The sequence below is a fragment of the Gadus macrocephalus genome, chromosome 10 (assembly GCF_031168955.1).
Source record: "Gadus macrocephalus chromosome 10, ASM3116895v1".
NCBI lineage: Eukaryota > Metazoa > Chordata > Actinopteri > Gadiformes > Gadidae > Gadus > Gadus macrocephalus.
In genome coordinates this window covers 12,707,679-12,779,054 of record NC_082391.1, presented here as the reverse complement: position 1 = coordinate 12,779,054, position 71,376 = coordinate 12,707,679, and the positions used below count along the sequence as shown (strand labels likewise).

Sequence of the window (71,376 nt, the reverse complement as noted above, 5' to 3'; positions counted from 1 at the left end):
CTCGACACGACTCGACACGACTCGACTCAGCTCGCATTTTTTGCGTTTCCACCGCGGTACCATGGTATCTGGTACCTGAAGTGGCTGCTTTTTCTAGTACCTACTCGCTCTAGGTTCCAAGCGAGCTGAGCCGATGCTAAAAGGTGACGTCGGCAGACGGCCGGCGACTGATTGGCCAGAGAGTGTGACGAAGTCACGAGAGCGACATGGCAACCATGCTGGTAACATCCATAGCAGCGCCGCAGCCAACATGTTCCACTTCTCCAACTTCTTCAACATGCCAGCTAATAATAGTAATGTGATCGATGTCCTCCATTGTTGTTATGTGGGTTCTGTCCATGTGTGGGTTGCGTATGTGTTGTTTGCGTCGCGTACACAAATACGTCACGGCCCTTTCGCGCAGCCGACCCCGCCCACGTCCAGGAGGTACTATTTGGGGTGGAAAAGCACCCGTGCTGCTACCGTGTCGAGTCGTGTCGTGTCGAGTCGTGTCGAGTCGAGCTACATGTGCGGTGGAAAAGCGGCATAAGTAGACCGACACATCTCCAACGCGGAGCTGACAGCCTCTGACTACCTGTCAGGTCACATAATGTCCCGTTGTTGACAGCCTCTCACGTGGCGGCAAAGAGCAAACAGCCAAGCTGGTCTTCATTTTATTCTCCAACTTCCTCTGTGGCCTTAGTTAGCCTTCCCTGTGTGAGGGTACTGTTTGCCTGTGTGAGGGTACTGTTAGCTACCTGCTAGCTAGCTTTCCCTGTGTGAGGGTACTGTTAGCTACCTGCTAGGTAGCTTTCCCTGTGTGAGGGTTCTGTTAGCTACCTGCTAGCTAGCTTTCCCTGTGTAAGGGCATGTTAGCTACCTGCTTGCCATAAGCCTTCCCTGTTTTAGGGTACTGTTAGCTATCTGCTAGCTAGCCTTCCCACTGATATAATGTTAGACCGTCAAACAGCATGTGGTATCTCCTGGGGGTTGAGTCAACGTGGCTCTCCTGCCAATATTGATGCTGTGATATTAGAGCTAACAGCTAACATCTGGCTCTCCTTCTGCTGAGTCATTCTGCTGAGTCATGCACCCCCCCCCCCCGGTCCTACCTGGGGTCCCGGTCAGGCAGGCCTTGGCCCCCGTCAGGGCCAACAGGCCCCCGGTCTTCAGGTGCAGCGCGGCCAGCTGGCTGGAGATGGTGGAGGTCCAGACACTCTGCTTCCACATCAGGTCCGAGTTCTTCACCAGGTCTGGAACCACACACACACACGTGCGAAAGCACATGCACACACACAGGCACACACACACACACACACACACACACACACACACACACGATGATTATATGATATCAATTACTTTATTACACCGACATCATACAATCAGATGATGATTAACTTTACTGCAAACAAAGAGCTTGACCTCTGACCTTTGGAGCTGCACTTTCCCCCTGCCCAGCCGCCCGCCACGCACAAAATGGCATCCACCTTCTGTTGCCCTAGCAACTGGGCCACGTCGGCGGTGACCTAAGAGTGTGGGGGGGCTATGAGACGGTGCTCTGATTGAACGAAGGCGGGGTACCCTCCAACAGGCATCTCTCATCCCCCGTCTGCATCCCTGACACACATCCTCATCAGCCCTGCTATCTTTACATCCCATAATGATCAGTGTGTTGCTACGAGGGCAGCCCTCTCACCTGGTCAGCCTGCTCCATGAAGGACTCAGACCTCTTCACCAGCACGTTGTCACTGGCCTCCTCGTTAGGGGCCATGTCGATGCTGCCCACCCACTGGGGGGACAGAGGGAGAGACAGGAGGAGAGACAGGAGAGAGACAGAAGAGAGACAGGAGGAGTGACAGGAGAAAGACAGGAGAGACAGGAGAGAGACAGGAGGAGAGACAGAAGAGTGACAGGAGAGAGACAGGAGAGAGACAGGAGAGTCAGCAGGGTGTGAGAGAGACAGGATAAAGACAGCGGGATGTGAGAGAGACAGGAGAGACAGGAGAGAGACAGGAGGAGAGTCAGGCGAGAGACAGGAGGAGAGTCAGCAGGGTGTGAGAGAGACAGGAGGGTGTGAGAGAGACAGGAAAGAGACAGCAGGGTGTGAGAGAGACAGGATAGAGACAGCGGGGTGTGAGAGAGACAGATGAGAGAAAGCAGGTTGTGGGACAGACAGGATAGAGACAGCGGGTTGTGAGAGAGACAGGAGAGAGACAGCAGGGTGTGAGAGACACAGGAGAGACAGGAGGAAAGTCAGGAGAGAGACAGGAGAGTCAGCAAGGTGTGAGAAAGACAGGAGAGAGACAGCAGGGTGTGAGAGAGACAGGATAGAGACAGCGGGGTGTGAGAGAGACAGGAGAGAGAAAGCAGGGTGTGAGAGAGATAGGATAGAGGCAGCGGGTTGTGAGAGAGACAGCGGGGTGTGAGAGAGACAGGAGAGAGACAGCGGGTTGTGAGAGAGACAGGAGAGAGACAAGCTGCTCACTATCAACAGATGATCCTGATGGTAACAGACCGTGGTACCCTACAGTCCTCTAATTCGTCTTGAGGCACATGAAACAGGACTCACCCATCCTTTGGATTTAAAATGCTGCACCAGCTGGGAGCCCAGAGCTCCTTTACCTCCATAGACCAGGACCCGGTGAGAAGCCATGCTGGGTGAGAGGGGGAGGACAGAGAACGAGGCGGAGAGTGAGTGAGAAGAGCGAGTGAGGCGGAGAGAGTGAGGCGGAGAGAGTGAGGTCAGGAGGACCAGAGTGAGGACTATAGAACAGGGAGGGAAAGAGGGAGGAGTGGGGAGAGAGTGAGAGGGAGGAGTGGTGGACAGAGAGAGAGGGAGGAGGGGGAGAGAGAGGGAGGAGTGGAGAGAGATAAAGGGAGTGGGGGAGAGAGAGAGAGAGAGGGAGGAGTTGGGGAGAGAGAGGGTGGAGAAAGAGGGGGGAAGAGAGAGAGAGGGAGGAGGGGGGAGAGAGAGGGAGGAGGGGGGGGGGAGAGAGAGAATGAGAGGTGCTGCCTGGTTGGGAGGAGCAACAGGTTTTGTATTCAACCCAATCACAGCGCAGTATGAGGAGGCGGTCCAACATTGAACTCATTATCTCTACATGATAGCGGTGATGTTATCTGGTTATTGAGGAGGCCTCCTCAGACCAGTCTCTCGGTCCTGATATGAATGTTAGAGACTTAGCCTATATGCGCACACACGCACACGCACACGCACACACACACCCCAACTGCACTGCTCTATATGTACTGTTCTTATACGTTAATGTACTGTTCTTAATCATAAATGTACTGTTCTTAATTAAAAATTTACTGATATTATACGTAAATGTAATGTTCTATATATACTGTTATTATACATCAACTGCACTGTTCTATATACTGTTCTTATACATAAATGTACTGTTCTTAATCATAAATGTACTGTTCTTATACATCAACTCCACTGTTCTGAAATTACATAATTAAGCAATATCACAATCACACTCGAGGTCGTGCTGTTGTACTGAATATCAGCACGGCTGTGTTTCGGTCGTAGGTGCGATGCAGTAGGCCGAGTGCCGAAGATAATCACAGTCGTGCTGATTTACACTACAACAGCACGACCTCGAGAGTGATATTGCTTTTACATAACAGTTCTACAAGCACCATTTATTATTTAACAGTAAAGAGCAACAACAGATTATGATCTGTTTGTTTATTTAAAGATTTATTTGGCTCCGCCAACAAAAATAGAATAATAACATTAATGGTTATTAGAACACCTGTAAAGCGGAGTGATACATGCATAGTTAAAAGTGCCAGTGGTGTTCAGCACTCAAGGAATGCCTCCCAATCAAATTACTTGGTCGGGACTGCGGTGTAAATGTTAATAACAACGACTCACTTTGTCTGAACGCACTGTCTCCATGCGGTGGAACAAACTAGAATAACGCGACTTGCGACCAGGGTTGCCAGATAGTGCGTGAAAACTGGCCCAACCTGGCAACACTGCTTGCGACAATGTTTACAAACAGAGAAGGACCCCACCCGGCGGTAAGGGCGACCTATTATCTGCCTGACAGAATAAACGTGTCACTATAGGGGAATTCTGAACAAGTATCGTGGTGAGATGAACAGCTGGTAGTAATACATGCTAACCCTAGCTCCATGTCAACAGTAGACACATGCTAACCCTAGCTTGACACTAACACACTGACACCTTACACATTGACACTTAAACCTGAACTTGATGGAGGAACAACAACTCACCAGTGAAGAGCGGGTGAGTGTTGTGATTGTGGCGGTGGTGCACGCATAGATATATAGGTCATACTCAGAAAATTAGAATATTGTGCAAAAGTTCATTTATTTCAGTAATTCAACTTAAAAGGCCAAACTAATACATTATGTAGACTCATTACATGCAAAGTGAGATATTCCAAGCCTTTATTTGTTATAATTTTCAAGATTATTGCTTACAATTTATGAAAACCCCAAATTCAAAATCTCAGAAAATTAGAATATTGTGAAAAGGTTCCATATTGTAGGCTCAAAGTGTCACATTCTAATAAGCTAATTAATCCAAAACACCTGAAAAGAGTTCCTGAGCCTTTAAATGGTCTCTCAGCCTGCTTCAGTATGGATTCACAATCATAGGGAAGACTGCTGACCTGACAGTTGTGCAGAAAACCATCATTGACACCCTCCACAAGGAGGGAAAGCCTCAGAAGGTAATTGCAAAAGAAGTTGGATGTTCACAAAGTGCTGTATCAAAGCACATTAATAGAAAGTTAAGTAGAAGGGCAAGTTTGGAAAAGAAAAAGGTGCACAAGCAGCAGGGATGACCACAGCCTGGAGAGGATTGTGCGCAAAAGGCCTTCCAAAAGTGTTGGAGAGCTTCACAAGGACTGGACTGAGGCTGGGGTGAGTGCATCAAGAGCCACCACACACAGACAAATCTGTGAAATGGGCTTTAAATGTTGTATTCCTCTTGTCAAGCCGCTCCTGAACAAAAAACAACGTCAGAAGCGTCTTACCTGGGCTAAAGAAAAAAATAACTGGTCACTTTCTCAATGGTCCAAAGTCCTCTTTTCAGAATAGAGCAAATTTTGCATCTCATTTGGAAACCAAGGTCCCATAGTCTGGAGAAAGATTGGAGAGGCACAGAATGCAAGATGCTTGAAGTCCAGTGTAAAGTTTCCACAGTCTGTGTTGGTTTGGGAAGCCATGTCATCTGCTGGTGTTGGTCCACTGTGCTTTATTAAGACCAGAGTCAACGCAGCCGGACATTTTAGAGCACTTCATGCTTTCTTCAGCGGACCATCTTTATGGGGATGCTGACTTCATTTTCCAGCAGGACTTGGCACCTGCCCACACTGCCAAAACTACAAAAACCTGGTTCAATTACTATGGGATTACTGTCCTTGGCCAGCAAACTCGCCTGACCGGCATTGCCAAGAGAAATATGAAAGACATGAGACCGAACAATGCCAAAGAGCTGAAGGCCGCTATTGAAGCATCCTGGTCATCCATAAGACCTCAGCAGTGCCACAGGCTGATAGCATCCATGCCACGCCGCATTAAGGCAGTAATTCATGCAAAAGGGGCCTAAACCACGTACTGAGTACATATGCATGATTATCCTTTTCATAGGGCCAACATTTCTTTATTTAAAATCCTTTTTTTATTGATTTCATGTAATATTCTAATTTTCTGAGATTTAGAATTTGGGGTTTTCATAGACTGTAAGCCATAATCTTCAAAATTATAACAAATAAAGGCTTGGAATATCTCACTTTGCATGTAATGAGTCTACATAATGTATTAGTATGACCTTTTAAGTTGAATTACTGAAATAAATGAACTTTTGCACGATATTCTTTTTCTGATGACCTGTATACACCGCTGGACTGGGCATAGGGCATGGCGGGCATATGCCCGGTGGCCTGAAGCCTTTTATTTATTTTTTTATTCATGCCAAACTCGCGTCTAACGTAGCAGGCCACGTTAACTTCAATGCAGGCCACATTAACGTCAATTCAAGTTAATGCAAGTTAAACTGGCAGATCTGCCCTTTATCATGATTGATTGAAGCCTGGGCCAATGAGGTGAGGGGCAGGCCAATTACGTTTTGTAATTGTGTGCATGGCTAGTTACAACGCTGCTGCCGCCAGGTTGTTTATTTATTCTTTATTCTTCACACACGTTTGTTGAGGGGGGGGGGGGAGACACGTTTGTAGGGGGGGGGCGCGCTCGACAACGAGAGTTGGTTTTTATTGAACGCTCGACAACGAGAGTTGGTTTTTATTGAACGAGACTTCAACACGGAACAGCTGCGCGTAACGATGGTCACGTCACTCTCGGTGACGGTGTCGACAATAATGAACACACGAACAATGTTAATAGAACAACACACAACCACATAACATCCCGAACCCATTAACCCCACTTAATCCTAACAACAAAACAAGTTAACAAAAGCCCCATTTGTCAACTGAGAACCCCAATTCCCAGAATCCCCCGCGGCTCCGGAACACGGCGTAGCTTATATTAATCTTTATTATCTGAATGGGAAATGCAATATTTTAGGACAGATACACCATTAAACGCGTTTCTAATGACATTTCTAGCGAGAAATGTACATTTTCCTTACATAATCTTCAGTCAGTGAATGTGTATGATCTTTATTAATCTTTATTATCTGAATGGGAAATGCAATATTTTAGGACCGATTCACCGTTAAACGTGTTTCTAATAACATTTCTAGCGAGAAATATACTTTTTAATTGCATAATCTTCAGTCAGTGATTGTGTCTGATCTTTAGTTTTATAGTTATTAGGAGTTGATCGGCTCGCTCGCATGTTTCAACGACGTCAGGTTGCTTTCGCTAAACTAGCAGCTCACGTGCTTCCTGCGTTTGTGTTATTAAACTGTTACTTTATGTAACTTTTAATGATATCATCTTGTTAGAAACACGTATATCTGAGAGCCAACCCAGTCGCCAAAATCATACCTACGTTGACAGTGTACGTTTCGTGAACACTGGATTACATAAAATAGCGTGTTATACACACACACGCACGCACATGCACAGACACACACACACACACACGCACGCACAGACACACAGACACAGACACAGACACAGACACACACACACACACTTACACACACACACACGCACACACGCACACGGTGCATTTCGCTGCTAAAACAACAACAAAAAAATATTCCCTCAAATATTATTACTTTCAAAACGTTGGCCAAAATGGCCAATAATATCTTTTTTTTTTGGGATGCTTCTAGGACATTTTGGGTGGATTTTGAACGGTATGTGGGGGGCACGTTTTTTGCAGGACCTGGCAACCCTGCGCTGTTGCCCGAGATCTGGATCCACCCCGGCGTGGTGCCGTCTCCTTTTGACCTTTTGACCCCAGACTACTGGGGGAATAGCTGAATCAATTCATTAGTCAATCAGAAGCATGTAAATATCTTTCCGGTGGCGTAAGAGGACGAACAAGGTGTCCTTCAACATCTACGCTTCCAGGCGATTGCAACGGTGCCACACATGAGCATATTCGAACATGTTTAATGGTAGTAATTAGCTGTCGAAATTGGAGGCCTTAATCAATACTGAGCAGCTGTTGATTTGCTTCCCGATAAAGATTTGTCACAAATGACATGTTATTTAGCATCTACACGTTGAGCTGAGTCCAATGACACCAAGAACGACACTCTAGCTAATGGTAACATGTATTTTACATGGTACACCTAGGTCTAGGACATGATCTCGGTGTAGCAAGAGGCCGAGCTTGATCTCATTGGACTCAGCTTAACGTGTAGATGCTAATTAACATGTAATTTGTCAAAAATCTCCATCGGGAAGCAAATCTATAGCTGGTCATTATTGATAAAGGCCTCCAAAATCGACAGCTAATTACTACCCCGAAACATATTCAAATATGATCATGTGTGGCACTGTTGCAATCGTCTCGAAACGTTGATGTCAAAGGACACCTTGTTTGCTCTGTTGCACCACCGGGAAGATATTTTCATACTTCTAATGGATTGATTCATATTTTAAGGTTCTCGGAGTGAGACTTTAAGTGGCTGCAGCAGAAGTGTTGAGACGAAAGATGATATCAAGAGATTTATAGAATATTCCCATTGACATTATGATTCTTCGTCGTAACATCCGACCAAACATCCTTTACATTCACAGAGCGAAGATTATGAAAGTCCAGGCTCAGCAAGTGCTCCATCTCGTTGCACCTGCACCCAGCGGCTCGCTTGCAAGATTTTGGCCTGAAGTTCTTCCCAGACCAACACCCTAGCCATCCAACATGCATATCTGAGAATCAGGCCTCTCTTTAATAATGACAAAAAGTTATGAGAGAAATACACATTAACTTTTTGTTATCTCATAAGCGGCGTGGTGCCGGCTCCTTTTGACCTTTTGACCCCCGACTTCAAAAACGTGGCCACAGGCCAGCTGTGTCTACACACCTTTAGCCACAAATGTACACCTCCATCCCACAAAAAATGGGGACTAGAAACTAACCTCTGTCTTATGTACATTTACTGTACTGTTGGAGGTCACGCCCCTTTGCCGACCTTTTCAAGATAGCTAGGGATGCTAAAATGTTTACACACATTTCCCGGGGCCCCGTGTACGACATATCCGAGATTTGGAGTTCTAGCCCTTAGAGATAAAAAAGTTTTCCCAAATGGAGTGTCATTTGGACAAAGCCCCTCAGAAGTGTAGCCTGCAAGACCTAATGGTTCAGAATGTGGTGGAAAAACAGTTTTTGAGATAGGAAGGTCCTACCGCCCTGAAATTTGAATACCATATTCTAGGGCCTAACTGGGACCCCCGCACCGAAACTTGGCCCGGTCGGACCCCGAGGGCAGGAAGGGGGGGCCTGCCCTTGGGGTCTGACCGCGCCAAGTCTCGGGCAGGAAGGGCCCCCCCTTCCTGCCCTCGGGGTCCTATCTCAAAAACTTTTTTTCCACCACATTCTGAACCATTAGGTCTCGCAGGCAACACTTCTGAAGGGGCTTTGTCCAAATGACAGTCCATTTGGGAAAACTTTTTTTCTCTATGGGCTAGAACTACAAATCTTGCATATGTCGTTCTCGGGGCCCCGGGAAATGTGTGTCAACATTTTAGCATCCCTAGCTATCTCGAAAAGGCTGGAAAAGGGGCGTGACCTCCAACGGTACAGTCAATGTACATAAGACAGAGGTTAGTTTCTAGGCCCCATTTTTTGCGGGATGGAGGTGTACATTTGTGGCTTAATGTGTGTAGACACCGCTGGCCTGTGGCCACGTCTTTGAAGTCTGGGGTCAAAAGGTCAAAAGGAGCCGGCACCACGCCGCTTATGAGATAACAAAAAGTGAATCTGTATTTCTCTCATTACATTTTGTCATTATTGAAGAGAGGCCTGATTCTCAGATATGCATATTGGACTGTTAGGGTATAGGTCTGGGAAGAACTTCAGGCCAAAATCTTGCAAGCGAGCCGCTGGGTGCAGGTGCAACGAGATGGAGCACTTGCTGAGCCTGGACTTTCATAATCTTCGCTCTGTGAATGTAAAGGATGTTTGGTCGGATGTTACGACGAAGAATCATAATGTGAATGGGAATATTCTATAAATCTCTTGATATCATCTTTCGTCTCAACACTTCTGCTGCAGCCACTTAAAGTCTCACTCCGAGAACCTTAAAATATGAATCAATCCATTAGAAGTATGAAAATATCTTCCCGGTGGTGCAGCAGAGCAAACAAGGTGTCCTTTGACATCTACGTTTCGAGACGATTGCAACAGTGCCACACATGATCATATTTGAATATGTTTCGGGGTAGTAATTAGCTGTCGATTTTGGAGGCCTTTATCAATAATGACCAGCTATAGATTTGCTTCCCGATGGAGATTTTTGACAAATTACATGTTAATTAGCATCTACACGTTAAGCTGAGTCCAATGAGATCAAGCTCGGCCTCTTGCTACACCGACATCATGTCCTAGACCTAGGTGTACCATGTAAAATACATGTTACCATTAGCTAGAGTGTCGTTCTTGGTGTCATTGGACTCAGCTCAACGTGTAGATGCTAAATAACATGTCATTTGTGACAAATCTTTATCGGGATGCAAATCAATAGCTGCTCAGTATTGATTAAGGCCTCCAATTTCGACAGCTAATTACTACCATTAAACATGTTCGAATATGCTCATGTGTGGCACCGTTGCAATCGCCTGGAAGCGTAGATGTTGAAGGATACCTTGTTTGTCCTCTTACGCCACCGGAAAGATATTTACATGCTTCTGATTGACTAATGAATTGATTCAGCTATTCCCCCAGAAGTCTGGGGTCAAAAGGTCAAAAGGAGACGGCACCACGCCGGGGTGGATCCAGATCTCGGGCAACAGCGCAGGGTTGCCAGGTCCTGCAAAAAACGTGCCCCCCACATACCGTTCAAAATCCACCCAAAATGTCCTAGAAGCATCCCAAAAAAATGATATTATTGGCCATTTTGGCCAACGTATTGAAAGTAATAATATTTGAGGGAATATTTTTTTGTTGTGGTTTTAGCAGCGAAATGCACCGTGTGCGTGTGTGTGTGTGTGTGTGTGTGTGTGTGTGTGTGTGTGTGTGTGTGTGTGTGTGTGTGTGTGTGTGTGTGTGTGTGTGTGTGTGTGTGTGTGTGTGTGTGTGTGTGTGTGTGTGTATAACACGCTATTTTATGTTGAAATGCGACGTAATCCAGTGTTCACGAAACGTAAACTGTCAACGTAGGTATGATTTTGGCGACTGGGTTGGCTCTCAGATATACGTGTTTCTAACAAGATGATATCATTCAAAGTTACATAAAGTAACAGTTTAATAACACAAACGCAGGAAGCACGTGAGCTGCTAGTTTAGCGAAAGCAACCTGACGTCGTTGAAACATGCGAGCGAGCCGATCAACTCCTAATAACTATAAAACTAACGATCAGACACAATCACTGACTGAAGATTATGCAATTAAAAAGTATATTTCTCGCTAGAAATGTTATTAGAAACACGTTTAACGGTGAATCGGTCCTAAAATATTGCATTTCCCATTCAGATAATAAAGATTAATAAAGATCATACACATTCACTGACTGAAGATTATGTAAGGAAAATGTACATTTCTCGCTAGAAATGTCATTAGAAACGCGTTTAATGGTGTATCTGTCCTAAAATATTGCATTTCCCATTCAGATAATAAAGATTAATATAAGCTACGCCGTGTTCCGGAGCCGCGGGGGATTCTGGGAATTGGGGTGCTCAGTTGACAAATGGGGCTTTTGTTAACTTGTTTTGTTGTTAGGATTAAGTGGGGTTAATGGGTTCGGGATGTTATGTGGTTGTGTGTTGTTCTATTAACATTGTTCGTGTGTTCATTATTGTCGACACCGTCACCGAGAGTGACGTGACCATCGTTTCGCGCAGCTGTTCCGTGTTGAAGTCTCGTTCAATAAAAACCAACTCTCGTTGTCGAGCGTTCAATAAAAACCAACTCTCGTTGTCGAGCGTGCCCCCCCCCCCCCCTACAAACGTGTCTCCCCCCCCCCTCAACAAACGTGTCCCCCCCCCCCCCCCCTTCAACTAACGTGTCCCCCCCCCCTACAATCGTGTGTCGTCGTCCCCCCTCAACAAACGTGTCTCTCCCCCCCCCCCCCCCCCCTCCCCGGTCATCAACAGTCTCCCCCCCCCCCCCCCCCCCCTAAACAATCGTGTCCACAATTTGCCGCGAAAGCCGTGAAACCCAAACCCCGAAACCCGCCTCCACAGCGGCACACGTGGATATTGTAGGTATAACACGCTATTTTTTACGTTGAAATGCTACGTATCCAGTGTTCATGGAAACGTACACCACTGACGTTTTTTCTTGGCGACTGGGTTGATGGTACATATACCACCTGAGGTGCGCAAGCAAACTGCAGGGGGTATGTGGATAAATTAACGAATGTGTGCAGCATAGTCATTGCATGAGTGAAGGGGTACTCATGGTGTGACAAAAAGGCTTAAGGGGTACGCATGTCAAAAGCAGTTGGGGAAAAAACCCACGCTGTCACACAGCGCGCTTACATTTTTCCCCGTCAATACCTGGTGGTGGCCTGCTCTTGGTTAAAAATGCCCGGCCTGAAAAATGTCCCCAGTCCAGCCCTGCCTGTATATAGAACACTAGATACGCCACGCCCCTCTCAGCCGCGGCACACGGAGCCGCCGTCTTGTGTGGGTCGAGTAGGTAGGTACTGTCAGACAGCCATAGATATATGTGTTCACAACTCAAAAAAAACAACAATGCCAGTTCATTGTACTGCTTTCGGGTGTGTACACCATTGTTCAGTACACACCAGACCAGAGGGAATTACTTTCCACAGGTGAGATACATTTTTTTAAGTAAATGTTTTAGTCATCATTAGCTATCAGGCGATGTTTTTTTTCGTCTGACAGACAGACAGACAGACTTATAGACGGTTAGGCCGAGAGATCTTTATTTTATAATTTTACTGTTTGACTTCAAAGTGCAATGCATTTAGGCATGTGCACCTGGACAGGACAACTTATTGAAGTTAAATCCGAGCAACGGAATGGGGTTTGAAAGGGGGTTTAAGTGACTTTGAACATGGCGTGGTTCATGGTGCCAGACGGGCTTGTCTAAGTAGTTCAGAAACTGCTGAGCTACTGGGATTTTCACTCACAACCATCTCTTAGGTTTACAGAGAATGGTAGCAAGACAAAGCTGTCCCATTTGACCAGAGGGAACAGCGGGAACTACGGAATAACGGTGGGCTGATGATTCCTTCAAAAGGAACTGTAAAGGTCAGTAAAAACATCCATCAGCTCCTCTGTACACGCAGCTAGCATGCTGCCCAACAATGACCAACAGCCCAACCCATCCTCATACAGTCACAGCTTTAACATTTTCTAATTCTCTTTTTGAAGGTGGTGAGAGCTGCGGAGAGGGCAATACGTCAACACTCTCCAGGGAAAGCCCCTGATGAGGTTGTTGTAGCCCACTTTGTCAGAGAGGAAATCGGGACAGAGGACGTCTTTGCACTGGGGAGCCATGTCCAAGAAAGCCAGTTTGGCATTGACAATCACCTGTCCCTCCTGTCGCTGGTTGTGTCTGTCTTTATGCGAATGCGGCTGCATCATATCGTCAAATTAACCTCGCTTACCTGGCAGAGAGGAAATTCCTGAAAAAAACACTGAAAAACCATCCTGTTTCAAGGATTTTGAAAACGACGTGTGTGTGTGTGTGTGTGTGTGTGTGTGTGTGTGTGTGTGTGTGTGTGTGTGTGTGTGTGTGTGTGTGTGTGTGTGTGTGTGTGTGTGTGTGTGTGTGTGTGTGTGTGTGTGTGTGGTACTAAATGTATAATTGTAAACACTGTACCAAACTACAAGGATTGTATGAAGTGTAAATATAGTACATCAAATTATAAAAATAGACATGTGTGTGTATATAGATATATGGATTGTATAAATATATAAATTATAAAATATATAGTATCTTAAGTTGTATATGTATGGATTGTAAATATCAATTATAGTATCAGAAATAAATTAAATTGTGTATAGATATATAAAAATATGAGGAACACAGGAAGTTAATTTATTAAATATTTATTATTGTGCTTTTCTTTTTGTTTTGTATTTTTCAGGTTCCATTTGTCTGAAATAAATTCAATCAATAGTTCCAGTTGTATCCCAGTCTGGAGGGTTACTGGTTCTAGTCCAGTGTGATGCAGTGTTAGAGTGGTTTGAGAGTTAAGCGCCAAAAAGCTAAATGGATAAGAAGATATATACTTTTTGAGAAATAAAATGTCCATCTGAGTCAAGCAGAAACAGTTCTGATAGTAGATATAATAATCAATGGCAATAAATGAATGTGTTAAAAAGTGTGTTGTTTGTGTAACATAGAGGAAAATAATCTTCCTACCACTTAGAATCAAACATGGAATATCAACTATGATGTTTTCAGTGTCATCCACTGAGCCATCACCGCTCAAATTTGCTACATGTTTGTATGAATTTTCCATAGGTGTAATGCACTAGGCAGCAGCGGGTTGCCCCCCTCAAGATGGCTGCTGCGGTGTGCTGACCGTCAGCCGACCGGAGCTCAACATTGCCGTGACGCGTCTGGTGTTCTATATATCTATGGGTGCACGTACCAGCAATCGCCGCTGGGGCGCTACCCTCCGACCTACCGCTGGGGGGCGCTGCCCTCCGACCTACCGCTGGGGGGCGCTGCGTTCCACCCTCCGACCTACAGGACGTACCAAAACTCATCTATACACTCATCACGATGGACACTGTTCCAGTGCATTAACGTTTCACAAGCACAGCTCGTTAGAACAATCCGATTTGACACCTGAACAACAAGGTTTGCATATGATTGACGAAATGTAAATGTAAAAATGTAAATGATTGAGCCATTTCTGTGTATTCGTGATTTTTCATAAAAAATATGATCAACTAATACACGTAATCGCCTCTTACCTGATATGTCGATTTAACCAACTGTAACCTGATAACCAACACTGAAATGTTTTTTTTCTATGAATCTGAAATCAGCCCCTTTACCAACTTGCCGCATTTCCCTCGATGACCACCGGATGTCGCCATCCTCCCACACACTGGGCTGCCCCAGAGTATTTAGGCCCAATCTCAATCCTTTGCTACATAGAAAATCTCAACCCTAGCCCTCGCTGTTGCGCGTTCACGCGCCGTGGAGTCATGTCCCAATACTGTTTAAATGTAGCTTAAGGGGTAGGGGGGAGGGCTAACATCCCCTCAAAATTGAGATTTTCGATGGGCACCCTCAAAGCGCTTCAGTTCTGACTTGCTCCCACAATACCTTGCGAGAAAACGGAAAATCAAGAAATATCCTAGACAAGATGGAGGACGAAAAGATGCGACAGGATTGGAAAAACACAAATGTAAGTATTTTCTCTGTAATTAACTAGTAATTATTTTATTAATTATACTCTGCAGCCCGGCCGCAGGCTTCGAAGCCCGGCAGCGGACTCTCGGAAGTCCCCGGCCAACTTTCGCGGAAGATCGCGGAAGTCCCCGGCCGACTTTCTTAGGCCGCCCGACCCCGGTTCTCGGCCGGGATGCATGCCCAATCACGGGCTCTGCAGCCCGGCCGTCGACCGGGCTGCAGACCGGGCTGCAGACCGGGATGCATACGACCGGGCTGGATATCATGTCGTATGATATCCAGATCTTCCATGTTCTAGTGACTCCAGGTTAAAAATAAACTTTACTATACTGATATATTATATTAGATTAGATTAGATTAGATTAGATTTGATTAGATTAGATTAGGCTTTATTGATCCTTTTGGGATGACTCCCTCAAGGAAATTGATTGTCCAGTAGTTTACAGAAAGAAACACAACACAATATTAAATTATATACAATATAAGATAAACAATACACTCTAAGATAACAATAAAAAGTAAAATAAAAAGTAAACAGTAAACAATAATTATAATATAAGATAAGATAAACAATAAACTCTTAACTAACTAACTAACTATAAAAAGTAAACAAAAAACAGTAAACAGTAAACAATAAACTCTTAGCTAATATCGAAAGTAATATTAGTAACATTATTAGTCATTAATTATTAATATTCTATAAGTAATATTATATATACTAATATATATATTATATTAGTAATATTCTATAAGTATTATTATACTAATATATTATATTAGTAATATTACATGGTTAATCAATGTATTTTTTGGCAGTACTATATTGTGTACATAGCTATTATATATTGTACATAACATATGGCCATATCACCCAGTTCTGGCATATAATTCCTAATTCCTTCTTATTCGTTTTCTTTCAGGACATCGTTGAGTCCACTGCCACCAGCCCCCCCACCTCTCCCTCATGCTCCTCCACCCCAGGCACCTCTTCCACCACCCCAGACACCCCTTCCAAGAGGAGAGTGCCAGGGGGCAGGCGAGGCATGAGGAGAGCGAGGCAAAGTTGGCGGAATGGTGGAGAAGATGTGATTCTCCACCATTCTCTCAAAAGATGAGAGAGGGTGTGTGTGTGTGTGTATTTTTAGGTGTGCGTTTGTGTGTATTTTTAGATGTGTGGTTCAGTGTTTCTTATTTAAATAAAGTGTTTCTTCTAAAGTGTTCTTGTTCTTAACCGATTATTATCTAAGGGTGCACTCACACTAGGCCTTCTGGCCGTGGCCGTGGCTGTTTTAGCACCTAACCGTGCTCAAATCTGCCAGTGTGAGTGTGGCCAGTCTCGCCAGGCCGTGCCAATTACAAAATATAAATACCATTTCAGGTTAAACATCTTTACAATGGGTCTTGCTCGTTACCCGAGACAATGGCAGCCAGTCTGTCTCTTGTAACATTACCAGGGGTCTGGTTATCTGCTAGGGGGCACAGGGAGGCCATGATGACGTCACAGGGTAGGGTTGTCCCATTTGGTAGGGGATCGGTTAGGGTAGCAATGAGGGGTAGCAATGAGCATGAGCAATGAGGGTTAGGGTTGAGATGTTGGGTTGAGACAGTGAGCAAAGAAACGGGATTGGGCCTTAGTGTGTAAAGTGGCTCTGGGCCATCAGTTGGGAAAAGCATGAGATGCATTCCAACCGTGATGAACAAATAAGAATAAACAGTTGTGCTGAGATTGTAGCACGTGGCCACTGGGACATTTCTTAGTCACCACCACGTACGACCAAAGTACTATGCGGCCTGATACTCTCGCCGAGCAGTCCCCCCCCTATGTGGATTATAAACGCTCTGACTGGTTTCAGGTTTTGTTGGAAAGAAGAGGGGAGAGCTGCAGTCTGCCGCCATGTTGGAATCAAGCAGAGTACGCCTGGCGGCCTGGGTGAGGCGAGGGAGTGAGGGAGCGGGAGGGGGGGGTGCAGTGGACGGTGCAGTGGGCATGTAGCGACCCTACATGCCCACTGCACCGTCAGTCAACGGACGTGGGAAGGCGTGGCTGACGGATGGGGGAGTAGGCTTTGCAGAGGCATCCGTCAGCCAATCAAATCGCTTCGCCGGGTTCTTCCCGCTTCTTCCTGCTTGTTGCGAGGCAAGATGACCCGCTTTCCCGCTTTCCAGTATCGTCAGAGCCCGAGTTGCGTCACAGTGCTTAAATTTGCATACGCGATCTGATTGGATGACGGATCCGTCGCTGCCGGAAAAGTTCAACATTTTTCAACTTTTTGACGGAGCCTAAGGCTCCAACGGAACGGACGGATCCACAATGCATTGCGCGTCCGTCCCCATTCAAAGTAAATTGGGATCAGTCAACGGACGGATGCAGTGGGCACGAGGCGTAACGATGCCTCCAGGTCCGATCGATGCTCAAACACAATCCTTCTGCTGACTGGCACTTTGTTGGGAAATCTGATACCTCTGCTCTGAGATCCACTTCAGTGACACTTTCCCTCTGAAAAGGGTTTGGTTTGGTAATCTCCTATTACCGTATTGGTCCGAATATAAGACAGCCTTTTTTCCCCTCGAAATAGGTCCGAAAAAGTCGGGTTGTCTTATATTCGGGGTCTAGTATTCAGAGCGCAGTTTCGCTTCTTCGCCTCTCCATTTAAATGTCAATACACATTCGCGGCCGCAGGTGGCGCCAGGAATTGGTTCCGGGAAGAAGTAGTCCAGCGTCCTTAACAACCAGACCGTTACCGGTGTTTAAAGACAGCCATTTAGAGACAAGTGGCTCAAAAGTGGGTCAGGTCAATCAACAACAGCGGAGGAGCTATGACGCCAATTTTTAAATAATGGTCGTCAATAAGGCAGGGTCAAGTAACAACTGCCAAGCTGCCAAGAAGTTCGGGGTCACGGAGTGTAACGTAAGAAGATGGCGAGCACCAAAACAACGTCTCAAAGATGCCAACAGTCAGCGCAAATCCTACCGTGGTCCTCAAAGTAGTCGTTTCAGTGAGGTTGACCGGAGAGTTTTTGAATACGTCAGAGAAAACGCGCTTTGGGAGGAGCCGCTGGAAGCGGAGCAGCTGGGGAGCAATGACAGCGAGAGCGAACACAGCGGGGCAGAGGACGTGTGTGAGGGATAGAGAGACATCGGAGGAGAAATTTGGCGAATTTTAGTTAAGTTTAGTTAAATATGTGGCCTGTATTTTCTCTGTTATTTAAAAATATTCACAATGTTGCTTGATTATTGCTTGATATTCATTTTGAATCATACTGTACATATTTTGCCTTGAAAGTGCCGTGGCCTTTACTGGCATTATTATTATTGTCATTAAAGGGGTAGTTCGGAATTTTGGACATAGGGCCTGATTCCCAAGTGAGCATTGGTATTCTATATCACTGGAGACAGTTTTCAACACATTTCATTCAGTCCTTCTAGTTGCAGAGTTCGCTCGTGCTAGGCTAGCGCACGGCAACGGGCAATGCTAGCCTGCTATTAAAAACAGTCTTACCCACTCCACAGTACACCCGAGGTAAATCAATTATAACGCCAGACTATAGATTTAAATGTCTGTGTTGATAGAATAATGTTAGAAATAAAACTAACCTTGCATCGCATGAATCATCGAGGGACTACTTTCTCAGCAGAAGCGGAATTTTACTATGCGCTGGTTAGGTTTGTAACCGAATCACGACAGAAGAACGTAAACAGAGAAGCGTGGGACAGAAGCGCAATTGAACGACTAGGCAACATGATGGTTCAGTGTGCTTTTAGAAATTGTAGAAATAAACGGTACAGATGGGCACCACAAAGTTTCCACCAATTTCCAGTGCGAGATCCAGAAAGGACTCAACTGTGGCTTGTTGCTGCTGGCTTGGACATCAAAACACCGGCTCGTACATGTACGGTTCGTTGGATACAACAAATTCCTCATAATCGTCTTCAAAAGCAGATGCATCGCTAACTCCTCCAAACGTGGGCATATCTTGTTAATTGAATACGCTTATAGAATTCCTTCGTTCACTGTGCTCTGCGTTTGTAGCAATGACAGCGGCAGGTAACCTAGGTATCAGTCCGCCGCTGCCGTAGCCTACGTACAGGAATATAAACACTGCTGCTGAGACCCCGCAATTCCCTCAAAATGCAATGCAAGGTTGGTTTTATTTCTAACATTATTCTATAAACAGACATTTAGATTTATAGTCTGTCGTTATAATTGATTTACCTCGGGTGTACTGTGGAGTGGGTAAGACTGTTTTTAATAGCAGGCTAGCATTGCCCGTTGACGTGCGCTAGCCTAGCACGAGCGAACTCTGCAACTAGAAGGACTGTATGAAATGTGTTGAAAACTGTCTCCAGTGATATAGAATACTAGCCTGGCGATGTCATACTCATAATTCTAGTCAGAATATGAGTCTGAGACCGAACCATTGGGCTGTGATTATAGGGCGGAACCAGGAAGGAAAATGCCTCTTTGCTCAATTGGATAGACCTAAAATCAATCAGAGCAACGTAGTATGTGACGTATGTTGTGCGAAGCACAGCTATTCTCAAACTAACTCAACTGAGCGCACGTTCGAAGAAGTAGAAAAAGAAGATGGACATAAACGATTTATGCCGGTTTTGTAAAAAGAATTTAAGGATACACAGACAAATTGGCAACACGGTCAGCATTTTTGAGAAAAAAAGTAAAAGCGCTGAGCGCTCTTTGGTGACGTGGTTGATTACGTTAATGTGTATCATCTGTCCATCAACGTATAAAGCCCGCCCTTACAATTTGATTGGTCAGATCACTTTTTGATCTGACCAAATACCTCCCAACGAGCTCAATTCCAGACTGAATCTCCAGACCAAATATTTTGTGGGCGGAGTTCAGGCTGGTATCCAGGCTAATAGAATACCAATGCTCACTTGGGAATCAGGCCCTATGTCCAAAATTCCGAACTACCCCTTTAATATAACAAGTGTTTAATTCACTGTGTTTTTAATATTGTTATTAAGAAAAAAAAATGAAGTTCTTTGTTCTGCAAATGTGGTCTGCGTCTTAGAGTACCATATTAAGCGCTATATAAATTTCATTTATTATTATTATTATTATTACTGTAAGAGCTGGTTAAACAGATAGGAGCTGCAATGTTTTATGAGCTTACCCAGCAGGTGGCCTAGCTCGTAGCTAGCTAATCATCGAGCTATTTAGGTCCATATGAAGCTAACCCCATAGTTAGCTAACCCACTAGGTAGCCAACTCTCTAGGTACCTAGCCACATAGTTAGCTAACCCACTAGGGAGCCAACTCTCTAGGTATCTAACCTCATAGTTAGCTAACCCACTATGTAGCCCACTCTCTAAGTAGCTAACCATGTTGGTAGCTAGGCCTTATGCTAGCTCACCCCGTACGGTTAAGATAAGGGTGAAGCGAACCCTCGCCCTGCGGCTCACCCCATGGTAAACAATTCTCCCCTGCTGGCCCAGTGTCACAAAAACAAAAACAGGATTCAGCTTGGATTAAGAACAGTGTTGATGAACACATGAGGACGTGTTGATGAACACATGAGGACGACTTTATGAACACATGAGGACGTGTTGATGAATCCATGAGAACGTGTTGATGAACACATGAGGACGCGTTGTGAACACATGAGGAGTTGTTGTCGACACATGAGGTAGTGTTGTGAACACATGAGGACGTGATGATGAACACATGAGGACGTGTTGATGAACATATGAGGACGCATTGTGAACAAATGAGGAAGTATTAATGAACACATGAGGACGTGTTGATGAACACATGAGAACGTGTTGATGAACACATGAAGACGTGTTGATGAACACATGAGGATGTGTTGTGAACAGGGGGTCTGGAGAAGAGCAATACATTTCTTTCTAGTTTCGATACGTTTTTGCGGGAGCCAAGCTGGCTTTTCCCCCTGGCTCGCTATTGGCTGGTTTAACACAATGACGACAGGGAAGCGACGGCAAGCAGCCAATTGCGTACAGTCATTTAAACCAGGACCATTGATCACGCCTCTTGGGCTGAAGAAATTGACAGCAGCCTCCGCAGACTGAGCCTGACAGCTGTGGTCCCACCTCAAGATGAACCACTGAACACTCACTCAGTGTCACACACACACACACACACACACACACACACACACACACACGCACGCACACACACACACACACACACACACACACACACACACACACACACACACACACACACACACACACACACACACACACACACACACGCACACGCACCGTCCTCAAGCACCGTATCTAGAAGTTGCGAGAGGCTTCCTCTTCGCGGGCTAATCTTTAGGTCCATGGCTAATGAATCGCGGCGTCCCTTCGGCCGAGGAGCAGCCGCGCGGGAACAATACGGCTGGCAGCATCACGTGTGACGCGCTCTGTGATTAATGACAACTCTGCGCGCTGTCGCTTTGATCATCGATTAGTGATTTATTAAAACACAATACATCAACAATAAGCTCAGAGGATATAAAGTTATGGTTTGATATTAGACGCTTTGTGATTGGCCGAGGGGCGAGCCGTGGCGGGAAGGAAAGAGAGGGAAACCAACGGACACACGGGAACGCGCTGGCAGAGCGGCCTGTGATTGGCTCTGCCGGTGATTGTATGTAAATCCATTGGGACGGAGCAGCGCGCGGAGGGGGTGGAGGAGGTGGAGGAGGTGGAGGGGGTGGAGGAGCACTCGGGACCGGACGGCAGTGAGCAGAGACGGTGAGGAGCTCTCCTCTCCGGTGGATATAACGGATTAACCTTATCATCACATGTTATCGATCTCATGTTATCGATCACATGTTATTGATCACACGTGATTATTAGACCGACTGTCCCAAGACTTCACGACCGGGGGAAACAACCGAACTACCGGAATATCTCCGTTATCCGCTGACTGCGAGGTAAGACCTGGACCGAGTGTGTGTGTGTGTGTGTGTGTGTGTGTGTGTGTGTGTGTGTGTGTGTGTGTGTGTGTGTGTGTGTGTGTGTGTGTGTGTGTGTGTGTGTGTGTGTGTGTGTGTGTGTGTGTGTTACCCGGTGGTTCTCTGGTGTAGTGAATAACGACCCGTGAAACGGACCCACCACGACTCTCCAACTTGTCGACGAGGTCAGGGTCCGCCGGGTCTTACCCGGGACCTACCCGGGTCGGTCCTGGGTCTAGACCGGGTCTGTCCCGGGTCTGTCCCGGGTCTGACCCGGCCTGTCCCGGGCCAAGGTCGGCGTCTCCCGGGTCCTCGTGCCCGCCTCCCCCATGTAATCCCCGGTTGACACGTGAGCTCCGGGAGGATTACCGCTACTTTGGTTCATCCTCTGCCACGCACCGAGCCGCGAACCGCCGCGTCCGTCTGGTTCACATCAGAGTAGACCCCTAGACCCACTGGGGACCGGTCCTCAGGGGGGTCAAGGAGGAGTCTAGAAGGGGTCTAGGGGGTCTTGGAGCCTGAACCCCTCTCGCTCTCTCTCGCTCTCTCTCGCTCTCTCTCGCTCTCCCCCTCTCTCCCCTATAAACAGTACAAATGGTATTAGTCCTCTCTGTGCTTCAAGGTAAGAGCGCTGTAATGGCTCACCTGGTGCGCTAGCTTATAGCACAATAAAAGCCTGCTGGGGAAACGGTGGTTTGACCCAATAAAAGCCTGCTGGGGAAACAGTGGGATGAACAATAAAAGCGTCACAGTGGGTTCCAGACAGTGACAGTGTGCTGTAGTGGTGTATTTAAGCTTATTGGGAGGACAGTGATTGTTTTAATTAAAGAGTAATCAGTACCAGGGCACTAAATTCAGGACAGTAAAAACATGCTGGCTGTGTGTATTTCACAATAAAAGCTGTTGAACGCAGGGCTGGCTTTGAACCAATAAAAGAGTGATTGAAATATTATTATTTCGTTTTATTATATTAGTATTTCTAGGACAGTAAAACATGTTTAGAAACGGTTGTTCTAAGATAACAACATTGTGTTGAATGTCTCTAGCACAAGAAAAGCCTTTTTGAAGTCATTGTCGGACTACAAAAGTTGGTTTCAGTGAATTTCAGACGATAAAAGCTTGTTGGAAGCATCAATGTTTTTGGACATTAAAAACGTGTTAAAACATTAACGCATGGAATCATTAATGTTTGAATATATTTTTATTATATCTCTTATATTATTTATAACATATCTAGACACAGAGGAAGTAATCACTAACACCGTAGGCCTATACTGTTTTTAACGTTATTAAGAACACCTCGATGAAAACTAAAACAAACAATGAAAGTATTTCACATTCAAGACACATATAACCTTTACAAACCGGACCCTACAGTGATGCTGCTCTGTACTATGACAGTCAGTTGAACTATTATAGTACTATAGTGACAATTAAGTGTGCGTATATATATATATATATATATATATATATATAATAATCTGTTTTTATGAGCTATGCTCATTTTCAGGTTGCTATACTAACGTAGCGGCTACAGGAAGGAGCATTAGAGCACTCTTATGGCACCTTAGTGGCTACAGGAAGGAGCACTAGAGGACTCTTATGCTAATATAGCGGCTACAGGAAGGAGCACTAGAGGACTCTTATGCTAACGTAGCGGCTACAGGAAGGAGCATTAGAAGACTCTTATGCTAACGTAGCGGCTACAGGAAAAAGCACTAGAGGACTCTTATGCTAACGTAGCAGCTACAGGAAGGAGCACTAGAGGGTTTTCATGCTAACCTAGCGGCTACAGGAAGGAGCACTAGAGGACTCTTATGCTAATGTAGCGGCTACAGGATGGAGCAGTAGAGGGTTGTCATGCTAATATAGGGGCTACAGGAAGGAGCACTAGAGGGTTGTTATGCTAACGTAGCGGCTACAGGAAGGAGCACTAGAGGGTTGTTATGCTAACGTAACGGCTAAAGGAAGGAGCACTAGAGGACTCTTATGCTAACGCAGCGGCTACAGGAAGGAGCACTAGAGGTTTGTCATGCTAACGTAGCGGCTACAGGAAGGAGCACTAGAGGGTTGTCATGCTAACGTAGCGACTACAGGAAGGAGCACTAGAGGAATCCTATGCTAACATAGCGGCTACAGGAAGGAGCACTAGAGGACTCTTATGCTAACTTAGCGGCTACAGGAAGGATTATTGGAGGACTCTTATGCTAACGTAGCGGCTACAGGAAGGAGCACTAGAGGGTTGTCATGCTAACGTAGCGGCTACAGGAAGGAGCACTAGAGGGTTGTCATGCTTATATAGCGGCTACAGGAAGGAGCACTAGAGGGTTGTCATGCTAACGTAGCGGCAAATGGAAGAAGCACTAGAGGGTTGTCATGCTAACGTAGCGGCTACAGGAAGGAGCACTAGAGGGTTGTCATGCTTATATAGCGGCTACAGGAAGGAGCACTAGAGGGTTGTTATGCTAACGTAGCGGCTACAGGAAGGAGCACTAGAGGGTTGTTATGCTAACGTAGCGGCTAAAGGAAGGAGCACTAGAGGATTTTTATGCTAACGCAGCGGCTACAGGAAGGAGCACTAGAGATTTGTCATGCTAACGTAGCGGCTACAGGAAGGAGCACTAGAGGGTTGTCATGCTAACGTAGCTACTACAGGAAGGAGCACTAGAGGACTCCTATGCTAACATAGCGGCTACAGGAAGGAGCACTAGAGGACTCTTATGCTAACTTAGCGGCTATAGGAAGGATTATTAGAGGACTCTTATGCTAACGTAGCGGCTACAGGAAGGAGCACTAGAGGGTTGTCATGCTACATAGCGGTCTCTCAGGTTCTAATGGATCTCAGCTGCTCTCAGCTCAGCTCTGGTATTGTCTTATTAAACATAAAAACAGTACTACTGTATCACTGTGTTATATAACTGTACACCGTCAGTCCCTACGCTCTCTAGCTCACCTCACTCACACCCTGTGCAACTGGGTCTGTGTCTCAGGGGGTTGTGTTGATGCGTGTGTTTGCGTGTTTGTGTGTGTGTGTGTGTGTGTGTGTGTGTGTGTGTGTGTGTGTGTGTGTGTGTGTGTGTGTGTGTGTGTGTGTGTGTGTGTGTGTGTGTACGTGTAGTGGTTAAATCATAACAGCAGGGCTGTTGAGCCATTAGCAGGAACAGCATGCAGACACTGATCAGCTAAGTGGTCTCTGTGTCTGCGAGTCTGCGTGGGTGCGTGTGTGTCTGTGTGTGTGTGCGTGTGTGTGTGTGTTTGTGCGTGTGGTTGTCTGTGTGTGTGCGTGTCTGTCTGTGTGTGTGTCTGTTTGTGCGTGTGTGTGTGTCTGTGTGTGTGCGGGTGTGTGTAGCTCAAGGATTGTCTATGTTTGTGTCTGTGTGTGTGTGTGTGTGCGTCTGTGTGTGTCTGAGTGTGTGTGTGTGTGTGTGTGTGTGTGCGTCTGTGTGTGTTTGTGTCTGAGTGTGTGTGTGTGTGTGTGTGTGTGTGTGTGTGTGTGTGTGTGTGTGTGCGTGTGTATGTGTGCGTGTGTTGTGGCTCAAGGGTGCTCTGTGTGATGGTAGTACCCGGACTGAGCTGCTCTGTGATCGGCTGCTTTGGCGAAGGACAACAAGTTGTGATGTGACGAGCGTCGGTCTGATCGGATTAGCCTTCATTCAGGGCTATCGATTGGTCAACATCTTCTAACGATAATGAGGAGGAGCATCATGGTAAAAGGCTTCTGAAGAGTTGGACACAACTTTACATTTCATCTACAAGCTAGGCCCACTCGCTAGCTGGTTTATCCTCCAAGCTAACAGCTAGCCCCGATAGTCCAATAATCCAAGACTCTATAGTTGGTATTCATCATTTAATTAGAATGTGTGTGTGTTTGAGTGTGTGTCTGTGTGTGTGTGTGGGTGTGTGTGTGTGTGCGAGTGTGTGCATGTGTGTGTCTGTGTGTGTGTTAGTGTGTGTGTCAGTGTGTGTGTGTGTGTGTGTTTGTGTGTCAGTGTGTCACTGTGTGTGTGTCAGTGTGTGTGTGTGTCAATGTGTCACTGTGTGTCAGTGTGTGTGTGTTCGTGTGTGTGTGTGTGTGAGTGTGTGTCAATCTGCATGTGTGTGTCAGTGTGTGTGTCAGTGTGTGTGTGTAAGTGTGTGTGTGTGTATGTACCACTGTGTCACTGTGTGCGTTTCAGTGTGTCAGTGTGCGTGTGTGTGTCAATGTGTGCGTGTGTGTGTCAGTGTGTGTGTTTGTGTGTCAGTGTGTGTCTGTGTGTCAGTGTGCGTGTGTGTGGGTGTGTGTGTTTCCTATGTGGTATAACTTTGTGGTTTTTGGGTCCAAATGAACGATGAGAGTGATTTCATCCCAGCTGGGAGCCGAGCTATAAGCTACTGTTACCGTGTTGATCCCGGCATCAGCAGCCCCTCCCCTGACTCCTCTCCTATCCTTGTTTCTCCTTCCTCAGCACCAGGCCCATGAGGATGGAGGGCTGGTTACTGGCGGCGACGTTGCTGATGGGCGTGGTCCTGGCGGCCGCACGGCCCGCGGAGGACGCACCCCACGCCGTCAGGTTCAGGCACAAGGTAACAGCCAATCACAGCCCTCAGGGTAACAGCCAATCACAGCCCTCAGGTTAACAGCCAATCACAGCCCTCAGGGTAACAGCCAATCACAGCCCTCAGGGTAGCAGCCAATCACAGCCCTCAGGGTAACAGCCAATCACATCCCTAAGGGTAACAGCCAATCACAGCCCTCAGGGTAACAGCCAATCACAGCCCTAAGGGTAACAGCCAATCACAGCCCTCAGGGTAACAGCCAATCACAGCCCTCAGGGTAACAGCCAATCACAACCCTCAGAGTAACAGCCAATCACAACCCTCAGAGTAACAGCCAATCATAGTCCTCAGGATAACAACCAATCACAGCCCTCAAGGTAACTCACCCGCCAATAATGAGAACTGAAGGATCCCCTCTAGAACTGAAGGCTCCTCTAGAGATGAAGGCTCCTCTCTAGAGCGGAGGGCTCCCCTCTAGAACTGAAGGCTCCTCTAGAGCTGAAGGCTCTTCTCTAGAACTGAAGGCTCCTCTCTAGAGCTGGAGGCTCCTCTCTAGAACTGAAGGCTCCTCTAGAGCTGGAGGCTCCTCTCTAGAACTGAAGGCTCCTCTCTAGAGCTGAAGGCTCTTCTCTAGAACTAAAGGCTCTTCTCTAGAGCTGAAGGCCCTTCTCTAGAACTGAAGGCTCCCCTCTAGAACTGAAGGCTCCCCTCTAGAGCTGAAGGCTCCTCTCTGTCTGCAGACCCCCAGTAGGCGGGCCCAGCAGGGCTTGCTGCGTTTCGCCCCCGCCTTAAAGGTCCCATTACATGCCACCAGGTGAGAGTATGATTAGCCTTACAAGCCGTTTTGAAAATCATCCCCTCACACATCTAGGTGGACACGCCCACTTGTGATGTCATAAGGGGATTTTCAAAACGGCTTGTTAGGCTAATCACACTCACACTTGGCTACATGTCATGGGACCTTTAAGGCTGTGATGGGTTTTGAGTAGTTGGACGTTGGCGCAAGCTGCGCTCTGCATAGGATTTCTGCTTGATGGATCAATTAGAGTGATGTGGGGGAGGCGGGGGAGACAGGGGAGGCGGGGGAGACAGCAGCGGCAGCAACCCGTCACATGATGTTTCCCATGAGGCCGGGCTGCTGCTGGCAGGTAAACACGGCCCCCCTGCTGGCCAACGAGACACTCAACATGCACAGAGCCCCCCTCAAGGAGGGAGATAACGGACCACAGCAAGGGGGAGGAGGGAGGAGAAGGGAGGCCCCCCCTCAAGGAGGGAGATAACAGACCACAGCAGGGGGGAGGAGGGGGGAGGAGGGAGGAGGGAGGCCCCCCCTCAAGGAGGGAGATAACAGACCACAGCAGGGGGGAGGGGGGAGGAGGGAGGCAGGGAGAGAGAGAGAGGAAGAGAGAGAGGGATGAGTGTTTAGCCTGATAAGCGGGTGTTCAGTCAGAAGGACATGACAGAGCAGATGAATATCCTTACCTTAAGACCAGGACCTCCGATCTCATCTCCTCTCCTCTCATCAGAGAGGGGAGAGAGGGGAGAGAGGGGAGAGAGGGGAGAGAGGGACAAGAGGGGCGAGAGGGGAGAAAAGGGAGAGAGGGGAGAGAGGGGAGAGAGGCACGAGAGGGACGAGAGGGGCGAGAGGGGAGAAAGGGGAGAGAGGCACGAGAGGGATGTGAGGGGCGAGAGGGGAGAAAGAGGAGAGAGGGGTGAGAGGGACGAGAGGGATGTGAGGGGCGAGAGGGGAGAAAGGGGAGAGAGGGGAGAAAGGGGAGAGAGGGATGAGAGGGGAGAAAAGGGAGAGAGGGGAGAGAGGGTGTAGGGGGAGGGAGGGGGTGGGGGGAGGGAGGGGAGAGAGGGGAGAGAGGGGAGAGAGGGGCGAGCGGAGGTAAACTCTCTCCATTCCTCCGCCTGTCTCTTCTCTCCGGGTACCAACAGTGAAATATTGCACTTTGGGTCATGATCCCTCCAATCGCAAGGCTCTTAGAGAGAGAGAGAGAGAGAGAGAGAGAGAGAGAGAGAGAGAGAGAGAGAGAGAGAGAGAGAGAGAGAGAGAGAGAGAGAGAATGGAGAGAGGATGGAGAGAGGATAGAGAGATGGGCAGATAGAGGGATGAAGAGAGAGAGGGAGAGCGAGGATAGAGGGATAAACCAAGAGAGAGGGAGATAGAGCAGGGGATAGGGAGAGAGAGATAGAGAGGCTCATCTCATCCACTTGAACCCAGCTTAGGGAGTTCCATAGCAAACTAGATTTCTGTTCAGAGCTCAGCTTCTTGTTATTAATATTTTAATATTTCTGTTTCGAGTGTGTCCCAACTTCTCAAACTACCCTAAGAACTCCCCGGTTACATGAAGATTAATAACCCCTGCTTCCCCTGATTCCCATGATAGGCCATGTGGCGTCATGCCCATTGGGTCTAGAGATCATCTTGGGTCTAGAGATCATCATGGACATGAAGCTCTAGAGACAGCTCTTCGTCGTGAATCTCTAGAGACAACCCTTCATCATGAAGCTCTAGAGACAACCCTTCATCGTGAAGCTCTAGCAACAACCCCTTCATCATGAAGGCTGCTCTAGAGACAGCAGACAGACAGACAGTTCTGTGGGGAGCTCTCAGACCCTGAGGAGGGGGAGGACAGGACAAAATGGAGGACAGGACAGATCAGCCTGGATGGAGCAAATCTAGATTAACACTAATCTGAGAGAGAGAGAGAGAGAGAGAGAGAGAGAGAGAGAGAGAGAGAGAGAGAGAGAGAGAGAGAGAGAGAGAGAGAGAGAGAGAGAGAGAGAGAGAGAGAGAGACCATCCAGTCATTCTGGTCAGGTGATCATCCTGTTGTCTAACTCTCAGAGCTGGAGCTTCCGAGGGCTTCTGGGTAATTCTCTCCTCCAGCCAATCAGGTGTGAGCTTTATGCAAAGCAGTCTGCCATCTCTCCTGCCTGCTCCTCCTAAACCACAAAGCTCTGATGGGAGATCAGGGATTCTAACCAGCAACCACGAACCAACCCCCTGCTAACCACTAACCACCAGTTGGCTGGTGGTGATTTTGTGGGGGTGGGCTAACGAATGCATTACATTTATCAATACTTCACAGGGCTCCAGACGCCATGAGGTCATCTTTATATCTCTGTTCATAACTTTCATATAATGTGAATGATTTTTAAACAAGAATAAGGTGTAGAGAAATGCGTGTCTTTATTTGAAGCACAATTATAAATAAAAAGAAAAATAAGGTGTTTAAAGTGCTTCGCTGAGCTGAAATTGAACATTTCGAACTAAACCATTAAGTAAAATAAAACTTTTTTTGTGCTTAAAGTATTAAACAATTAAAATGTTGACCGGTCTCCCTTTGCGCAAAATGCGGCTGTAGACGATCACACACACTCTTTGGTAGAGACGTCTGTGTCGCCGTCAATCATGAAGGACATGTATGTGGCGTTTCCGACGTCCGCAGCTGTCTTTTGCTTTAAGGTGTCGCCTATTATCGCAATGAATTGTGCACATGCCATCTCATTGCTATACGTCGGGTTGACGTCTAATCCATTTTTCTTCATGAGAATAATTTCGGATTTAAATTTGTTGAATGGCAACTCCTCTTTGGCAATGTTGTATGCAACATAAAATTTGATCATTTCCGATTCCTTAGAGAACCTTATTGTTACTGCCTGTCGCTGAAATGCAGCTGGGACTGAGGGGCCACTTTCTCTGCACACTTGTAACGTCATGTTGGGTTATTATATGTTCTAAGGTTTTTAATAATATTTTTTCATTTTTACTGTAAAAGGTAGGGAGGGCTTAGCCCTGTTAGCCCATTTATACCAGCCGTCCCTGCTAACCCCATACCAACCTCGCACTAACCACCAGCCCCTGTCCCCTCAGCCCTAACTAACCCCCCACTAACTAACCCCCCACTAACCAACTCCCCACGAACCAACCCCCCACTAACCAACCCCCCACTAACCATGCAGTGGATCCTCAGTACAGAGAAAAAACCAGACTGACAGAAGAGATCAATGTAATCCTTGAGAAGGGAAAGCCTTATTTAAACCGATGCCATAACGATTATTATCCCTATCTCCCCTGACACATTGTCAACATCAACACCAGATACACCAACCGCGAGGGGGAGGAGCCTCCAGACATCCAGAGGCGGAGCTCTGCTTGGGGTCCCCCAGCTCTCCTATTAAAACACAACAACAGCGCTAGCAGGCTCAGGGCTCGCAGCCTTAGGACTTGCAGCCTCAGCGCTAGCAGCACCGGCGCTAGCAGCCTTGTTGCTAGCAGCATCAGGGCTAGCAGCATCAGGGCTAGCACCACCCAGTCTAGCACCACCCAGTCTAGCACCACCCAGTCCAGCACCACCCAGTTCAGCACCACCCAGTCCAGCACCACCCAGTCCAGCACCACCCAGGGGCCGTGTGTGGATTGTTGACTGGTCCGACTTGACTCTGGGGCTGGTCAGGCTGCACACACCCTCAGGAGCCCTCCTGCATGGCAGAAGAGACCAGTCAATGTGTCACAAATACACAATACATCCCAACACCCTGCGTCCGGTCTGAGGAGCCCTGTGGCGTCTTTCAGGTGGAGTGTGTTGCCGTGGACTTACCTACGAGTGACCAGACCTGACCTGTGACCTCTGACCCTGGTGAACCAGGCTTAGCTCTAATGAGTTCATCACATGATCACCTGACGTGGGCCTGTGGTTGAACCTCACTGATGTTGATGTAGTTTGTTATGAGTCCGAGTTCTAAGCATTGTTCTTTCTTCTCCCTTGTAGGACGGGACCTCTGCTGCACTCAGGATTAACAGTAAGTCTTCCTGTTTCCTCGTCTTCAGTCCATCACTGGCTTAATCTTATCACCAGAGCCTCGTTACCAGAGCCTCGTTACCAGAGCCTCGTTACCAGAGCCTCGTTAACAGAGCCTCGTTAACAGCCCCTCGTTACCAGAGCCTCGTTAACAGAGCCTCGTTAACAGAGCCTTGTTACCAGAGCCTCGTTAACAGAGCCTCGTTAACAGCCTCGTTACCAGAGCCTCCTTACTAGAGCCTCGTTACTGGAGCCTCGTTACCAGAGCCTCGTTAACAGAGCCTCATTACCAGAGCCTCGTTAACAGAGCCTCATTACCAGAGCCTCGTTAACAGAGCCTCGTTACCAGAGCCTCGTTGCCAGAGCCTCGTTACCAGAGCCTCGTTACCAGCGCCTCGTTACCAGAGCCTTGTTACCAGCGCCTCGTTACCAGAGCCTTGTTAACAGAGCCTTGTTAACAGCCTCGTTACCAGAGCCTCGTTACCAGCGCCTCGTTACCAGCGCCTCGTTACCAGCGCCTCGTTACCAGAGCCTCGTTACCAGAGCCTCGTTACCAGAGCCTCGTTACCAGAGCCATGTTAACAGAGCCTCATTACCAGAGCCTCGTTAACAGAACCTCGTTACCAGAGCCTCGTTACCAGAGCCTCGTTAACAGAGCCGCGTCACCAGAGCCTCATCACCTGAGCCTCATCACTCCATGAGGGACAAAGACCTGGTCCTCCATGAGGGGCAAAGACCTACATGTCATGAACCGTTACTTCCCAAAAAGACGACTCTGGGGTTTATACCATGGACGTATCCCATGATGCATTGCTTCCCCATGAACCCTAACCAAGCAATCCCTTCCTTGGTTGGTTATGTCAGAGAATCCCATACTTTGGAGCATGTCCATTATGAAGTGATGAATAATGTATCGATATGAACCTAGAATAGGTTTGAAACGAGGCGTTCAGCAGATCTTCCTCCTCTCCATAAATACTGCATCCTCCCCTTCTCACGACGACTAGAGAGTTTCAAAGTGTACATGAAAGATTTGAGGAGCTGTGATGTTATTTGCACAAGAAAAGAGAGAAAGATTTCCACGGGTTTACAATACATAAGGCAATTTTCTGTGGGACTTAAATTTTCATTTTCAACTTTGATTGCTAAACCCAAAATGAAGAAGGGTTCTCCTACATATTCTATTGTGCGGTTATTTTACACAACCACATGTTCGCTTGCAGCCCACTCATGTATCAACAAATATCTCCCCACACAAGAGGAACATTCAAATCCTTAAGGAGGAGGAGAGGGGAGAGCAGGATAGAGGAGGACAGTGGAAAGGAGAGGAGTGGATAGAGGAGAGAGAGGAGGAGAGGGGAGAGGAGAGAAGAGAAGAGGAGATGAGGAGATTGGAGAGAGGAGAGAGAGGAGGAGAGGGGAGAGGAGAGAGGAGGAGAGGAGAGTGGAGAGAGGAGAGAGAGGAGGAGAGGGGAGAGGAGAGGAGGAGAGTGGAGAGAGGAGAGAGAAGGAGTGGAGAGAGGAGGAGAGGGCAGAGGAGAGAGAGGAGGAGAGGGCAGAGGAGAGAGAGGAGGAGAGGGGGGAGGAGAGTGGAGAGAGGAGAGAGAGAGGAGAGTAGAGAGCAGGAGAAGGGGGAGAGTGGAGAGGAGAGGAGTGGAGAGAGGAGAGAGGAAAGAGATGGCATGAGACATGAGATGGCAGAGGAGGAAGAAGAGGAGGAGAGAAAGGGAGAAGAGAATTGGAGGAGGGAGGAGAACTGTAGCAGGGACAATGGCATGGCTCCCTGCAGTGTGTGCTGTCTCATCCCACTTTAATTACTAATGTCTCCCATACTGTACGTGTTAATGAAGTTAGTCACACAGGGAGCCTCTATCAAGGCTGCAAGCTCCCAGCCAGGCTAAATATAACCCGCCCAGGGGTCACTGAACGCTGCGCCTCGCTGGGAGTTTGTCAAGAAGCTGTGAAGGCATGAATACAGAAGAGAGAGCAGAGGCGGAGCTCTGAGTACAGGAGGAGGCCTTGAACCCAGTGGGCAGGGCCTGGTTTCCCGATAATGTCCACCTTAGCGCGCTACAAGCACTCCTACATTTAGACTTATCAAAGTGTCTATAGGCGTGGTTCCCGAACGGTCTCTTAGGAGTCTTCTTAAGGAAAGACTCCTTACGTCGTTCATCAACGTGGTCTCACAGGAATCTGTGAAATGACTACGGTCGGACGCTTAACTCGAAATCCGTGGCCACATCACGGAAACAGGCCGATATCTGTGTGTGAGCCACGGAATAACAGTGTCATTTACTTGCATTGGAGCAAATTCCGTGGCCACATCACGGACAATTGAAGTGATTCCGTCAGACCACCATGGATTTTGAGTTAAGCCCCCGCTGTGGTCAAATGTGGCACGCACACAGATTGAAACGGGAGCACACACACAGATTGAAACGGGAATCTGTGTGTGTGCCACAGAATATCATTGTAATTTACTTGCATTGGAGCAACTTCCGTGGACACAACAAGGACAATTTAAGTGTTTCAGTGAGACCACCCCGGGTTTTGAGTTAAGCACCCATGGTTGACTCGCTCGTTGAAACGGGGATCCGTGTGTGAGCCACGGAACATCAGCGTCATTAACTTGCATTGGAGCGAATTCCGTGGCCACATCACGGAAATCGGCGTGTTTCCGTGATGTGTCCACGGATTTCGAGTTATTCGTCCGTAGTCATTTCACGGATTCCTGTGAGACCAGGTTGCGTTCATACACGGCGCTGTCAAGAACGAATGTGCTGAAATAGATTGCTCAGAGTTGGATTTTCCATTTCATGCGCAGGTGTATGACAGCGTTGTTAAAATTATTTCAGTCTCTGCGAATAAAACATTGCTCGAAATCCTTCTAGGAGGCCTAAACATTTATTTAACTATGGGCGAACATACTAGCATAGCCTACACTGATTTAAAAAATATATCGAAAATATAGAAACAGCAGAGGAGATTGAGGCAATTGCATCCTTAATTACAATCCTTAATTCAAACATGCCGTTTCATTAGGCCTCAATTGGCTATGGATGCAAACTTGGAATGAACAATTAAAAAATTTGCCTATCCTGCTATCCTGCATATCTATCCTGCTACCTAGGCCTAAATGGGCTAATTAAATGACACTATACCTAGGCTACTTCTGATGTTGAATAGGCTAAAGCTTAGCCTTGTGATGAAATGCATGCACATTTTCTTTGTGCTTGTGTGTTTCCAGCAATTATTTTCTTCATGAATTACTTACAACCATTGGTGAAACACAACACTGCCAATGTGGCAGTTCCATGCGCAACGGGGACTTCTAAAGATTACTGTACATTTGCGGTGGCTAGTGTCAGGAGCTGAAACATCACTACGGGTAGAGCTAAGAAAGTTCTATGAGCGCTTCAGACCAACCGTACCAACGAACGACGTACGAAAGAGATTCATAGCAAAGAAGGTTTCGGGAAACACGCGAAATGTTAAGGTAGAACTTAAAATAGAGGTTACGAATGACGTAACGCGGGGATTCCACCGGACGCGTTAAGGCCGCGTTAAAGACCCATTCACACCCTACGGTAAATACGGATACGGACCGTTTCGTCCGGTCCCGGAGGTGTTTCGTCCGTAAATGAGTCCGTCGCCTCTGAGCTTACGAATCCGGAGTGCTCCGGGAGAACCGGAGCAATACCACCGGAAATCGAGGCGGCAGTATAGAGTCAAAAGTCAGACCATTCGTGAAAATAGATAGAGTAGTATAATATCTGATATGTATATTATATATATATATATATATATATATATGTTGTATTTGACGTTTTGTACTTATATTATACTATATACCTGACATTTTTATTTTATTGTTTATTGTTATTGTTCCCCTGCTTTGGCAATGAGTTGTAACTGGTCATTTAACAACATTTTGAGGAAATTATCTGCAGGTTGGTGAGGGGTGTCACATGCCACCGCACACTTTTTGCACTTTCTTTTGCCGATTTCGGATGACGCAAAGCAAAATCATCTCTACAGATGTCATATTTGCGATTGTCGATGCCGTTAATTTGTGAAACGACAGTCACTGCCCTCTAGAGTATTTATTGCGTAACATCCATAACAACGCTGAAACCAGACAAAGGTATGAAGGGTAGTTCCGGGGGCAACGTTTGGGGCGACGGACGATTTTCGTCAAGATCCAGAGTTATGGATCGGCCTTACGGCTGCGGCACGGAACGGCTGCGACTCTGCCCTGCTTGCATTTCCACCAGGCGCGTTACGGCAGTGCAATGCTGCCTTGCGAGCCAGCCGTATTCACGCGAGATCACGAGATCACGCGATAATCCTAAACCTAATGTACTCAACTTCCACTATCAAAACGACTGCAATTAAATGCCACGCTTTGTCCTTCCGGCCATTGCCCTTATAAAAAGGATGATTTGGTACATAAATGACTTCATGTTGCTGAACTTCGACAATGAGTCTCTCGTCGTCCTTGTTGCCGACCCTCTGAGACCCTTTGATTGATTGACTGCTGACCTGGTGCCACCGGTCATGGCGTAATAATGTTGATGTGAAGTTGTGATAGGCTACATGAGCTGAGTATTGTGTTTTACTTTGAAAATTGACCGGATGCTCTATGGCTTTTACTTTTTCACTTCCTGCCCTGCTCGATCTGCTCTGTTGAAAATGACGCGGTTCAGCAACTGCTTGCGGCAAAAATAGAAATGCTACGGATGATAGCGCTGCGGCACGGCGAGCCGCTCCTGGGACGCTGCTGAGACGTTCCGCAGCCGCGCCCGGTGGAAATGGTCTCATTGATTAGAGCGGAACCTATCTGCTGTGGTGACCGCGGCCAAGACGTGCCGCAGCCGTAACGCTGCCGTAACGCTGCCGTAACGCGTCCGGTGGAATCAGGCCTTAAAGAAGGCTTTAAGAAGGTTTTGGGAAACCGGGCCCCGAGCTGCACCAGGGAGTGGAGGCTGGGACCCAGCACCCTGAAGGGGTCCCAGACCCCCCTGGACCAGCCAGGGACCAGGGGGGCTGGGGTCTGAGGGATCGGGGTCAGGGTGAGGGTCTTGTGGCGGAGGACCTGGGGGTCTGAGGGACCGGGTCTGGGGGTCTGATTGGTCGCGAGTCTCTGGGAGAGAGGGACAGAGAGGTGGGCGGTTCCCTGGTGATTTGTGACATCACATCCACCAGCCGGTCCCATCCGACAGGAGGCTGAGGTGTGATGGGAGGTCTGCTCCCAGTACCGTCCGTGAGCTGGTTAAAGGTCTACTCCTTCGTTGCGCCCTGAGGGACGGGTTCCTAACGAGGAGTTCCTGTTTGAGATGTGAACCAGCGGTGTGAAGCCACTGCCGCTGAGCCGCTGTGCACTAGAGAAGTCAATATTTGCATTTGCTGAATATTCATGACCCCCAGTTGTACAATTGCTGGAATTGGAGAGTTTTACAGCGAGTTGAGGATGATGAATGTTTTAGGGACCAGACATAATGGTTTACATTCTGTTCTGTTCTCTCCTGTGATCCTGAGACGTGTGGCTCTGATTTATTCTCTGTTTCTAACAGCAGTTTAACAGCAGAGTTAGCGGACCGCTAGCTAGCTCTACTGCTACATGCAGCTTTATACACACAGAATGCCTTTAGAGTTTAGCCCCAGAGTTAGCAGACAGCTAGCTGCTACTAGCTAGCTCTAATGCTACATACAGCTTTATACACGCAGGATGACTTTAGAGTTTAACCCAAGAGTTAGGAGACAGCTAGCTGATACTAGCTATAGCTACTAGCTAGCTCTACTGCTACATACAGCTTTATATATGCAGGATGCCTTTAGAGCAGGGGTGCCCAACCTTTTTTGACCCAAGATCTACTTTTCAAGTAGCCAACCTCCCGAGATCCACCAGCCTAGTGTCAACATTGCAAACCTACCTTCAAGCGGGGGGGGGGGGGGGGGGGGGGGTTTGTTCGATTTCAGCTTATTTCTAAACTGTTCGGACAGACTCTGCGTTGTGTATTTTCAGTCGTAGTAGTAATTCTTGAAGTCGAAATCAAAGCAACTTGACAGGTTCAGGATCAGAGGGTTGAATAGATGGTTTATTCCAGGATGTAATACAGCGAGATACAGACTTGGGTTGAATAATCTATAGTGGACCCATTGAGGAGCCGTTTGATGACTTGTTCCTTGGCTGTCGAACCCTCTTCTCCTCGAACCAAAGGGTTGGGGCGAGTATTATACAAAAAGGGGATACATGAATAACACGTGAACAGACGCACTCTCAGCCTTGATAAGGTATCTGGCCCTGGCTATGTCCCGGAGGACCAGGTCGGTTCAACCTTGTTGAGACATAACAATGGCAGAATGTTGGAGAGAACACCTTGTATCAGTATGAGAGGCCCTGGCCTGTTCCTAGACTAGAAATGTGAACAAAAGAGAGACACTAAAATACACTAACATTCTACAGGTTGTATCTTGAACCTACGGACTTCAGTGGGGGTTTCATTCCGTCTGCGCACGGCACCTTCTCAACAATAATCAATAATCTTCCTCCCACTCAGGGTGAAAATGGTAGGTCTTAGCTCGTTTCCCCTCAGCCATGCCAACGTTTAGGAGTGCGTAACTACTGTTGACGGCTTTCAACTGCTGTTGACAGCGCATGCGCTACCGTGCGTATATGTCCCGCGCAAATATATATATATATATATATATATATCTTTTTTTTTTTTTATTTGTTTTTTTTTTCTTCTTCACCCCTCGCGGTTGACTTGGGATCTGTCGGCGGTCTACTGGTAGACCGCGATCGACTGGTTGGGCACCCCTGCTTTAGAGTTTAACCCCAGAGTTAGCTGCAGCTAGCTGAATCTAGCTACTAGCTAGCTCTACTGCTACATACATCTTTATACACGCAGGATGCCTTTTGAGTTGAACCCCAAGTTAGTAGACAGCTAGCTGGCCTTTAGTTATCTTTATACGCTTGATTAGCAGCACTCTTAAGTAGCAACTACTTGAAGACATGTATCTTATGATTCCTCCCATGATGGAGTAAGGTCAGGCCAGGTTCTGGAGGGTGAACAGCTCAGGGAAACCAGCTGTCAGGGGAAAACTACAGAGGTGTGAAGTCTGCTTCCTGAAGTCTCTTCCCTGCTCTAGCACAGGCTGATCTGGTGCTCTGGGCCTTGTTCCTTCTCTAGAACATAACTTCCTGGATCAGACAGACAGACAGACAGACAAAACCATGGCCCACCTCAGTGGACTGAAACATTTAACAGACCTTTGATGCTCTCATTCAGATTGTAAATGGGTCTGATGTGATTGCAGATGAGTTCTCTATAGACTCGAGGGCTTAGTGCCTCACAGGATCAGAACTGGACTAATAACTCATGGAGTAATGAGCTGCTGTCAGAAGACCCCAGGAAGGCTCAGCAGCAGGAAGCCTCGACTAAAGGAGTGAAACACTCCTCATAAAGAGATTGGGTTAATGAGTCCTCTGTCGTCTACTGTAAAGTATGTATTATGAGATCTCTCTCCTTCTCTCTCTCTCTCTCTCTCTCTCTCTCTCTCTCTCTCTCTCTCTCTCTCTCTCTCTCTCTCTCTCTCTCTCTCTCGCTCTCTGATTTGTTCTTCTGGCTCCTGTGTCTTCATGAGTCAGAGAGCGACTCCATGATGGACTCATCGTGGCGGAGGAGAAGTCATCAAACATTTAGACCTTAAGTAGCCATCACCCACCGAAGAGAGACCACAAATAGATCCTCATAGAGAGGAGAGACCGGAGCTGGCAGTACGACCAGGCTGGTGGGGGTGGATGTGTTCTGGTCAGTAGGATGTGTTCTGGTTAGTAGGACCAGGCTGCCGGTGGTGGATGTGTTCTGGTCAGTAGGATGTGTTCTGGTCAATAGGACCAGGCTGCTGGTGGTGGATGTGTTCTGGTCAGTTGGACCACACCAGGCTGGGTGCCGCTACATCCCCACCAATCAATCACCTAACGACTGATTAGTTAGGTTAATCAATTAGGTGGAAAACACAGAATGGACAAACAGGGCTGGGGGCGGGGAGGAGCTACGAGTAACAATCTAGTCTGAAAACGACTCCACTCCTCCTCACCTCCTCCTCCTCCTCCTCTGCACCTCTGATACTGTTCCCAGTACCGGGATGTCTTCACTAAACCTGATCCCAGTACCGGAGCAGCAGACACATTTAATCCTGATATGGGCCTTAAGTGCTTATCGTGTTTCCTGCTTGCTCAACAACACCAGAACTCTCTCTCTCTATCTCCCTCTCTCTGCCTCTCTGCCTCTTTGCATCTCTCTCTCTGTCTCTCTGTCTCTCTCTCTGTCTCTGTCTCTGTCTCTGTCACTCTCTCTCTCTCTCTCTCTCTCTCTCTCTCTCTCTCTCTCTCTCCGTCTCTCCGTCTCTGCCTCTCTGCCTCTCTCTCTCTGCCTCTCTCTCTCTCTCTCTCTCTCTCTCTCCCTCTCTCTCTGTCTCTCTGACTCTCTATCTCTCTCTCCCCCATATTTCTCTTATCGTCATCATCTCCATCGATCTTGTCCTCGGTGTTCCTTTACAGTAATCTTCTGTACCATGCAATTGAAAACCTTTCCTCCCTGTGCCGACCTATCAGAAGAGGTCTTCCTCTGATCAGGTCTCCATGGTGATCCTGTGTCCGTGGTGATGAGGCTCATCAGGTCTCCATGGTGACCCTGTGTCCGTGTTGATGAGGCTGATGAGGTCTCCATGGTAACCATGTGTCCTTGGTGATGAGGCTGATGAGGTCTCCATGGTAACCCTGTGTCCTTGGTGATGAGGCTGATGAGGTCTCCATGGTGACCCTGTGTCCGCAGGTCCCCAGGGTTACGGCGGGCCGTGTGAGCAGCAGTCGTGCGGGCTAGGTCGGCACTGCGTGGCCCCCCCGGGGGGCGGGCCCGCGACCTGCGGCTGTCTGGAGCGCTGCCGGCCGCACTACAAGCCCGTCTGCGGCTCCGATGGGACGCTGTACCGGAACCACTGCGAGCTGCACCGGGCGGCCTGTCTCACCCACGCCCACATCACCATCACACACAGCCAGGACTGCTTCTACAAGGGTAGGACACCTGTCTCAACACCTGTCTGTCTGAACACCTGTCTGTCCTCTGGTAGGGACACCTGTCTGTCTGAACATCTGTCTGTCTGAACACCTGTCTGTCTGAACGCCTGTGTGTCCTGGTAAGACACCTGTCTGTCTGATCATCTGTCTGTCTGAACACCTGTCTGTCTGAACGCCTGTCTGTGCCCTGGTAGGACACCTGTCTGTCTGCACGCCTGTCTGTGCCCTGGTAGGACAACTGTCTGTCTGAACACCTGTCTGTCTGGTAGGAACACCTGTCCGTCTGAACACCTGTCTGTCTAAACACCTGTCTGTCTGGGGGTGGCCTCATCCCTAGCCTATCATCTGGTAGCGTTACCACAAGTGGGCGTGTCCTCGTTCTCATCTTATCATCTGGTATCGTTACCACCAGTGGGCGTGTCCTCGTTCTCATGCTGCGTTTTAATATCCATCCGTCTCGGAGGTCCGAGGACGTTGCCTAGCGACACGCACAAACACGGCCCTTTTCCTCGGACGGCGAACTCGCCATCTCGGTTGAACTCAGTGGTGACCGAGCAAAATTCCGAGACAGAATTCAAGATGGCTGCGCCCATTTCACTTGAAGTATGAACTATTTTTATTGTGCTTGGACCACTTTGGTGGTTTAAATGGCAATTTCAATCACTCGTATTACTGCAATACCTTACTGCGTCCGTATCTCTGCCTATGGCCTATAGCTTACTTATTTTGAAACGCCTGGTCCTCTGCCAATGCTACCGCGACAGCTTTCCGGGTGGCGTCCATGTTTTCCTCCAACGACGAATAATAAAACGCTTGAAGTGTGGGCGTGGCGTCAGATCCGAGATCCGAGTCGGTTCGCAGAGAATACTCGAACGCAGCATCAGCCTATCATATGGGCGCGGTTCCACCAGTGGGCGTGTCCTCGTTCTCAGCCTATCATCTGGTATCGTTATCACCAGTGGGCGTGTCCTCGTTCTCAGCCTATCATATGGGCGCGGTTCCACCAGTGGGCGTGTCCTCGTTCTCAGCCTATCATCTGGTAGTGTTACCAGCAGTGGGCGTGTCCTCGTTCTCAGCCTATCATCTCGAGTAACGGTTCTGCTCAGAACCGGTGGAGACCGGCGGGTCTGCTGGAGAGTAGGTTCCTTGAATCCTGAACGGAACCGGTTTGAGAACCCGAGCTAATTTGGGGTGATTACAGGGTCAAAGGTCATCACTAGGTGGTTCATCCTAGGGTCAAAGGTTCTCATGACCTCACCGTGGTGACCTCATCATGATGACCTCATTACGGGGACCTCATCACGATGACCTCATCATGTGGCCACAGAGTGCACAGAACACCCTCAGGCTAGGAAACATCGACATGATGTGTGCAGAAAATGTTGTGTACCATGTTGTCTAACATGTTGTGTCACATGAGGCCACAGCCATCTGACACCGGACATGTTTGAATGTCAGCACGAGACGTGTTCTCCAGTCAGCAGGCGGGAAAAAAACATGCAAACTAGTCATCATCAAACCCCCGCTGGGTGATTATTGATGAGGTCTGGGGTCGCTAGTGAACACCGTCCTCCAGGAGAGATCCAGCTCTCTGCTCTGAGTCTGAGCCCCAGCAGGGCCCCCAGCAGGAGGGTGTGTCTCCAGCGTGGGGGCTCCCCTGATCCCTAGTAAACACATCAACAGTCTGAAGTCTGCTCCTCCTTGCGTATCATTTTAATTTTAAAGTTCACCGTCTCCTCAGCGATAGAGATGCTCTCTGCTGCATCCCATAATATGCGCCCACCCTCAAGAGAGGCAAGCGGCCAATTAGTGCTAACGAGCTCTGGGTCAGGTGACGTGCGAGGCGTCGGTCTGCTGGGTGGGGGTCTCGCTGGGGCTCACCCTTACTCCCCCCACACCCCCTCCTCACCCACACCCCGTGGTCCCGCTAACGAGCCCCCCGACGCCCAGCGAGGCCCGGCTGCCTGCTGATCACCTGTTTACAGACCGACCCCTCCCCTCCACCATGACCCGAGGGGCCGTTTCCACGGCGACCACTCAGCGGCAACCGCAGGTGTCTCTGGGTCCTCTGAAATCTGAGGTTGCCAGGGGGCGTGGCCGCCCGCGGGGTCGCCGTGGCGCCAGAGTCTGCATGTCCTCCTAGGACCTGAAGACCTCACTCATGTATGAAGCTCTGTCCAGTCCTTTATTAACTCCAGCTCATGTATGAAGCTCTGTCCAATCTTTCATTAACTCCAGTTCATGTATGAAGCTCTGTTTCCAGTCCTTTATTAACTACAGCTCATGTATCAAGCTCTGTGTCCAGTCGTTTATTTACTCCAGCTCATGGCTGTGAACTCGTGATGTTCTGTCGAGGGCTTTGGGAGGAGGGTGAATAGGTAACCTGTGATTCATTACTTGGAAGGAGGGAGAGGAGAGGAGGAAGAGGAGGGAGAGTGAGAGGAGGGAGAGGGAGAGGAGGGAGAAGAGGGAGAGGAGAGAAGTGAGAGGAGGGAGAGGAGATGAGAGGAAAGGAGAGGGAGAGGAGATGAGAGGAAAGGAGAGGGAGAGGAGGGAGTGTGAGAGGAGGGAGAGGAGGGAGAGGAGAGGAGGGAGAGGAGGGAGAGGAGGGAGAGGAGAGGAGGGAGAGGAGGGAGAGGAGAGGAGTGTGAGAGGAGGGAGAGGAGGGAGAGGAGGGAGAGGAGAGGAGGGAGAGGAGAGGAGGGAGAGGAGGGAGAGGAGAGGAGTGTGAGAGGAGGGAGAGGAGAGGAGGGAGAGGAGGGAGAGGAGAGGAGTGTGAGAGGAGGGAGAGGAGGGAGAGGAGAGGAGGGAGAGGAGAGGAGTGTGAGAGGAGGGAGAGGAGGGAGAGGAGAGGAGGGAGAGGAGAGGAGTGTGAGAGGAGGGAGAGGAGGGAGAGGAGAGGAGGGAGAGGAGGGAGAGTGAGAGGAGGGAGAGGAGAGAGAGGGGAGGAGAGGAGGGAGAGGAGGGAGAGGAGGGAGAGGAGAGAGAGTGAGAGGAGGGAGAGGAGAGGAGAGAGAGGAGGTGTGTCTGGTTGGGGCCGGCTCCCAGCTCGGCTCCGGTCTGCTGTGTCTACATAAATAATTCAAAATAAAAGCTCTTCTTGGTGGAGCAGTTGAGAGGAGGACTCCCTGCAGGTTTCAGCTGCACCCCATCCAGGAGGGGGGGGGGATGGGGGCTGGTTTGGATCTGGGAACATTTCTAAATGAGGACTTATGATGTGAAATGAAATTACGTTCATCTCTCCATGTGGATAATGACTCCATATCTAGGAGATGTTTCTGCGGTGAGCAGACAGAGCAGAGAGAGTCTGACGAGAAACAAACTGAATCCTGATCAGCGTCCTGATATGAATGACAGATGGAGGGGTGTTGTCTTCGTGCCTTGTTTTTTTTTTGTTTTTTTTACTTATGGAGTTGTTTTTGTTTTATTATTGTCAGAAAACTTTAGCGTTGTAAAATAGGAAACCGAAAGTCGTCACACATCAAACCGCTGGCTCTTATTGGTCCAGTAAATGTCATCTCTCCTCCAGAGATACACCTGGTCAAATAGAGTTACACCTGGTCAGAGATACACCTGGTCCAATAGAGATACACCTGGTCCAATAGAGATACACCTGGTCCAATAGAGCTCGTAAGTCACCATTGCTCATGGGACCTATGAGACCGAAAAAAATGAATTGGAGTCAATGGAGAGAAAGTAATTATTTTCTGATCCCAGTCTTTATATGCCCCGGATTACACATATGTTGTTTGTGGATTTAAATGATAATCGGAACATGGCTGTGTCTTTGGTGCACTTAACCACCTTCTTTCAAGGAAGGTGCTCTCCATTAAAGAAGGTGGTAAAGTGCACCAAAGACACAGCCATGATCCGACTGCGGGATCTGTTTGCGAGTGGTGGTGATGTATATCATACGCGTCGAGAGCAGCGGGAGTTGTAGTCCACAAAGCGCCCCACACAAAAACTAACCGTATCAAACTCCTACCCGCTAAATTATAGTTTTCTTTGCATGAAAAATTATCATTTAAATCCACAAACAACATATCTGTAATCCGGGGCATATAAAGACTGGGATCAGAAAATAATTACTTTCTCTCCATTGACTCCCATTCATTTTTTTCGGTCTCATAGGTCCCATGAGCAATGGCAACTTACGAGCTCTATAGAGATACACCTGGTCCAATAGAGTTACACTTGGTCAGAGATACACCTGGTCCAATAGAGATACACCTGGTCCAATAGAGTTACACCTGGTCAGAGATACACCTAGTCCAATAGAGAGACATCTTGTCCAATAGAGATACATCTGGTCAGAGATACACCTGGTCCAATAGAGATACACCTGGTCCAATAGAGTTACACCTGGTCCAAGAAAGTTACACCTATTGAACCAGTAGACAGAGACCAGCCTGGTCCGGTGTTCTTGTGTTCTTCTTAGCATAATTAATAGATCCTATAACAGAGGAGGCGTTCAGGCGGCTGTGGTGACACTGGGAGCATTGGGAGTACTGGGAGCAGAGAGAAACTTACTCCCAGAGAGAAACCAGCGCCACCAGACAAGTTCACAGAACCTCCTTCAGGACATTTGAGGTCCTCACATGTCTCTACTGACCTACGAACAGGAGGGCCTCATGTCTACTGACCTATGGAGAGGAGGTCCACTGTCTACTGACCTATGGAGAGGAGGTCCGCTGTCTACTGACCTATGGAGAGGAGGTGATCTGTTAACTGACCTATGGAGAGGAGGTCCTCTGTCTACTAGGGATGAGTCGGTCGCGACCGATTCGTTCACAACGAACGAATCCCGAACGTGAACGACAAGAACTGGTTCCCCAAAACAAGAAGAACTGATTCTTTGATTCTTTTTTTTTTAACATAAAACAAAAATATGGTCACGTAAATAAAATATACAAACGAACAGAGCTTCGCCTCCCCGCGACCTTATATCGATTGAGTCTACAACTTTCGCAAAGATTCAGCCAATGAGAGGTAGCAATGGTGTTGCCATGGCACCTGGGTAAACAAATGACAAGGTGGTACCGTCGAATTTGCGCGCTTTCTCTGTCTGACGTATCTTGGGTCATACCATTCGACGTGGGGTCACTCATATATCCCCCTACATTTCCGAAAATAGACTTGACCTCCATCTGTTTATTGGATAAACGCATTTCCCAATCCCAGGAGTCTTTGCTCAATTCTACGTCAATTCAAGAACAAACAAAGATATTAAACTGCAGTTCGTATTTTTTATTTATCACCATGAAATGCCTGAATAATGAAGAATTAAATGTAAAGTAAAAAAAAGATAAAACCATGAATGAAATATAGAGAGTAAGCAAGTGGTATAAATATTGGTGGGACGTTTGGTTGAAATATATAGTATATCTTGTCGATTTTCACGCGGGGTAGAGCCTAGAAGCCGCTTAAATTATGCTCAGGGACGTCTCGCGGGGAGGGGGGCAGACACCTGTGAGATTCCCTGAAAAATGACGTAATCCTACGTAACGAACGAATCAAACGAACGAATCAAACGAATGAATCGTTATAGTGAACTGAATTGAAAGAACTAGTTCCCGGAAAATAATCATTTTGCCCATCCCTACTGTCTACTGACCTATGGAGAGGTGGTCCTCTGTCTACTGACCTATGGAGAGGAGGTCCTCTCTCTACTGACCTATGGAGAGGAGGTCCTCTGTCTACTGACCTATGAACAGGAGGTCCTCTGTCTACTGACCTATGAACAGGAGGTCCTCTGTCTACTGACCTATGGAGAGGAGGTCCTCATGTCTACTGACCTATGAACAGGAGGTCCTCTGTCTACTGACCTGAGGAGGTCCTCTGTCTACTGACCTATGGAGAGGAGGTCCTCATGTCTACTGACCTATGAACAGGAGGTCCGTGTCATGTCGACTGTTGTATGAACGGGAGGTTCTTATGTCTACTGGTAGCAGGAGTTAAAGGAAATCTCTGCTTCTAGGAAGAGCTGAATGTTTGAAGTGAAATGACTGTGTTTGTCTGAGGGGAATGTAGAGAATTAAGCTGTTACCTTAACCCCAAGCAGACAAGTTAATGAGAATGTTGAATCTGTTTGGAAACTGCTTTGGAAGTCCTCTGTGGTGAAAAGCTATTTCCAGGATTTCCCCAGCGTCTGGGTGTTTGGGCTTTAAGGGGAATGAGAATGTAGGTCTGGGGAACGGTTTCTAGGATGGTGGTTGGAGACAAATCCAACGAGACAATCACCGGAGCCAGCCGAGCGCTCAGCAGCACACCAGTTCTCAGTGCAGAGACAAGAAATACACACATATGTGAAAATGGCTGCAGCGCTCTATAGAGCCATTGTTGCAAGATTGGGTGGGAACTCTGGCCCAATCTGGCAACACTGGCCTCCATCTGTGTCTAAGCATCAGCAGTGTCAGTCGTATCAATACTATTAACAGTATTATGGTGGATAACGTCTGCATGGAGGTTTGGGTCCGGGTTAGACACATCGACGGTGAGTGTCGACATGTTGTTTGTCTCTCTATTGAATCAATCCAATAACGTTCCAAATGTCAAACGTTTCCCCGTGGGACGTGAAGCCGAACTGAACCAGTGGCAGCGCGTGGCCAGACGATTACATTATTATTAAAACGTTATGGTTAAATGGCATTCTCTGGATTCATGTTTGTTCCACATAGTCGTCTAATCCCCAACGTTGTGTGCTTCACTCAGCGCATGTCTCAGTGCGCCACTTAGTGCGTGCGTGTCAGTGTGTGCATGTCTCAGTGTGTGAGTGACAGGTGGCTTACCGTAACACAACACCATCTTCTGGGGTCAGGTAGATAACCCTAACACAACATCATCTTCTAGTATCAGGTAGCTAACCCTAACACAACACAGTCTTCTAGTGTCAGGTAGCTAACCCTAACACAACACAGTCTTCTAGTGTCAGGTAGATAACCCTAACACAACACAGTCTTCTAGTGTCAGGTAGATAACCCTAACACAACACAGTCTTCTAGTGTCAGGTAGATAACCCTAACACAACACAGTCTTCTAGTGTCAGGTAGATAACCCTAACACAACACAGTCTTCTAGTGTCAGGTAGATAACCCTAACACAACACAGTCTTCTAGTGTCAGGTAGATAACCCTAACACAACACAGTCTTCTAGTGTCAGGGAGATAACCCTAACACAACGCAGTCTTCTAGTGTCAGGTAGATAACCCTAACACAACACAGTCTTCTAGTGTCAGGGAGATAACCCTAACACAACGCAGTCTTCTAGTGTCAGGTAGATAACCCTAACACAACACAGTCTTCTAGTGTCAGGTAGATAACCCTAACACAACACAGTCTTCTAGTGTCAGGGAGATAACCCTAACACAACACAGTCTTCTAGTGTCAGGGAGATAACCCTAACACAACACAGTCTTCTAGTGTCAGGTAGATAACCCAAACACAACACAGTCTTCTAGTGTCAGGTAGCTAACCCCAACACAACACAGTCTTCTAGTGTCAGGTAGCTAGCCCCAACACAACACAGTCTTCTAGTGTCAGGTAGATAACCCTTCTAGTGTGAGGGGGTCAGTAGAGGAGCCGGTCTTTGGAGCAGCAGGACCTCTCAGGGCACTCAGCTGATCCTGAAAACATGATGCTAGGTGGATTATCTCAGCTCTCACTCCAGAATCTTCCTGTAACCATGCAGTTGTTCTGTTGCCTCATGTCAACGCAGAGTGAACCTGAGGTGTCGCCTCACCCCAGAGACTCCCCAGAGATCTCACTCAACATCAAAGCCTTGGCCTCTTCAACCAGTAAAAGCGCATCAGTAGCAGAAAGCCCTAACAGGATCAGGGAAGTGTCACCGTTCTTGATCTCTCTCTCACGGCTACACGGTGCTTCTCTTCTTAGCATGTTGTTTTTGTGAATCCCCTGGAGAGCCACTTGTGAACCACCGAGCCCTGTTGCTGTGTTTTCCACCTCAGGTGTTTTCCAGAGCAGGAAACACGGGGAGCAGATCAAGGTTCATTCCCCACAGAGCCTCAGTCGACTAGGTTGTTGTGACTGAGCTCCAGTCAGCAGGAATCACTGGGAGGACCTGAGAGAGGACTTAGGAATCCCCAGTTGGACCTGGTCTATAAGGGTCCTGGTCCATCCGGATCCTGGCCCACCAGGGATCTGAGCTGCTGTGAAAGGAGGGACGGCTTCAGGAGTGAAAGACAATTTTACCCCCAGAGGTCAACATGGTTATTATGCAAGAGTAAATGTACAGAACGGCAGTCATTATCTGGAAAATAAACCCAGACAGGGCGAACAGGACACCGACGCGCAGCGGAGGTGTCTTGCTTTGCCCTGAAGGGGCTTATTTTCGATAACGACCGCAACGTTTTATACATTATCCCGCTTATTACACAGCTACGTGCCAAAACGAAAAAATAACTTCACACGGTGTGTCTTTTTACAATTTATTTGTTACCAGCATTCGTAGTGTTGATCAGCAGAGAAATAGTCCGCCAAAGACCTTGACGTCGCTTAGCAACCGAGTACGCTGGGGTTGACAAGTTACCGGACTACTTGCGTGGTACGAAAGACGGCAAAAGATCCACTTTACTTGACGGCGGTCAATTACACGTAGAAACTGTGAATTATCAAATATAATTCACTGCCGGAAGTTGCGAAGAGCCCATGCAAGTTCCACGGCATAGAGAAGAGCCGTGGAATAAAATGTATAAATAATTATTATAATTATACATGTTATAATGTTGAATAATTATAATAATCTGCCCAATGAGGCTTAGACCAGGAGGTCCAGACGAGGTGAGGCCCGGAGCTCACCTCTTCCTCTCCTCCCCAGATGATGACTGCCGGCTGGGCGACTACCGCAGGATGAAGACCAAAGTCCTGGAGCTCCACGAGCGACGGTCCCTGGGGTCCCAGCCCGCCGGCGCCCACACAGACAACATGGCGGCCAGGCGGCAGCTGGTCGACGCCATGTTCCGACGCTTCGACAGCGACAGCAACGGGCAGGTGGAGAGCAGGGAGATCTCCCAGGTGAGTCCCTGCTACACCTGGATACTCATCCTATATGTCGCAGCCGTTCAAATTAGGCTATGGATTTTGGCCTGGCTGTTACGCTACACATGTCACTCAGTTGCCACGTTGTTGACTGTAATTGGCTGTCATCACGGCAATGTCGCGGCAAAGCTGAAATATTTCAACTTGAGCGAATTTGTCGCCTGTGCAGGGCGATAGTGTGGCGCGACAAGTTTGTCGCCGGTTTTTCTCTAGCGAATAATTCGCCCGAGTCGCGTCTATATGTTCACTTTGCATGGGATCTTCTCGCCCCTTCGCGTTTGGTGTGAACGCACCTTAACAGCAGTTCCTCTTAGGCTCCTCTGACCTCTTCCTCTGTGTGATTAAGGGCAGCCAGTCTGATATTTTACGGTGGATACTAAAGCACTTTAATACCGAGCGTCTTTTGAAATGTTCGCTCTAAACACGTCTGTCGCCATAAACAACCAGGGAAGCGTTTAGGGGCGGGCTTTAGAAGTGTCATCATGTGTCGCTTTGATGGCTGACACACGGCAACAAGGGAGGTGAGGAAGGAGGTAGGGGGCGAGAGGATAGGATAGGGAAGGAGAGGGAGTAAAAGGGGGGAAGGGGGGAGAGAGGGGGGTGAAGGAGAGGTATCAGAGGGGAGTCTCCACTCTGACTCTGAGCGTCTCAGCGTCTCTTAAGCCCTCCCTCTGTGTCTGCGGTGCTGAGAGGAGATGTTGTGTCGACTCCAGCGAGCAGAGCTCTCTGCTGCTGTGGGACGAGGGTCCGGAGGCCTCCGGGGGTCTGACGAGGGTCTGACGGACAGCAGCTCCCCCCCCCCCCCTCCCCCCCCCCCCCGGTTCATTCTGGGTCGTTTACGTAATCCTCCATGCTGATTGGCTGTCAGCCAGGGAACCAATCGATGTTTGGCGAGAGAAACGCAGAATCAACAAAAGCCCCCCTGGAGCCTGGAGCCTGAATATTGAAGATTGAACATGACCTTTAGCTTTGAGGCAGAGCCGGCTGCAGCCAGCCCCCTCCAGCCCCCCCCAGCCTCCCCCAGCTGGACTGGGATTACTGCTCCTCCTCCTCCTCTTCCTCTTCCTCCTTCTGCAGTGATTCTTAGTATAAATAGAGACGCAAGTACTCCTATCCTGTCTCCTCCTCTTCCTCCTCTTCCTCGCCCCATCCCTTCTCTTCCTCTTCCTCGATCTTCTGACTCCTGACCTGTGTGTGTGTGTCCCTGACCCCTGACCCTGGTGTGTGTGTGTGTGTGCGTGTGTGTTCCCGACCCCTGACTCCTGGACCCCGCTGTGTGTCTCCTCAGGTCATCCGACAGGAGGGCCTCTCCAGGCTCACCTCCACCTGCTCGCTCTACGACCTCCTGAAGTACGACGACCCAGACGGCGACGCCCACCTCACCCTGCAGGAGGTGTACTCCGCCTTCGGTGAGTTTCCCCTGGACCCCCAACAGGACCCCCCAAGGACCCCCCCAGGACCCCCCCCCCAGCCCCCCACAAGACCCCCACAGGACCCATAGACGGTCTGGTTCCGTCTGGTTCCCACTGGTTCAGTCCGGTTCCGTCCGGGTCCGTTTGGTTCCATCTGGTCCGTTCTGGGTCCTTCTGGTTCTGTCTGGTTCCGTCTTGCCCAGTCTGGTTCCGTCTGGTTCTGTCTGGTTCCGTCTGGTCCAGTCTGGTTCTGTCTGGTTCTGTCTGGTTCCGTCTGGTCCCGTCTGGTTCCATCTGGTCCGGTCTGGTCCAGTCTGGTTCCGTCTGGTCCGGTCTGGTTCAGTCCGGTGTGAGCTCGGTGTGGAGGCCCAGTGTTCTGGACCAGGACGGGTAAGTGACAGAGGACGGCGGGGCTCAACCTTACATCCAAGGGTGCCCTGGAGTAAGGCACCAGGGCCACAGGAGGTCCTGGGAGCCAAACCCCCGGTCTCTAGCCCGTGAGGGAAACAGGTGTGAAGCTGTCTCCAGTACGGGGCCGTGAGCTCTCCGTCCTCACGACCCTCGCTGACATTTCAGCCGCTCGATACCGTGACCTTTGTCTGGTGCAGCGTCGGCGAGGGAGGGGCTCAGCTCAGCCTGCCGGGCTCTGAGGAGACCAGCAGAAACACATGAGAACCTCAACGTAGAACTAGACCCGCCCGCGACAGGAGGAGGGGAGGAGGGGAGGAGGGGAGGAGAGGGGAGGCAATTGGAGGTAAGAGGAGGTGTGTTGAGGTGAGAGGAGGTAAGGGGAGAGGAGGTGAAAGGAGGTAAGAGGAGGTGAGAGGAGGTGAAAGAATGTGAGAGGAGGTGAGAGGAGATGAGAGGAGCCAGCAGTCTAGTGTGTCCTAGTGTGTCCTAGTGTGTCCTAGTGTGTCCTAGTGTGTTCTAGTGTGTCCTAGTGTGATCTAGTGTGTTCTAGTGTGTTCTAGTGTGTCCTAGTGTGTTCTATCTAGTGTGTTTTAGTGCGGGGGAATGCCATGCAGTGAAATAATTGAACCTCTTCCAGAGACGGTATCCTTATTGTTTAGATGACGAACCATAAAGAGATGAATTCAGTCGTGACGCTCCACACAATGCCGCTCACAGACAGAGCCCGGGCCTGAGGGCAGACTGCTATTTTTAACACCCAGTTTACGGATCTATCCGGCGTAAAGTGTAACAAACCTCCATAAAGCACGGACGCATTATGCAGATGCAGAGCGGGCCCCGTCAGCGGGGAGACGCTCCGAGTCGGGTTGTTCTATGACAGGAGGAGGCGGCGAGCGTCGCGGCCGCATGGCTCATAAACGCTCACACCTCGGTGGGGAGAGCCGCCTCGCCGCCGCTGTTGGTCAGAGCGCCAGTTAAGACTTTAATGGTCATGCATTATTCATGCGGGCAGCGGGAGAGGAGGAGAAGTGATGTCGTTTAATTAGACGGTCCAAACATGAGGGATGGGTTCCGCCGCCTCCGTTGTCCTCCTCGACTGAGGCGGTTGCATGGCGCCACATTGCATCATGGGGGACGGATAAGGTTTATGGCTGCTTCTTAGTCGTAGGGTTAACCCCTGGGGGTGGTGGTTAGGTGTTAACCTCACCTGGTTAGCTAGAGGTTATGTCACCTGGTTAGCTAGAGGTTATGTCACGTGGTTAGCTAGAGGTTATGTCACGTGGTTAGCTAGAGGTTGTGTCACGTGGTTAGCTTGAGGTTACCCTCACCAGAGTAGAGGCTACCACCTCTACTCCTCCAACAACACCGTCTCCTCATCTAACATCAGGTTCCTTAGCCCCACCTCCGACTCTGAGCCGATGTTGCCTCAATCCCCTGGGATCTCTGCTAATGGAGCTCAGAGGAGGGCTGAGGAGGTGGGGAGGGAGGGAGGGTGAGGGGGTGGGAGGGAGGGGAGAGGAGGTGAGTCAGGGACAAAGTTCTATGCGACTGGAATTGGAACGGTGAAGGGGAGAGGGGGAGGTGAGGGAGAGAGGGGGAGGTGAGGGAGAGAGGGGGAGGTGAGGGAGAGAGGGGGAGATGAGGGAGAGAGGGTGAGGTGAGGGGGAGAGGGGGAGGTGAGGGGGAGAGGGGGAGATGAGGGAGAGAGGGTGAGGTGAGGGGGAGGTGAGGGAGAGAGCGGGAGGTTAGGGGGAGAAGAGATGCAGGAGAGAGGGGGTGGTGAGGGGGAGAAGAGGAGAGGGAGAGAGGGGGAGGAGGGGGGAGAGGGGTAGGTGAGGGGGAGAGTGGGAGGAGGGGGGAGAGGGGTAGGTGAGGGGGAGAGTGGGAGGTGAGGGGGAGAGTGGGAGGTGAGGGAGATATTACCGAGGAGATTCCACCACCACCAATCTCACACGCTGGTGTGTACATGCACACACATACACCTGCCACACACACCTCCACACACACTTTCCACACACACCTTCCACCCTTTTCTATCAGTGGACACTGAGAGGGTTCTGTACTTTGATCGGGTAATAAGCTGAGAGGGTTCTGCGCTGTGATTGGGTAATAAGCTGACAGGGTTCTGCTCTGTGATTGGGTTATAAGCTGACAGGGTTCTGCGCTGTGATTGGGTAATAAGCTGACAGGGTTCTGCTCTGTGATTGGGTTATAAGCTGACAGGGTTCTGCGCTGTGATTGGGTAATAAGCGCTTGGCTGAGCTGTGATATGATCTGAACATTGAAGCCTCGTTGCTGTTACACTGCGTTAAGTTATAAACTTTTATAAATATATAAAGATTGACGGCCGGATGAAAGGCTCCGTTTGAAGTTCACTCTGAGGAGAAGGTTAGCAGTTTAGTCAAGTCATAAGAACACAGAGGTCCACCCCGCCGGCCCCCTGTTCCTAGGACGTTCCTCAACATGTTCTATGTTCCTATGTCTTGTTATGGGTTAGTGGGGTATTTGTGGACAGGACTGTTTGAAGGAGACGGAGCAACACGTAGCCTAGACCGCACTAGACCCTAACCTGGTCGCTACAGACTGTGTGAGCACCCAACAGCTCACCGTTGGTGTTGAAGAGATTTTTTAATATACTTCATTGATTCTGAAGGAAATGTGTGATTGGTCCGTGCTGACAGCCTTGTCGGGCGCTGAAAAACGTCGAGATGTTCGTCATAATACCCTCCAGGACTACTGGGCCCCTGGTTCTAGAGCTGCTGAACCGCCCTGGTTCTAGAGCTGCTGAACCTCCCTGGTTCTAGAGCTGCTGAACCTCCCTGGTTCTAGAGCTGCTGAACCGCCCTGGTTCTAGAGCTGCTGAACCTCCCTGTTTCTAGAGCTGCTGAACCTCCCTGGTTCTAGAGCTGCTGAACCTCCCTGTTTCTAGAGCTGTTGAACCGCCCTGGTTCTAGAGCTGCTGAACCGCCCTGGTTCTAGAGCTGCTGAACCTCCCTGGTTCTAGAGCTGCTGAACCGCCCTGGTTCTAGAGCTGCTGAACCTCCCTGGTTCTAGAGCTGTTGAACCGCCCTGGTTCCTGCCTGGTTCCCGCATCAAACCTTAACCCCACCTTAACCCCACCTTAACCCCACCTGATGGATCAATGAATCAATGTGTGTCTCACTTGGAATGGATGAGAGAATCTGAACGGTTTGTGTCTCCAGACGTGTACCAGCTGACCCTCCCGAAGGACCAGGAAGTGAGCGTCACCGTGGTAACGGCGGGTCAGAGCACCGTGCTGACGTGTGCCGTGTCGGGGGAGGGGCGACCACCCATCATGTGGACCCGCCACGGACAGCTGCTCAACGAGCTGAACCTGGAGGACATCAGCGTACGTACACAGTACACCCCCCCCCCCCTCACGTAGACCCCTACAGACCACTACATACCACTACATACCCCATAGAACCACAAAGACCCCTTTAGACCACTACAGACCCCATAGAACCATAAAGACCCCTAGTACAGACCACTAGAGACCCCATAGAACCATAAAGACCTCTAGTACAGACCACTAGATACCCCATAGAACCATAAAGACCTCGACAGACCCCTAGAGACCTCTTAGAACCATAAAGACCCCTACAGACCACTACAGACCCCATAGAACCATAAAGACCCCGACAGACCACTAGAGACCCCGTAGAACCATAAAGACCCCCTACAGACCACTAGAGACCCCATAGAACCATAAAGACCCTGACAGACCCCTAGAGACCTCTTAGAACCATAAAGAACCCTACAGACCACTACAGACCCCATAGAACCATAAAGACCCCGACAGACCACTAGAGACCCCATAGAACCATAAAGACCCCCTACAGACCACTAGAGACCCCATAGAACCATAAAGACCCCGACAGACCCCTAGAGACCTCTTAGAACCATAAAGACCCCTACAGACCACTACAGACCCCATAGAACCATAAAGACCCCTACAGACCCCTAGAGACCTCTTAGAACCATAAAGACCCCCTACAGACCACTACAGACCCCATAGAACCATACAGACCCCTACAGACCCCTAGAGACCTCTTAGAACCATAAAGACCCCTACAGACCACTACAGACCCCATAGAACCATAAAGACCCCTACAGACCCCTAGAGACCTCTTATAACCATAAATACCCCCTACAGACCACTAGAGACCTCTTAGAACCATAAAGACCCCCTACAGACCCCTAGAAACCTCTTAGAACCGTAAAGACCCCCTACAGACCACTAAAGACCCCATAGAACCATAAAGATCCCCTACAGACCACTAAAGACCCCATAGAACCATAAAGACCCCCTTACAGAATCCTAGAGACCTCTTAGGGTGCACTCACACTAGGCCATCTGGCCGTGGCCGTTTTCACACCTAACCGTGCTCAAATCTGCCAGTGTGAGTGTGGCCAGTCTGGCCAGGCCAGGCCAACTTGGCCACTTGGGAGAGGTGTGCTGCTACGGTACGGGCCGCCACGGTACCGATGCTAATGAGCCGGAACGCACACACGCACGGCTACGCAACCTGAGCTGGATGACGTGTAGTCCATGCGACGACCATGGACATAATAAAGGTGACGAACATGGCGTCAAGCGGTTCAACTGTTGGTTCACGTTGGTCCCATAGAGAAGTCGAGTGTCTGTCAAAGTGCGAACTGTGTTCTCTGTGTTGTTGTCCATTGTTGTTAAAACTCTGACTGGCGGCAGACTTTATTATGGTCCAGCGGACGCTTGTTGATGACGTGTTACGACGTGATGACGTATGTACAAGAGCCTACTGTGGCCAGGCCACAGTTGTGACGGCCAACGGCCACGGGCAGATGGCCTAGTGTGAATGCAGGCCAGAGAACAATGGGGCCAGTTGAGCACGGTTAGGTGTGAAAAACGGCCAACGGCCACGGCCAGATGGCCTAGTGTGAGTGCACCCTTAGAACCATAAAGACCCCCTACAGACCACTAGAGACCTCTTAGAACCATAAAGACCCCCTACAGACCCCTAGAGACCTCTTAGAATCATAAATACCCCCTACAGACCCCTAGAGACCACTAGAGACGCCATTGAACAACTACAGACCACCACGGAGCCCCCTATAGAATTGCGTGCTTGCTTGTTCTCGTGCATACATGCTTGCTTGCGTCCACGTATGTGTGCTTGAGTGCTTGTTCTCGTGCATGCGTGTATGTGTGTGCGTGCGTGTGTGCGTGCGTGTCCATGCCTCAGGTGTCTCTTTCATCCATCAAAGCAGCAGGTATTCAGCGTTCTCTTTTCCCTCCCTCACCTCTCTGCCTCGCTCGGCCCGGTCAGCCATGAGAGAGAGAGAGGGCGGAGGGAGGGAAAGAGAGGGCAAAGGATAGAGAGACCATAACTTGAGGTGTGTGTGTGTGTGTGTGTGTGTGTGTGTGTGTGTGTGTGTGTGTGTGTGTGTGTGTGTGTGTGTGTGTCTCCCCTGACCAAACGGTCTCTCTTTAAGCAACGGGGGAAAATGGGAAATCTCTGATATGTATGTATGTATAAAACCGTATGTATAAAACCCCCGCCTTTAAAAGGTGTGTGTGTGGGATGGAGACGATGACACCGTAGTAGAGCATCTAAATACTAACGTCTCTCTCCTCCCTCCTCCTCCTCCTCCTCCCTCCTCCTCCTCCTACTCCTCCTCCTCCTCTCTCCTCCTCCTCCTCCTCCTCCTCCCTCCTCCTCCTCTCTCTTCCTCCTCCCTCCTCCTCTCCTCTCTCCTCTCTCCTCCTCCTCCCTCCTCCTCTCCTCTCTCCTCCTCCCTCCTCTCTCCTCTCAGGACTTTGGGGACGATGGCTCCCTGTACATCACCAAGGTGACCAGCAGCCACCTGGGGAACTACAGCTGTCACGCAGATGGGTTCCCCCAACTCTCCCAGACCCACACACTGCTGGTTCAGGGTGAGCGCATGCACACACACACACGCACACACACACCCACACACACACACACACACACACACACACACACACACACACACACACACACACACACACACACACACACACACACACACACACACACACACACACACACACACACACACACTCACACCCATGTTAAGAGTTTAAGAACTAAGCTTGAAAGAAGCCAGGCATCTCCTCTCTCAACTGCCTCTAGCCTGTTAGCCAGTTTGCTAAAGGGAGCGGCTCTCTGCTCCCTTCCTGCAACACGGACCTACCTGTGTGCGTGCAGGCGCATGGTTTGTGCGTGTGTACGTGTGTGCGTGCGTGAGGTTTGTGTGTGTGTGTGTGTGTGTGTGTGTGCCTGCGTCAGACACTCTCCTTTTCAAAGGAGGTTTGAATCCATTCTTAGGAATGGACAAGGACACCTGAGGGGCAGACACCTGAACGTTTTCTCAGCCAATGCATAAATGCATGGAGCCAGCGGCTGAGTGTTCTCCCTGACGACGGTGGGAGGCATCACGCAGCCTTTGTAGCGGGAGGAAGTGTGGAGGGATATTTAAAGTGGCTTTTGACAAAACGCTCGACAGCTGAGAGCTTTTTGTTTTCCCTCCGCCTCCGTCCGACACAACGAGACGCAAAGTCATCGCCGGGCGCCGCAGCCTCCCTGGCTTACCTGCTCGCTGTCCGCCCTCACAGAGCGTGTTGTGTCTCCCCCCAGTCCTCCCAGTTCCCCCAGTCCACCTCTGACGTGTCCTCGGCCTCCCCCCAGTCCCCCCAGTCTTAGGTGTCCCCTGTCTCCCCCAGTCCTCCCAGTCTGAGGTATCCCCTGTCTCCCCCCAGTCTTAGGTATCCCCTGTCTCCCCCCAGTCCTCCCAGTCTGAGGTATCCCCTGTCTCCCCCCAGTCCTCCCAGTCTGACTTGTCCCCTGTCTCCTCCCTGTCCTCCCAGTCTGACGTGTCCGTTCCCCCCAGTGCCCCCTGTCTCCTCCCAGTCCTCCCAGTCTGACGTGTCCCCATTCCCCCCAGTGCCCCCTGTCTCCTCCCAGTCCTCCCAGTCTGACGTGTCCCGTTCCCCCCAGTGCCCCCAGTGCTCCGGGTGTACCCTGAGAGCCAGGCGCGGGAGCCCGGCGTGACGGCCAGCCTGCGGTGCCACGCCGAGGGCATCCCCCCGCCCACGCTGGCCTGGCTGAAGAACGGCCTGGACATCACCCCCAAGCTCAGCAAGCAGCTCACCCTGCAGGGTGAGGCCTCCGCCCGCCACGCCGCCGCCTCATCAACCACACCCCACCCCCCCACCACCCCCACCACCCCCACCACCACACCGGTCAAACCAGTGTCTGTCTCACCCCCACCACCACACCGGTCAAACCAGTGTCTGTCTCACCCCCACCACCCCCACCACCCCCACCACCCCCACCACCACACCGGTCAAACCAGTGTCTGTCTCACCCCCACCACCCCCACCACCCCCACCACCACACCGGTCAAACCAGTGTCTGTCTCACCCCCACCACTCCCAACACCACACCGGTCCAACCAGTATCTGTCTCACCCCCACCACCACACCGGTCAAACCAGTATCTGTCTCACCCCCACCACCACACCGGTCAAACCAGTGTCTGTCTCACCCCCACCACCCCCACCACCCCCACCACCCCCACCACCACACCGGTCCAACCAGTATCTGTCTCACCCCCACCACCACACCGGTCAAACCAGTATCTGTCTCACCCCCACCACCACACCGGTCAAACCAGTGTCTGTCTCACCCCCACCACCCCCAACACCACACCGGTCAAAATTATATCATCCCCACGTCACCACCACGTGACGTTTGTGTCTTTCTAACACGTCTTGTGCGTCCTCTTCCCAAAGCCAACGGGAGCGAAGTGCACGTGAGCAACGTGCACTTTGAGGACACGGGCGCGTACACGTGCATCGCCAAGAACGCGGCCGGTGTGGACGAAGACATCTCCTCGCTCTTCGTGGAGGACTCGAACCGTAAGACCCGTACGTACCCCGACCCACTAAGACCAGTACGTACCCCGACCCACTAAGACCAGTACGTACCCCGACCCACTAAGACCAGTACGTACCCCGACCCACTAAGACCAGTACGTACCCCGACCCACTAAGACCAGTACGTACCCCGACCCACTAAGACCAGTACGTACCCCGACCCACTAAGACCAGTACGTACCCCGACCCACTAAGACCAGTACGTACCCCGACCCACTGAGTGTCCGTGCTTGTCTATAATTACCGCCATAGACCAGCATTGCGCCACTCAGCAGTGGTTGCCTGGCGACGGCGGTTATAATATATATTTACAGCTCGGCGTGGACGAGAACCGGACTCAACGCGCGCCTGAACCCGGGCCTGTGGGGCCTCTGGGGCCTCTGGGGCCTGTGGGGCCCTTTGGGGGCCTGTGGGGCCTCTGGGGCCTCTGGGGCCTGTGGGGCCCTTTGGGGGCCTGTGGGGGCTTAAGAGCTCTGTGGGGCCCTTTGGGGGCCTCTGGGGCCTGTGTGGGCCCTGTGGGGGCCTTTCGGGGCTTGAGATCTTTGTGGGGCCCTTTGGGGGCCTTTCGGGACTGTGTGGGCCTGTTGGGACTGTGGGGGCTTAGGGGACTTTGGGGGGGGGGGCTTATGGGACTGGGGAGGCCTGTGGGGGCTTAGGGGGGCCTGGGGGGGGGGACTTTGGGGGGGGGGGGCTTTTGGGACTGGGGAGGCCTGTGGGGGCTTAGGGGGGCCTGGGGGGGGGACTTTGGGGGGGGGCTTTTGGGACTGGGGAGGCCTGTGGGGTTTAAGAGCTCTCTGGGGCCCTTTGGGGGCATGGGGGGACCTTTTGGGACTGGGGAGGCCTGTGGGGGCTTAGGGGGGCCCTGGGGGGGGCTTTGGGGACTGGGGAGGCCTGTGGGGCCTGAGGGGGGCTCTGGGGGTGTTAGGGGCCTTTTGGGGGGCCTGTGGGTGCCCTATGGGGGCTTAGGGGCTCTGCGAGGGCCTGGGGGGGCCTGTGGAGGCTGGGGGGGGCCTGTGGGGACCTGTGGGGGCGTAGGGGCCTTTTGGGGGCTTGTGGGGGCAGGGTTCTACAGGGTTCTAACACAAAGCGAGGTCTGGAAACTCATTCATTATTAACAAACTATGGAGCGGTGCAGGGCACAGACTTTACAGAGCACTGATTTGAACAGCAGGGATTCTGTCTGTCTGTCTGTCTGTCTGTCTGTCTGTCTGTCTGTCTGTCTGTCTGTCTGTCTGTCTGTCCACCCTGTCCGTCTGTCCCCCCTTTTGCCTGTCTCACTGCCGTCCCCTGGCTGGGCCCCAAAGAGAGCATAACATCAGGGAGCAGACGTCTGGTCGACCCGAGATGAGTTTCCTGGGGGAGTGGATTTGTCATATTCATTAGATTGAGAGTGCTCCGTCTGCACGTGATGACGGGCTGGAGGTCGTTGGTATTCCTCACACTGCTGTTGGCGGCTGATTGGAGGGCCCTACAGCTGGCTCATGTTTCAGGGATAAACCAAAGCACTCAGAGGCCTCGTCAGACAGCTCCACAACCCCACTCGGCAGGGGGGTGGAGGGGTGAGGAACGACTCCAGGACCTGGAGTCACACCGGGCTCCTCAGATTGACCACTATGAGCATCTGAACCTCCCATGAACACCTAAACCAGAGACCTCAGGGTAATGAGTACGAGCATCTGAACCCCCCATGAACATCTAAACTAGAGACTTCAGGGTAATGAGTTCTGATTAGCATCTCCAAAGGGGGAGGACAACATGAGTCTCTGCTTGATTCTAATCAAAACGAGTATTCACATTCAACAGAAGTGGCATGGAGGCATTTGTATATCTTTTTAAACATTTTCTCACAAAGAGATTCTCTCCTCCTGGGTCCCCTTATGGTGAGCTGATCTGAAGACCCCTCGGTGGTCTGAGACCCAGACGGTCTCCTCGCCCCCTGGTCCGGTAGGGTCCTCCAGTGAAGGCTCTATTGATGGTTTTCTGCTCAAGGTGTCGGCGGCGCCTCCATTAAACATTCATAGGGTTGCGTTGGGATGACTCCCTGCTGTAAACCATCAACTCACGCGGTCTCTCTCTTCTCCACAGTCGCCAACATCCTGTGGCGGGATGACGGTACGTAACCATCTCCACTCCTCTGTAGAATGAATGAAATTAAGTGGATTCGCATCTTGTGGCTGCTGAGCTGTGTTGATGTCTGGGAGCTGATATGTGTTCATGTTGGTGAGTTCACTTCCCCACTAGGATCCCAGTATTCCCAGCGCTCCCAGTAGATGATGTTTACCCCCGTGACCAGTGGGATAGCCACGTTAACACCCTGCTGTGAGGCCAGTGTGTGCGTAGCTCTGATCACCTCCTGTTTCTGCAGGTCTGGGCATCGGGAACATGTTCTACGTGTTCTACGAAGACGGCATCAAGGTGATCCAGCCGGTGGCCTGCGAGATCCAGAGGCACATCAAGCCCAGCGAGAAGCTGCTGGGGCTGCAGGTACGAGGGCGGCCATGTTGGATCTGCTTCCTCAAGGTCCTGGGACACGCCTTCCTTATGACCCCATGAGGACTAGTCTCTGGGACTAGTCCTCTGACTAGGTCTTAACCCACTCCTCTGAACATCTCATCGATAGTTCATCACTATCGGATTCCTCTGAACATCTAGTCCCTCATTACCTGGTTCCTCTGAACATCTTGTTCCTCACTACCTGGTTCCTCTGAACATCTAGTTCCTCATTACCTGGTTCCTCTGAACATCTTGTTCCTCACTACCTGGTTCCTCTGAACATCTAGTTCCTCATTACCTGGTTCCTCTGAACATCTAGTTCCTCATTACCTGGTTCCTCTGAACATCTAGTTCCTCAGACCGCTCTGGTTCCTCATGTCAGACCTGCTAGCTGGGCTGTCATTTCAGATCTGACCCACTGTTATATTTAGCGTGTGAAGCCCAACATATTGAGTCCATCCCGTTGCAGTGGAGGAATGCTGGACCAGACTCACAGCCTGGGGTTGTTGTGTTGGTGCCTGCTTCTCTCTGTTTTATGGGTGTAGGCGTAGGATTGCAAGAATAGTGAAACCACGCTCTGACTTTAGGCGCTGTGTTGCATATTACCCACACAGTCACTCTCAGCTTTCTACTCACGGGGATCTGAAACAAGGAAGAGAAAAAGGAGATAAATGCTTTTAATCCCGACCCCTCAAAGGAGGCTTCAGAGTCCTCAGGGTTCAAGTCTCATCTCCTGCAGGATGAGTTCTGACCCGATTAGAGAAGGACCACCACCGTCTGAACCGCTGTCAGGATGTGAGAGGAGGTCTGGTCGCCAGCCCTCCTGAACCGCCAGCCTTCTGCACCGCCTCACTCAGTCCCATGTGAGAGGCTCTGAGTTCCAGTCCCCTCCTGTCAGAGGCTCTGGGGTCCAGTCCCCTCCTGTCAGAGGCTCTGGGGTCCAGTCCCCCTCCTGTCAGAGGCTCTGGGGTCCAGTCCCCTCCTGTCAGAGGCTCTGGGGTCCAGTCCCTTCCTGTCAGAGGCTCTGGGGTCCAGTCCCCTGACAGAGGCTCTGGGGTCCAGTCCCCTCCTGTCAGAGGCTCTGGGGTCCAGTCCCCTCCTGTCAGAGGCTCTGGGGTCCAGTCCCCTCCTGTCAGAGGCTCTGGGGTCCAGTCCCCTGTCAGAGGCTCTGGGGTCCAGTCCCCTCCTGTCAGAGGCATTTGTCATTTATCATGTGTGTGTGTGTGTGTGTGTGTGTGTGTGTGTGTGTGCGCGTGTGTGCGTGCGTGCGTGCGTGTGTGTGCGTCAGGAGGAGGTGTGTCCCGGCTTCACAGCAGGGGTCCAGAGATGTGATTGGTCATCGGCGGTCCCAACGTCAACGATCAGCTGATCTACGCTGCGCAGCCCGGCTTGCATCGCCTGCTGCTGCTGGACGTCAAATCACAGAAAGCCGTTCAGGTACTTCCTGTTTGACAAGAGATACTGCTGGACAAAAGATCCATCTGTTCACACTGGGATATCTGCTACTGATTCTGTATCTAGTCCTTAGTACAGGTAGCATTCATGTATCTAGTCCTTAGTACAGGTAGTATTCATGTATCTAGTCCTTAGTACAGGTAGTATTCATGTATCTAGTCCTTAGTACAGGTAGTATTCATGTATCTAGTCCTTAGTACAGGTAGTATTGATGTATCTAGTCCTTAGTACAGGTAGTATTGATGTATCTAGTCCTTAGTACAGGTAGTATTCATGTATCTAGTCCTTAGTAAAGGTGGTATTGATGAATGTAGTCTATTTCTCTAGTTTACTTTACACAGTGAATATGCGATATTGACATTTTGATGCTATACATCACTAGTTTCATCAGAGATATGTGTGAAGTAGTACCCCTGCTCTACATAATGAATATATATGTAGATCTTAACAGACAGACTGGAGATTAAACACAGCATGGGGTGGAAGAGAGAGAGAGAGAGAGAGAGAGAGAGAGAGAGAGAGAGAGAGAGAGAGAGAGAGAGAGAGAGAGAGAGAGAGAGAGAGAGAGAGAGAGAGAGAGAGAGAGAGAGAGAGAGAGAGAGAGAGAGAGAGAGAGAGAGAGTTGATAAAGCATACTGCTGATGTTCCTCCTTGCTAACAGACAAGTCAGCAGGTCCCAGGTGGAAGCCTCACTTAGCTCCTCTTCACAGCATTCATCTCACCTCTCATGTGCTGTCAGAGGATCACACACACACACACACACACACACACACACACACACACACACACACACACACACACACACACACACACACACGCACACGCACGCACACACACACACAGCCCCCCTCTCCCCATGAGGGGGGAGGATCAAAGGTCTGCTCTTCAAACACCTTGTGATGTCCTCCTCCTCTCTCCTCTCTCTCCTCCTCTCCTCTCTCCTCCTCTCTCCTCCTCCTCTCTCTCCACTCCTCCTCCCCTCTCCTCTTCCTCTCTCCTCTTCATCTCTCCTCTCCTCCTATCTCTCCTCCTCCTCCCTCTCTCTCTCCTTTCCTCCTCTCTCCTCCTCCTCCTCTCTCTCCTTTCCTCCTCTCTCCTCCTCCTCTCTTCTCCTCCTCTCCTCCTCCTCTCTCCTCCTCTTCTCCTCCTCTCTCCTCTCCTCCTCCTCCTCCCTCCTCCTCTCTCCTCTCCTCCTCTCTCCTCCTCCTCTCTCCTCCTCTTCTCTCCTCCTCTCCTCCTCCTCTCTCCTCCTCTCCTCTCCTCTCTCCTCCTCCTCCTCCCTCCTCCTCTCTCCTCCTCCTCTTCTCTCCTCCTCTCCTCCTCCTCTCTCCTCCTCTCCTCTCCTCCTCCTCTCTCCTCCTCTCCTCTCCTCTCTCCTCTCTCCTCCTCCAGACGGTCCGGACCGACCCCTTCCCAGCGACGCTCCAGTACGACCCGGACCACGACCAGGTCTGGATTCTCAGCTGGGGCGACCTGGACAAGAGGAGTCCCACTCTGCAGGTAACCCCTACTGGTCTCTACTGTCTCTACTGGTCTCTGGACCAGAGGAGTCCCACTCTGCAGGTAACCCCTACTGGGCTCTACTGGTTTATACTGGCCTCTACTGGTCTCTACCGGTCTATACTGGTCTCTGGGCCAGGGTCAGACCTACAGGACCAGAAGTGGAGGGGGAGGAGGGAAGAGAGAGGGTGGGAGGGGGGAGAGAGGGATAGAGGGGGGGAGAGGGGGAGGGAGAGGGAGGGAGAGAGAGAGAGAGGGTGAGGGAAAGGGAGAGAGTGAGGGAGAGAGAAGGGTGAGGGAGGGAGAGAGGGAGGGGGGGAGAGAGGGGGGAGGGGAGGGAGAGTGGGGCATCAGACCAGCTCAATCTCCTTCCCCTGCTCCCCCCTGCGGGGCGTTGAGGGGGAGGAGGAGGTGTCTGGTGGTTCAGTAGAGACACAGACCCCAGGCCTCCATGGAGGATCGGGACCACCAGGGCCTCCCGTTGGATACCAGCAGCCCGCAGTCCACCATCACTCATCAACTCTCTTTACATCCCTCTCTCTCCCCCCTCTCCCTGCCCCTCCCCTCCCTCCCCCCCGCCCCCCAGGTCATCTCCCAGGCCAGCAGCCGGGCCCCCCACCACACGGTCCACGCCCGGCCGGTGGGCCGCCGCTTCGACAGGGTGGCCAGCTTCTACATCCCCCCGCCCAGCCTCATCGTTAGCCACAACAGGTACACCTCCTCCCCTGGTCTCTCCCCTGGTCTCTCCTCTCTCCTGGTCTCCCCTGGTCTCTCCTCTCTCCTGGTCTTTCCTGGTCTCTCCTGGTCATGACTGACTGCATCATGGGGAGCGCCGCGTCTCCTGTCGCCCCGGAGACAGCATCAGCATCACCACAGACACTCCCCCCCCCCGTCTTCTGGAGCCTTTTTCCCCCTCCTCCCCCCTCTACTGATCTCCTCCTACCTCTGCTAACTCCTCTGACCTCCACTAATCTTTCTGCAAATCTCCTCCCACCTCTTCAAATCTCCTCCCTCCTCCTCCCAGCTCCGCCCACCTCATCTAATCTCCTCCCTCCTCCTCCCAGCTCCGCCCACCTCATCTAATCTCCTCCCTCCTCCTCCCAGCTCCGCCCACCTCATCTAATCTCCTCCCTCCTCCTCCCAGCTCCGCCCACCTCATCTAATCTCCTCCCTCCTCCTCCCAGCCGACTCCTCCCCCGTGCTCCTGCATGTCAGCTGGGGAGTGGCCTGTGAAGGAGACACCACTGTAGCGTGGATATGTTCTACTGTTAAAGCCTCTCAGAGGTTCTACTGTGGAACGAGCTCATGGCTCTCAGCACTAGAACTAATTTATCATACGACATACTAGAGAGAAGGCTTTGGTAGCAGGACTGTGGTTTGTCTGGCAGACGGAGAAGGATCAATGAAGGCATGATTATTACTGATTCACCATCTGCCTCAATATTTAACCTTCATATCTGCTTATGTGACAAAACAATAAATATGTTCTGACTGAAAGGTTAGCCAACAACAGTCCAGAAATATAGAGCAGTTTAATCTAAAACTTTCATCTGGGGGTTTTGGGCCTCAAACCCATGTTTTACTGGGCCTTAAAACCATGTTTTACTGGGCCTTAAACACATGTTTTACTGGGTCTTAAGCCCATGTTTTAGTGGGCCTCAAACACATGTTTTACTGGGTCTTAAACCCATGTTTTACTGGGCCTCAAACCCAAGTTTGACTGGGTGTGAAACCCAGGTCCTTAGTGGGATAACCGACTGGTTTTCATTTGACTGGGGTTTCCAGTGTGTTTCCAGGCCAATAAGGCGAATGGATCACCGGAGGATGGGTCCGCCTCTCTGAGGGCAGTGTGGATGTTAGATCAGGGATGAGTGATCGGTGATGTGCGATCAGGGATGTGAGATCAGGGATGTGTGATATTGGATGTGAGATCAGGGATGTGAGATCAGGGATGTGAGATCAGGGATTTGAGATCAGGAATATGAGATCAGGGATGTCAGATTAGGAATGCGTTATCGGGATGTGCAATCAGAGATGGAAGCTCAGGGATGTGAGATCAGGGATGTGAGATCAGGGATGTGAGAGTGTAGCGTTGTGTCCAAGCAGGAGATAGGAGACAATTGGCAGCAGGGGGAAACTCCTGTTAGCATCCATCAGCGTCTGCTCTGATGGTCCTCCTCTCTCCTCTCCTCTCGCCTCTCCTCTCTCCTCTCTCCTCCCTCCTCCCTCTTCTCTCCTCTCTCCTCTCTCCTCTCTCCTCTGCTAAGATGTGAGGAGATCTCTACCCCAGCCACCAGGAGCCTTTGATTCACAGCGTTTACAAACCTGCTCCCTTTCATTAAGGAGACACATCGAAGACTTCAATCCACTGACACATCTGAGGGGGTGGTTTCTATAGCGATTAGGGATGATAAAATTCTCCACCCCCCCGTACAGATACAGCTGTCCTGTGCTTGTTGATTCAAGGGTTCTGACCCGTGGTGGTTCCCCCAGGTTCAGCGTGGTAATTGGTTGGTTCTAAGCGGTTCTCTTGGTTCTCCAGGTTCGGTGTGGTAATTGGTTGGTTCTAAGCGGTTCTCTTGGTTCTCCAGGTTCGGTGTGGTAATTGGTTGGTTCTAAGCGGTTCTCTTGGTTCTCCAGGTTCGGTGTGGTAATTGGTTGGTTCTAAGCGGTTCTCTTGGTTCTCCAGGTTCGGTGTGGTAATTGGTTGGTTCTAAGCGGTTCTCTTGGTTCTCCAGGTTCGGTGTGGTGATTGGTTGGTTCTAAGCCGTTCTCATTGGTTTCGAAGCGGTTCTTGTGGGTTCTCCAGGTTCGGCGTGGTGATCGGTCGGTTCTAAGCGGTTCTCTTGGTTCTCCAGGTTCTAAGCGGTTCTTGTTGGTTCTTACCGGTTCTCCATGTTCTAAGCGGTTCTTGTTGGTTCTTACCGGTTCTCTTGGTTCTCCATGTTCTAGGCGGTTCTTGTTGGTTCTAAGCGGTTCTCGTTGGTTCCCCAGGTTCGGCGTGGTGCTGCACCGTGACGAGGCGGCGCTCCACAAGATGGACCTGGCCACGCTGTCGTATGTGAAGAACGTGAGCCTTGCGGCGTGGGGCTGCGTGCCGCTCGCCGTGGCCTCCACCCCTCTGGGCGGCTACTACGTCATCCAGTGCCGGCCCGGCTCCGCCGGCGCCACCCAGCCCCAGCTGCTGCTCGACTCCGTCACCGACGCCGTGATCGGCCGCAACGCCGACGTCACGGGCACGCCGTACATGTCGCCGGACGGCCGCTACCTGGTCACCGTGGACGACGGCGACGGCCTCATGAGGATCCAGACGGTGTCGGACGCCGGCGCCATCGGCCCGCCCTTCGACATCCACACCAACCTGCACCTGGCCGACCTGGCCTTCCAGCGCTCCTGCACCCAGCGCGGCCAGTACAACGTGGTGGGCGCCTCGGGCCGGCAGACCGACGCCCTGCTGGTGGAGCTCAGCTCCGGGGAGGTCAAGATGATCAAGAGCCTGAAGGAGCCGCTGAGGGCGGAGGAGTGGAGGTGGAGCTCCAGGAACCGGCAGGTGGTGGGCAGCGGGCTGTTCGGACAGTACCTCCTCAGCCCCTCCCGGGAGTCCCTGTTCGTCCTGGACGGGCACCTCAACAAGCTCAACTGTGAGATCACCGAGGTTGTGGGGGCGGGGGCCGTGGTGTGGGTGGGCCAGTCCTAGACCCGTCCAGACCCCGTCCCTGACCCCGTCCTAGACCCGGTCCTGACCCGGTCCTGACCCGGTCCTAGACCCGGTCCTGACCCGGTCCTAGACCCCGTCCTGTCCCAGTCCTAGGCCCGGACCTGGCCCTGACCCGGTCCTGACCCGGTCCTAGACCCGGTCCTGACCCGGTCCTAGACCCTGTCCTAGACCCCGTCCTGACCCCGTCCTGACCCCTGCTGCGCTGGACTTCTGACGGGCGCCATTGTCAAGATGTTTTTAACAAAATTGATTGTTCATTAAGGGTTTCATGTGCTCCTCATTAATTAGGCTCTACATGTGCACCAGGTAGACCCCCAGAGTCCTGGGACCCTCCTGCCACCATCTCCCTGATAGGCTAAAACACATGCTCTTTATTGGTGTCATATGTAAGAACGTCCCTGATTGGCTGAATATTTACCATGTCTCTGACCGTTCTATATGAGTCAGAGTAATGATCCTCTGAAGGGCTGTCTATCATAGCTCCTGCTCTCCCCTCTCCTCTCCCCCTCCTCTCTTCTCCTCCTCCCCTCTCCTCCTCCCCTCTCCTCTCCCTGTCTCCTCTCTCCTCCTCTGCTCTAATGAGGGAGGTCTGTCTTTTTGAAGTCTCCATGTTGAGACTGCTTACTTTGATGTGCAGCCGGAGTTAGGAGAGTGTCTCTCTGAGTGTCCAGTCAGTGCAGCAGGGCGTCAGATCAGCACCTCAGCATCATTAGGAGGTTTAAACAGAATAAAACCAACGTTCTAGGGCTTGTTCTAGGATCTAGGAATCCTTCTAGGGCTCGTTCATTTTACATTTTACATGTTCCATTACTGGTATCTTTGGGTCACTAGTGTAGATGTGGGTTGGGGGGGGGGGGGTATCTTTGGGTCACTAGTGTAGATGTGTGGGGGGGGGGGGGGGTTATCTTTGGGTCACTAGTGTAGATGTGGGGGGGGGGGGGGGGGGGTATCTTTGGGTCACTGGTGTAGATGTGGGGGGGGGTATCTTTGGGTCACTAGTAGGGCCCGACCGATTTATCGGCCTGCCGATTTAATCGGCCGATTATAGCCTTTTTGAAAATAATCGGCATCGGCCAAAAAGACGCCGATTACAACCGATTTTATTTATTTTTTTTATAAATGTTATTGCGATTAGTATCCTGCAGATTGCGCTCCTACTCGCCTTGCTAACTAACAACTTTAGCTGGAGTAAAAAAGAGGAGATTGAATTTTACCGTACAACATGAAAGCACGCTCGCTCAGGCAGCTGCGCGCTCACCTCACCAATGTACACAAGACGCGTTGTTTGAGCATGTTGTGCCTGTTTTTCTTTAGGTCCCAGGCCATGTTAATTTGTTATACTGTAGACTCTAACGGTGAGACCATACTGCTCAGCACACACGTGTTAGTCACTGCTCACGAGCGCAGCACATTGGGAGTTAGTTATTTATTTTACATTTTACATTACACTCATTTTTGACTGTAAATGTATTCTAAAACACTCAAAGGTTCTGCATTCAATTCACATATTCGTCAAAAGTGTTTAAAGTATATTTAAGGTATCAAAAACTACGTTTTATATGTTTGTTTGTTGTTTTTTTTTTGTTGTTTTAATCGGCCGATTAAATCGTAATCGTAATTTTTCTCTGAAAATAATCGGCATCGGCACTCAAAAATCAATATCGGTCGGGCCCTAGTCACTAGTGTAGATGTGGGGGGGGGGTATCTTTGGGTCACTAGTGTAGATGTGGGGGGGGGGATCTTTGGGTCACTAGTGTAGATCAACCAGTATGTCTTGTTTCCATCCCTTATGGTTTTGACTTTCTTTAGATTATCTGCAGCTCGCTCTCTGCTCTCTCTGCTGCCAGCCATCAACACTTCTCCACTGTCTGCTCCGTGTTGTCCTGCAATACTCACCACAGGAACACACTACTTCTGTCCTATATTCCACTACAGTAGACATTATTCACGCCCTTCTGAGCACATGGTCACCCTGAACCCCCGCTGCATTTAAACCTTCACCAGTGTGCTCCTCTTGTATGTAGAGAATGTAATAAAGCTGTCCACTCCAGATGACCTGTGTCCTGGTTCATGACCGCCGCACAACTAGTGTGCATATTAGAATGTACTAGTGTGTAGTAGTATGTGATAGTATGTGTAGTATGTACTAGTATATATAGTAGTATGTACTAGTATGTATAGTAAAATCTACTAGTGTGTATAGTAGTATGTACTAGTATGTATAGTAGTATGTGATAGTATGTATAGTAGTATGTATTAGTAATGTATAGTAGTATGTCCCTGACTGTGAGGCATGTCTGGAGGGGAGTGACTGAAACCATGAGGGAATATCTAATCTGCAATCTGGGATTATGAGTTGATGAATTATAATCCCAGACCCGGAAAATACGCCTCAAACTACAATAATCTGGCGTCCCATTAGGAGGGAACGTCCTCACACACTCCGTGCGGAAAGAACTTCCTCACACCAGGAGTGTCTGAAGACGTTCTCTAATCACACCAGGAGTGTGTGGAGAATATAGACGTTCACTCCGTGAACCCCAGCCAGTTCACTACAGAGCTGTGTATGGAGACATGTCGGAGAGCTCTTTGGTTGTGCTCAGCAACGTTGCGCCGTCTCCCCGCTGCCAGACGAGTCCTCCAGCTGCTGGCTGCAGATAGAGCTCCTCTCCCCAGGGCGAGAGAATCAATCACCCCAGCACACAGCACAGGCTGCTCTGTTTTCAGCTCCCTTGTATTCTTCCCCGTACAGCGGCCTGAGCTCTCACTGAGAGCTCAGGCCGAACAGAGCGGGGCGAGATCAGAATGCACCGGTCCTAATCTAGAGAACGAGAGAGAGAGAGAGAGAGAGAGAGAGAGAGAGAGAGAGAGAGAGAGAGAGAGAGAGAGAGAGAGAGAGAGAGAGAGAGAGAGAGAGAGAGAGAGAGAGAGAGAGAGAGAGAGAGAGAGAGAGAGAGAGAGAGAGAGAGAGACATTGAGAGGGGACAGGTTGCAGTGGACAGATGGGAGGTTAATAAAGCTCATCTCCTTCTTTCTCAAGCTGTCATCCCTTCGATCTGA

The 71,376-nt window shown here is 50.0% G+C and overlaps 2 protein-coding genes and 2 long non-coding RNA genes across 5 annotated transcripts in view; 3 read left to right on the top strand and 1 right to left on the bottom strand.

Moving 5' to 3' along the window:
- Positions 1–3,982, bottom strand: part of qdpra (quinoid dihydropteridine reductase a) — a 9,210-nt gene extending 5,228 nt beyond the window's left edge. The window contains exons 1-5 of one of the 2 annotated variants that reach the window (XM_060062394.1): positions 3,869–3,982; positions 2,552–2,636; positions 1,679–1,771; positions 1,412–1,508; positions 1,092–1,232 (exon numbers count right to left, since the gene is read on the bottom strand). In XM_060062394.1, coding sequence (XP_059918377.1) covers positions 1,092–1,232; positions 1,412–1,508; positions 1,679–1,771; positions 2,552–2,635 — 415 coding nt within the window. In that variant the 5' untranslated portion in view covers position 2,636; positions 3,869–3,982. Of the gene's footprint in view, positions 1–1,091; positions 1,233–1,411; positions 1,509–1,678; positions 1,772–2,551; positions 2,746–3,868 lie in introns of both variants that reach the window. The other variant, XM_060062393.1, reaches the window with a different exon arrangement.
- A 66-nt stretch (positions 3,983–4,048) lies between these two features.
- LOC132465691 (uncharacterized) lies at positions 4,049–13,699 on the top strand. The gene is made up of 3 exons (XR_009527676.1): positions 4,049–4,246; positions 12,177–12,822; positions 12,946–13,699. It is a non-coding gene; the product is annotated as an uncharacterized LOC132465691 (long non-coding RNA).
- Positions 13,700–14,657: 958 nt separating this feature from the next.
- LOC132465689 (uncharacterized) lies at positions 14,658–16,162 on the top strand. The gene is made up of 2 exons (XR_009527675.1): positions 14,658–14,942; positions 15,868–16,162. It is a non-coding gene; the product is annotated as an uncharacterized LOC132465689 (long non-coding RNA).
- A 5,456-nt stretch (positions 16,163–21,618) lies between these two features.
- Positions 21,619–69,182, top strand: fstl5 (follistatin-like 5). Its single transcript, XM_060062395.1, is given in 17 exon segments — positions 21,619–21,862; positions 26,329–26,446; positions 31,200–31,230; positions 40,070–40,309; positions 49,145–49,341; positions 50,654–50,774; positions 54,392–54,558; positions 57,006–57,126; positions 58,211–58,372; positions 59,007–59,141; positions 61,236–61,262; positions 61,516–61,634; positions 62,932–62,991; positions 62,994–63,080; positions 64,491–64,598; positions 65,185–65,309; positions 67,593–69,182. Coding segments are annotated over 16 exon segments (2,511 nt in total). The 5' UTR covers positions 21,619–21,862; positions 26,329–26,338; the 3' UTR covers positions 68,296–69,182.
- The last annotated feature ends 2,194 nt before the right edge of the window (positions 69,183–71,376 follow it).